The following is a 72,089-nucleotide window of genomic DNA, read 5'->3' on the forward strand; positions in this document are numbered from 1 at the left end:
AGCTCAAGTCCCTCATGAACAAGTTTCATAGAACCAAAGTGGAACCACATAATTTGGACCACTTTGGGTGCAGAATTCCAAAACCTATTCTAAGTGTTTCTTCCCCCTATTTATACAAAGAAGGGGGGGTTTGAATTAATATTTACAAAATATCTCAGCCAAGGGCCAGCTGTCTGATTGACTAGTTGTCTTGGGCTATGATAGCTCTGTTGCTCAAAATCATTCCCAAGGATTTGATTCCTTTCTTGAAAATAAACAGAAATTACAGAATAATGAAAAAAGGAAAATGGAAAGACGATGGAGGAAGTATCCCTATGCCATTTCTAAGATTTCCCCTGATCAAGCCACGTCTTTGCCTTAGTGTGCTTCTCCTGCTACTCGGTTGGTTCCTGTCTCTTTCGCCTTAATTGCTTGACTTATCCACTCAATGGAGTTGGTAGCGATCAACTGTTTTTTCTTGTTCGAGAGTAGAACTTGAGATTGTCCTGGCAGTCCTTTGTTGTGTATCTGAGTGGAGCTCCATGCTGAGCCATTAAGTCTTCCTGTGTCCCATACCTCCATTTACTCTTTGAAAACATGCAACGAAGTAGTCAAATTCATTTATGTGGCCCATGTAGTCCTTGATTTCTTATTACAGGGGCTTCTATAGGATTAACCCATATTGATTTGCAACTGCGGCATGCCTCTATTCAATGTCTCAGTTGCCAACCCATTCGCCTTTAAAGCTCTGTACCATGCTATCGGAACATTACTGCATCGGGACTTTTATTCTAGAGGACGTTACAAACAATGAATTCCGATGCTCCTTGGCCCCCTTTGGATTAACCCCTTTCATTATTTCTTCATCATAGGACTGAGGGTTGTGACCTGGGGCTCAGCCTTTATATCAGAGCTACTCAGTCGGCGTTTTTAAATCGGGGATTTAACTTGAAGTGAGGTGATATCAGGTTAGGCTGATTGCCGATCATCGACCACCTTTCGTGCTTAGCCCTTTGTTCCTTTGTCTCTTTATGTGATTGCAGGACAACCCCTGTATCAGAGCCCCTTTATCAGCGGATCACAATAAAAGGTTTTACTTTGTGTAACAACATGCCTCAACCTGCAAACATCAATTTGTGATCTCTGATATGAAGTCATCCTCTGCCACGTGTCACCTTGTGAGTGGTGACACGTGTCGCCCTGTTTTGGCCCTTTATGACCCATCAAAACGTTGAATCTACATGCTATGTGTTCGTCGTACTGCCACATCATGCTGATGTCAGCTATCCCATGTCCCTTATTGGGGCCAATCTTACGTTGCCACGAGTCCCATTGGAGGAGAGAGAAGAGGCATGGTCCTGCCTAGTTTTATGTTGAAATCCTTTGTTAACCTGAATTAGGCCCTCCTCGACGCTTTAACAATGAAGGCACAATCTTGGTGCTTTAACACTATTGACATTCGCTGATCACAACTTTGTTAAGGTTGACACTTTGAAAACGCTAATCGTTGATTGTCGATATGGCTTGGACCCGTCGACTGTCGATATGTCGATATCGCTCTAGACCTTTGATGTGTGGGACCTCCGATATGTCAGGACTTTCGATTTGTGAGATTGTTGATATGTCGGGACCCGAGATTTTACACTTAGGCATTTTCTCCTTGTTTTCTGATTTTCAAAGGGAAACTTCAATTTGCTCTAGCTTTTGATTCTGGAGTCCATTCTGGGACTTCCACATACCATTGGAAAGCTAATTCCGAGCACTATCCAATGGAGAGGGTCTAGTTTAGCTTTGAGAGCTTTTGTGGCTTGGAAGGTAGCTTCATACTTCACTGCTCTTTTGCACTTTGGGCAACTGAAATCACATTTGCAGTGAGTGACAACACCATTCAAAGTTTGAAACATTCTACAAGACGTTTTTAATAAATATTTTCAATTTCCATGGGAGAAAAGAACTTAATTACTCAATCTTTTGCTTTCAACCAAAAGAATGAAATGATAGATGAAATGGTATCTCTACTAGAAAAGCATTACATTGGATTTCTTTCTAATGATACAACAATTAAAGGATTAAATGTACTAACAGAGAACTCTTAATTTATAAATAATTAAATAAAAGTAGAGTCTAAAAAAAAAACTAAAACCAGAATGATAAATATGTTAAACAAATGTATAACTATATATTGCAATGGAAAATATAGTGCATCGCTGCAGTAGTGTACAAAGAATTTGCAAAAGGAACAAAGAAGCAAGTGACAAAGTTTGCATCAAATCTGTAGAGTCATCCCATACACAAAAATACTCCCACTATCTCAATGGGAAAAGTACACTCGTATATTGTACAGTTCTTGTTTCACTAAATCCCTAATTTCTGGTGGAAATTTCAAGCCCTGTGGCGTTTATTTAATCATTGAACATTTATGACAAAACTTGAGTGAGACTTTTAGTAAATAAACCATGCATGTACTTGTAAGATTTTCATCTCATCATCTTCTCAATTTATGCTTTGTCACCCATCTATTTGGGCGAATAATATGCTCAAAATGGATGGCCATTGGTAACTATTCCCTTAAATCCTTACAGGCTTATAATTTTAGAAACTTAAAGTATGGGAATCTCTCCAATAGAGAGAGGGCTTGCAACTTTAGTAACTTCAAATATTGAAACCTCTCCAACAATGAGAGCTACTTTTAGATGCCAACAGTTGTAAAATGTTATAATTTTAAGATGCTCGAACATGCAAGTGAAATCTGACATGCTGAACATGAAATATGTAGCTTCTCTGTGGTCTGCCTACCCTCGGAATACAGTGTATACAACCTAAATTGTCTATCCTCCAAATAGGACTCTACTGTGCCCCCTTTAATTTCTGACCTTATTTCACCCAATGTTTAAAGTTACAGCGAGCTCACTTAGATTTATGAGACCCCTAAGACTACAAATATTGTTTTTCACATTAGGTTCTAGACTTAATGAAGGACTTTCCCCTAAATACTTGACATTTTTAGGCGCCCACATAGGCATAGCATATGTCTGGAGGAAAATTCAGTGCTTGGCACCACACTCGACAACTTGAGATAGCTGAAACTGGCAAGAAATCTTGATAGAACCTCTTATGGAAGTCACAAGCTTTAGGCATCTAAATGAACAACGACCTACAAAAACTTTTAAATAGCCATGCATACTAAATAAGTTGTCTATTTGTTTATAATTAACCATTTTTCAATCCACATCAAAAGGGATTTATTCAAAGCATTATAACTCCATCTTATTGGTTGATAGAACATTCCACATATACATTGATTTCTGCAAAACGGATTTCTTAAAAGTGTTATGGATCCATCTTAATCGTTGATAGAGCTCTGGCATTGATAAAGCTCTGAATCAAAGGTAGAGCCACTGGAAAAGATGGCTCGGAGCCTCTCATTAATGATAAAAAAGTATGCAATTGTATATATTGATATTCATTACAGGTGCATGAGTTTTATTGCCAACAACAAACCTTTACACTCATCCATAAATTTTTAGGTTTATTGCTAGCGAAAAAACTTTACACCCATACATAATTTTCTAAGAATGATAGTCATTTTAAAAATCCAGAATGTTGAACAATGCTCACCCTTCATCTATAAGGATTCCTAATTGTGTCTGAGGATACCTTGCCCTCCTTTCTTGGCTCAAATCCCCTACACAAATTACTGATTGTGTCTTAGGATTGCTTTCCCTCCTTTCTTGGCTCAGATCTCCAATTACAGAATAGTAGTTCACAATCTTTACCATCCCTAAATTCTTGTCTAAATATCTCTTTCCCTCCTTGCTTGGCTTGGATCTCTGGTTACAAAATAGTAATTTTCTATGGCGTAGACTTTGTGATTGTTTTCACATTACAAGTCTAAGTTACTAGAATTCAGAGAAACTTTGAACCTAATCACAACAAAATAACTTGTATTGACCCTGCAAGTTTTGTAGACCATATTGAGAGGTGTTTCCCCATAGTCGGATACTCATTATACTTCAATTATCGAATGTTCTGCCTGCAACTCCCACAACATACGTAATCACTGACACTACAAACCCAGAGGCTAAGAAGTGTAGAACATTTGAAGCCATGGTTGTGGTGACATGCGTTCCATTCTCCGATTTGTTTGGAGAGTGTAGTAGAGACACAGGCGTTGTGGCTAGGAGACATCAAGGAAGTGTTTGTCTTCTGTAAGGGAAATTTGCAACTATTTCTTGATGGTCTCCCTAGGGGGTTTTATCAAGGTGGTCATGGTTTTCTCGGATTGCCTATGACTTTAATAACGATATCTGTGGGTTTCTAGTGGCAGAGCAACGCGTAGCAGAGAGGAGGGGAAGAAATATGTGTGCCTATAAGGGGGAAACAGAAAATTCAATCTAGATGGAGGTGGATTGGGCGTATGTGTGAAATCCTAGAAGCATAAACAATTGGATATATGCTACGGGAGAATCACATGGTGCCTTTTCCCCTGCCTTGCCTCTTGTCGAAGAGAGGCATAGCTTCCTAGTGGCATGGACCGTGTCACTCAAATTTTGGGTGGTAGGATTTAACTTTATTAAAGATATGCAAAAGAGCAAGCTTCTGACTAAAAAAAAGGATATAGGTGCTGTCATTTTCAATATTACCAAAAGTTTTCAAATATTCTAGGGGTTGAGCACATTGTCAAATAATTAATTAAGGACTTTGGTACCATAATCATCAATCTCCATTTACTTTTCAATTTTCATGGTTGGAGTGTGACCGTTCGAGTATAATTAAATAAATAAACAAAAGTCATTTGACGCTTGTAATAGTATTAATAATTGGAGAAAAAAAATTGGTAGGAATTAACTAGTATTCATGTGAATTAGGGAAGGGGAATATAGGGCATTTTGATGCCGAACATTTTGGTAGCAAAAGGTTGTTCCCAGGTGCCGGGAATTGATTTTGGTGATATTTTTTCTCTTGTTGCCAAGGTAGCTTATATTAGATTACTTTTATCTGTTGCTGCTGATTTTGATTTTGAGGTAAATAAAATGGATGTGAAGACAAGATTTCTTCAGAGGGATCTGGAAGAAAAGATCTACTTGAAGCAACTTGAAGGCTTTACGGTGAAGCGTAAGAAAGAATTGGTATGCACATTAAAAAAGTCTTTGTATGGGTTAAAACAGTCACCAAGGATGTGGTATCATAAATTCGATACATTTATACGGGGACTTGGCTTCACTAGAAGCAAAGCAGATCACTATGTGTATTTTAAATTAACTGGTGATTGTGTTATTTATCTAGTCTTGTATGTGGATGCTATGTTGCTGGTTGGAAATGACAAAGAAATTATCCAGGATTTGAAGACCCAATTGTCCTTCAAATTTTACATGAAAGATATTGTTGCTGCAAACTATATTTTGGGCATGGAAATTAAATGAGATCAGGCAAAGAGGAAGATTTGGTTAAACCAGAGGAAGTATGTCGAGACAATACTGTAGAGGTTTAATATGCAGGATAGTAAACCAATGAAGGTTCCTATTCCTGTAGGTGTAAATTTATCTGTTGAACAGTGTCCCAAGACACAAGAAGAGGAAGAGGAAATGTCTCGTGTTCGATATGAAAGTGCAGTCGGTAGTTTGATGTATGCAATGGTCTGTACTAAACCAGACATTGCACATGCAATGGGAGTATTGAGGAGGTTTATGTCAAAACCAGGGAAGGAGCATTGGACAACAACGAAGCGGGTTTTCAGGTACTTGCATGGCATGAGTGATTATGGTTTGTGCTACCAAGGATGACCAGGATTGGACATAGTTTCGAACATCCATGGATTTGTTGATGCAGATTGGGCTGGAGATCTCGACCAGAGAAGATCTACAAGTGGGTATGTGTTTAACTTATTTGGAGGTGCAGTCAGTTGGATGAGTAAGAGACAGTCTGTAGTGGCACTTTCAACTACAAAGGCAGAATACATGGCAACTACTCATGCAAGCAAGGAAGTAGTTTGGTTGCAGATATTGTGTTCAAGTATGGGGTTAGTAAAACGAGCTCTAGGGATATACTGTGACAGGGAAAGTGCAATTTTCTTGGGAAAGAACCTTGCTTATCATTCAAAGACAAAGCACATTGATGTTTAGTATCACTTTGTGAGGGCTATGGTTGAGGACAAAAAGGTTTTGCTGGTAAAGGTGGACACTTTGAAGAATACTGCAGATGCATTGACAAAGTCTGTGAGCAATGAGAAGTTATCTTGGTGCAGAGAAAAATTGGGTGTTGCAGGGTTGGATCAATGACTAAGCCCTCCTGTGGAAAGAAAAAAACAAGTAGGAGAATGTTGGGGTCATAGGGGGGGTATGCAGGGGGGCGGTAGCCCCCCTACAGGTGTCCGGGTGAGCACCCATAAGATTTCTTTTTTGGACCCTATATTAGGTGGGCGGACCTACCTATGGTTTTGTGCTTGGATTTCACACATGGTTTTGGCCATGATGTGCTTTTGTCCATGGTATTTTGTAGATCCAATCAAGGTAACTACGGTTATGTTCTAATCCATGGTTAATGGATTGGGGTTTATGGATGCTTCGGCATGTATATATATGTATTGTAACATTGAAAGGAACATAATGAAAAATCAATCTGGTAGTCTCGGTTTTGGGATCCAAGGGAAAATCTCTGTGTATACCTGTTTTATGTTTTATTTTCTCACCATTGTTTATTTCTGTTTTTACAATTCCTATGCAGGTAATTTCTGTACAGGGTTAAAACCTACAAATCTGCCAGTATCTAGATTTCATTTTCCATTTAATAAAAATATATTATTAAATAAATGATCAAAGGACCGAAGCTTATTCATTATTTTGGAAGGTTGGGATTTTAAAAAATTGGATAATATACTTACTATTTAAAAATTTGAGTTAAGGTCAAAGGTTATCGAGTGGGATGGGTAATTTACTTGGCTTCAGTGGTGAAATGAAGTTTAATGGAAAAATAATATTTTAATGGCGGAAGTGGAATATCCAATGAGGCTTCTGGGTTTTCGAGATAGGGATCCATTCAAATTTTTGTGTCATGTTACATCTCTATCAGATGCCAGTAGAAAATGTGGGTAGTGGTTTGGCGTTAGCATATTGACACACATAATGTTAATATATCACATTGGAGGTATCCTTTCAACTTCCAATTTTCATTTGCTAGCACTTTGACACCCACTTCCTCCACGACTCATCCATGTTTATATATAAGATGTAATACATTAAACTAAAATGTATGCACAACTCGCCTAGGTGCTATATTCAATTCTTGTTCAAATGAAAAGCAACGAGAAATTTTTCTCCTTCAACAAATAAAATTACTAATAGTACTAATATTATATGTATTACTATTTCTAATGAATAGGAAATATTCTATTGATCAAGATAACAATTCTTGAATCGAGTACATGGAGATTTTCATTGCACATGCAAACCCTTCACTCAGAATCTCAATGTTCCCGCCCTGGTCTTTTAAAACTCTTTTACAATATATATCTACATAACCTCTCCTTGTTCCACTATAACCAAAATTTGTATCCCACCTTGAATAACTTATCTATTCTATGTTCATCAAGCCTAAACTTGTATTTTTCCTATGGCATATATAGTGCCTTATGTACTTATAACTATATCATCCTGGTCTTCTCAACAAATTTTCCACCCTTAAGGTACCCCTAGTGAGATCCTCCCTCACCCCTCCTTTCTACTGATATGAAATATCCAAAGGTGAAGGTGGCAAATATCCAAAACAAGTTTCAAATGGAGATTTACCAAGTGTGGATTGCTCTATTATAAGAGTGTTGTAAATATACCAATTTTTTATTCCAAGTTTTTGGATACTTCTTACCATAACCCCTCAAAAGTTTTACCAAAGTCCTTTTGACTACTTTTTCTTGTCCACATGTTTGTGGTGGAACGTTGTATACCTCTTTAACTTTTTGTCCATCTTCTCCCATGATGTAGTCCAAAATGCACTGAAAAAACTTGTGTGCTTATCTAAAATGATGCTCCTTGGTATCCTAAAGTGCACCCAACCTATCAAAAGAACAAGTTCGATGCTTCTTGCCCATTGATGGTCACCTTGCAGGGAATTAGAACACACATCTTGTTGAACATGTCAAATACGTAATTTATTGCCTTGTTATATGCTATTAAATTTTAGGAACAAGATCTAAGGGACTAGGAGAACGCACTTTGTTGTGAACTAACATCTTGAATTTATGAAGAGTTTTATTGATATATGTTTTCATTGATGAGTGCAGGAGGATTGAATTTGGGAGTTAACAGAGAATATAGCTTTGACATCTCTAAGCTTTGCATGATCCATTGTTTCTCCTATTATACATATTCCTTTTATTGGGAGCATAAATCATTAAAAATATGAATTGACAAACCAATATGGAATACTATTTAATTTCCTAGGTTTAAGTAAGAAATAAAAAAAGAAGGGATTCCACAATAAGAAGATACATGCAATCTCAAAAACCCAACACATTCAGAACCTAGTAGTTAGATGAGACAAAATCAAAGGAAGTAATTGCACATGACATGAAGCCAATAATTTGAGACAGTTTTCAATGTTAGGCACTTGACCTCTATTTTAAGCAAGGAATAAGTTTGATTATTTGTATCATGAAAGGAGACGAACCAACTTTCAATTTTATTTATGGTTTCAAGTTGTGCAAATAAACTATGCAAACTTTTACAAGCATAAAACCCTATGAATAAAGTTGAGGTTGATGTCAGTGTTGACAAAGTGTGCTACAATCGATTTAATATATGGCCATAAAAAGAAATTAGAAGTATGTGCATGTGTATGGGATATGTAGTAGTTTGAGTTGATAAGTGAAATAGCTAGTACATCATTGCAATATTGATCTTGCAAGAAATCTCTCCACTCCATAGCATTTTTAACAATCTCCTTAGTTATAAATTTTTGAGTATTCACTTTAAAGTCGTAAGTGTATCAAAGGGATATAATTGTTTCTCATTAAAATACCTTATTATAAAATCTGAAAAGAAAGATAAGTGATTCACTAGTCAAATACAAAATATTTAAATACCAATTGTTTGGAGAATGAATCTAGTACCTTAAGGATTGATATCCACTTTTCCTTGGATAGATCCTAAGTCAAGAAAACACACTATTATGTAAGATACTTTAACCTTACTTGAAGGCAAGCATCTAGACTGGGGAGACATTTTCCACAAGCTTAATCAAGGAAGATTTGAGAGATACCATGAGGAAACAAACCATCACAAGTTTGTATTATTGTGGAACAATGGGCCCTCTTCTTGTATCTAAAAGTAATCACCACATAACATTTTGGAATTTTGTAAAATGACACTATTGTCAAAATATTCAAGGACAAGATTAATAAAAAATTAGTAATCGACTTGACAAGTAATGAAACAAATCTAAATGGTGATTTGATAAGGATTTAAATCAATATCAAATTCCACTTTGTCATTTGATTATTTTGGTTACAACAACCTTTGGAAAGGAACTTTATTGATACAAAGATGAATGGTGTAGAATAAGAAATATTATAGACATGCATAACAATAGTGTTATTTTTAGTACACATTTACATAAGTGCTATGAAATCCTAATTACATCTTCTAAATTTTGGAACAAATCTTCCTACAAACACCCAAGAATATTTCCTTGAATAAATAAATGTAGTTGTCAGAGTTATATTTCTATAACCAAGATGAACAATAGGTAGACAATCAACAAGAAATAGGTAGACAATTAGCAAGAAATCATTATGGAGAATGAAGTTAATTTAAACGTTTCCTACAAATTAATCAATATTGTACTCGGTCTTCAAAAGACAATTGTATAACTGAAATAAAAAATTGATTTTGAAAAAGGAAAAAAAAAGGTAATTAGAAGATGGAATAACAGATGGAGTCTCTTATCAGAAAAAAATTTCTTCTCTCCAAGTGCTTCAAACAATTCCATTTGCCTTTTATCATTGTCAAGACTTCCGCCCAACTTCAGTGTCTCAGGAATGGAGGCCTACAACTTTTCAATCTGATACTATTGGGAAACCATTAGTCAAATTACCACATCAAAAATACCACTCATATATTTGTAATTGTTGTAGACCACTTTAAGTAACGACGTATTCTAACTCCACCCATGCCATAAACACCAAACATCTGAGATTCAGGATGAGCTTCACCAAGCCATATTTACAGGTGCATTTAAGTAGATTCAGTGGTCAACCCTACGAAGTAGGAGTCCCGAACAAGTTGAAGAAACGCCATTCACTGAGGCATCAAGTTGGATAGGAGCCTGTTGAGTATTGACTGATATTGAAAATACCCTTTCGAGTTCTTCAAAGCGTCAATCAAATCCTATCTTCCAATATCTAATTTGGGTGGACAACTTGGGGTTGCAGAGGGAACAATAACTAAGACACCATGGTTGTCGCTTGGAACAAACGATCAAGTCATCGGCCTATCGAAGGGCATTATGCATTCTTTTCAAACATTTGTGGATGGGCTCCAAGAATATTATCTGTTGCTCTTGAAATTGGATTTGAATAAGGCGTAAAAAGACCCCCATACAGGCGAAGTCGATATCAAGATCACGAAGATTTTCCTCCTGAATGACACACTTCCATCTTTTGGATTACTATACTAATAGTGGTGTCAACGATGTTGGTTGTGACTCGAATGACAAAATCCACCATAGCTAAAAATTAAAAGAAAATAAAGGGAAATTGTAAGGGAAATCATAATATGTATTGCATAATATATGTGACAATGAATCGAACGTGTATAATTACGCCGTAAGGCGTTCCCTCTGGAATCAACACCCCCAGCTGCTACCGTGGGCGATTATGGACCATCGATTATCTATGTTAGACGATAGAAGCATCTTCTACTGTCAGATTAACCAGCAACTATACAGCGAAGATGGATACCTCCACGTGGTTACTAACTCCGGCGAAGATCGATACAGTTACATGGAGGCTCCTTCTGCTCTGTATCCTGCAGAGCCCGTGGCCACCATTCCTTATTTCCACGTCGCTTACACATGCCATGACCTCCTCTGGGCGGTAATGAAACCGAAAGCGGTACCTCGTGAATCCCTTTCTCTAAATTCCTGTATAAATACCTCTCAGTCCCTTGGCCTATTGCACCATTCACAAAGCATCATTGCCTCCATTCGTCCTCTATATCGTTACCCACTCCATTTGGGTTCTGTTAGCCAGCTATGTGATGGTCCAAACCCTCATATGGCACGAAATGTCTATGGGTTCATCTTCCTCCCGACAAATTTGTTAGCCTGGATGGTTCGGGATTATGGTAACAATTCATTAGCAGAGCTCGACCGTAAGTATCAAAAGTTCTGTTGTTGTTTCTTTCGCTTCAATTATGAATTTCGAATGAAATTTAGCTTTCCCAAATAAAGGATTGGGTGTGTACCTTGATTGCACATCAATTTAATGCTTTAATTCCGTCCATTACTAGCTTTTCAGACCGTTAAACTCGGAACTAGAAATTTCAAATCCTCTAAATATACCTGTTTGGTGTTACTGTAAACCTAAATTGGGTTTTACATTTTTTTGGTTGGCCCCAGCTCAATGTTGAAGGATTTGAGCTATTGTATGAAGCTGCCACCATTATTATATACTGATGATCCTTCACTGCACTTCGGGACATTTCACATGATTTTACAACTTTTAACTTTACTTAAATTCTCATAAAATCGTGAATTTTTCAAATAACTCTTTAACTTATCTGCATCCATTTAGATTATTATTCTTTTGATGGACATGTAATTACATTTGGCTTTGGAAAATGAACCTAATTTACATTGTATGCTGTTTTCTTCGTTATATATATATGAATTTGAGATCTTCGTTTTTACAGATTTGAAAGGTTGTCAAGGAGGTCATGACTGGTTGGGTACAGAAGGTGTGCTTCGAGTAAGCCTGGGCTGCTTTGTATCCAATTTCAAAATTTATATGCCTTACAAGTTGTTTGGCTTTTAAACACGTTGGATACCGGATTCTAATTTCTTGTCATGAGCTTTTTAAGTTTGAAGTGGCATCATGTCTTTCACAGAAGGTAAATCCGGATCAGTATCAAGGTCTGAATTTTCATGCAGAACTAACCACCCATTGGTTACAAACCAGATTATTTCTGGGGGCTTTAACATGCAAGTGGCCTTGGCAATTTTCAAATGCATGACCATGGCAACATAACTTACATAAAATCATATCCGCGTATCGATGCCATTTGACTATAAGTGGCACATGCGTCTCGGGCACTTCGTGCGATGTCAAGCACGTTATTTTCCCCAACAGTATTGGACCATAGCGATAGGCCTCTGGAGTCTGAACTGTTTACCTTAACATCACCTCAGATATTTTATTTCGCTATGTTTCTTACAACAGTTGGAACTACGAAGTTGCATGAATGTCGTGACTCGTGGCATTCAGGATGGTGGCCCTTGAAGAGCCTTATGTGGATTGCTTTGATGGTGATCCCCTTTTTTATTCTATTTGCTTTTATTCAATTCTATGGTGATTTTACTTAAAATGATTCTCAGCAATCTATTTCAATACCAAATCTGTTTCAAATTACCAGTTTTTACTCTGTTTCTGCTTAAATTAGACAGGTTTCATGACTTTGTGGCAAATTGCAATTAGACATCAAAATTGCCCAAACATGGACTTCATAAAATGCGTATCATAAACTAACGTCTTTGTAACTATTGATGCAGGTGAAGTTGCTAGATTTGGTGCCGGGTATGCTTCTCTTCTTTCACGTTTTTTGGATACAATGTGCCTTTTAAGTACACAAACAATCTGCTTGGATAAATTAACTTCTGGAGAATCAATTTTACATTTCACGTTTTTTTGGATACAATGTGCCTTTTAAGTACACAAACAATCTGCTTGGATAAATTAACTTCTGGAGAATCAATTTTACATTTGCTGATTTGTAGAAAACTGTTGATGACAAATCCAGGGGTGGGGGTTGGTGATATTTTCACGCAATGTTTCACTAGTTCAGTGATATCTAACAAATCCCCCGTACAACAATCACCTATGTCATCAAAATGTCTTTTGCAATTTTAACCTAAATACTATGACTAGATAACCTTTGTCTTCCAAAAGAGAATATGTATATGCTATGCTATTTGTCCATGGTAAATTCAGGATTACATTGGTTACATTTGGGTGATATAGTTTGATCAATCACTAAATGGATATTATGGTTTCTATCTTATAGGCTAAAATTAATTGCTTGTTAAGGAATACTAACCAGGGCCAAAATTTGTCTCTTTTTTTTGGTAGGATATTTCTCATCATACAACTTTTCAGTGTGATCAATTTCATCACCTGGGGGAATTATTATATTGGGTATTGGAGAAAAATGTTGAACGATGGTACAACTCTTTCCCCTCATGTTCACCGTTTTTTTTCTTTTAACTTCAAGGAAGATGGATATGTTAAAAAATTGAAGTTTGAATCCAAAATTTGTTTGGGAGATTTTTTTACCATCAGTTTCATCCAGCTGAAGCCATCCCTAGATTGGACAAAAAATTCCTTTTACAGAGTGGAAAGAAAAGGAAAATTACTGGATGACGAACTGGTATTAATTATGTTAATGGGTAAAATAACCTATAAGGAAATTCAAAAACATAGAAATAGTCGAGATGCAGATAAGGCATATGGCTATTAATACCTAAATTGAGATTCATATGGCCATTTATCATTTAGTTCCAATATGTAGATTTGGTTTAGAGTTTGCTTTCTTGGATCTTGTCAAAAATCAGGAGATAACAGAATCAAGAACATTTAAGTAGGATTAGAAAAATAAAGCCCTGTCTATCTACAGATATACACACATATTTGCCTCATGACCATATCGACGAATACGAGAAGCATCCTTAGTAAGTGAAGGAAGTGAAGAAAATTTGAGTAACGCAGAAGATTGGCGTTTACTTTTTTACTTGAAATCCCGACTTAAAAATACAGAACTTGCCTTATCTGTTCCACAGCTCAACACAACTCTATATATTGAATTGACATGCCAATGTACTAAATCTGAATTTTATAACTCATGGAAACATCGATTATAATGCATCCAAAAACATATTCAAATTTCCACCTCCCCTGTTTAAAAGCTATAAATCTAAGAGTTTTTTGTTCTTTAATTGAGATCCATTTTCTCCTTATCATGACATTTATTTTATCGCCCAGTTTTCGTATATGGCATAAAATTGATGAACAAAGAAAATTTAATTTCACACAGTCGGATCCTAGTGATTACAATGTCAATGATGGCCTATGCTGCTTCCCTGGCTGGAATCATACTGATTTACATTTGGTATGCTCCAAAAGCATCATGTGTCCTGAACATATTTTTCATCACATGGACACTACTTCTTCTTCAAGTAATGACTAGCATCTCCCTACATTCAAAAGTAAGTTCCAATGACATAATTAACATGTAGTTATTAGTAAGTTGGTTATTCCTTATCACAAGTTGCCAATCAATTATATTCAGGAAAGTGACTGAAATCTAAATATTTGTTATATCATTACATTGCAAATAAACGTTTATTTCTTGCAAGGGAGTGTCGTTTTAAAAGTTGTTGAGATGGAAACTAATCACTGACTGTAGGCATCAAACTTATGTTGAATATGCAGGCAACAATATATTCTACAAAGAATTATGATGTATGTGTTTCCTTTCTCAGCAACGTCCACAGGAATGTGTGATTTCATCTATGAGGACATTAGTGAATGTGTTTTTCGTTGATGCATCCAATTGGGCATGGAGAGTATAGTTTTCTATGAGAAGCCTCTGCTACAATCTGAAGTATAGCATATTTCAAATTCAAATAGTCATCCAAAGTATTGTAAATTTGATGAGAGATTCTTGCATAAGCTTTCACTTAAAAGGGCTTGGATGTCTGCACTGAAACTGTGTGAGTGCTGTTTTTTTGGGGCGGGGGTAAGGAGGGGGATTATATGCACCATGATTGTATAGCACTGAAAATTTAGTCTGGTTCAATTATCCCTTCACAAAGAGAAAAGCTAGGAACCATTGTGAGTCCATATTTGGAAATTTTGGTACTCTATTCCATATTTGCTTAATTTGTTGTACTCTGTGCCTACCGGATTGTGGTCTAGCCCAAGTAGTAAAGTGATTGGTCTTCTATTAAGTTAGATGATGCTGAGTGTAAATTCTGAGTGACTTTTACTGTAGATGTGCCCCTCACAGCCTTGTATCTTAGCTAAAAATAATCTATAAAAATCATTCTCCAAACTAAAAACAAATAAAATATATACCTCTATATAATCGTGGTACTCTGTAATCCTTATAGGAAATATAAGGCAACCGAAGTGGGGGCATCTGAAAGAGTTGCACAAAGAGATAAAACTATGTGAAGCTGCTCTACTCTATGGAGACGTGAATACCATTTCACTGGGCCAAGGCCTTGAGGTTGGTCATTCAATTGAATATTTTTCTGTAACAAGATTAATACATTATGAAATTGCAAATAAACATTTATTTCTTGCAAGGGAGTGTCATTTTAAAAGCTGTTGAGATGGACCCCTCTGTTTTTTTTCTTTTTCCCTAGATTCACTCTTTTTCTATTTCTCATCCTTTTTCATAGCCATATACAAGTGAATTTCTGTCTTCTTGTTTTTTTTCATAGCCATGTACAAGTGAATTTCCGTCTTCTTGTTTTTTTAAAGTTAGAGATTAAGAAATTGAAATTTTTTTTTAAAGTTCGAGATAAAAAAAAAAAAAAAAAAAAAAAAAAAAAAAAAAAAAAAAATTGAAATTGTCATAAAAATCTAAAGAATTATAAAGAATTATGAACTATTTATCAAGCTCATTTCTATAATGTCAAACATTTTTGTCTAAAATTTGATAATAAATAAAGATAATGGCCAAAACATAAATCATAAATCATATAATGGTATTAAGCTTTCTGAATAAGAAGAGCTCATTGCACCAAAATTCACCATACAACCAACTTTCCCTTTTATCCCACAGTTGGGAATACCTCTTTGTAATTTCTTCCATGTCTACCATAGACATTGCCATCACTTCTACATTAGTGTTCTCTCTAGTTCCTATATTTCTTAGTGGACAACCAAAAATTCTTACTTTCTGAAGTGTCTTCAGATCCATATAACTCTTTGGTAATATATTTAATGTTGTACATGCCATTATAGTAAATATTTTAAGTGAATCCATTGCACCTTTCTCTATTACAGGAAACTCCTTTAATGTAGGTAGCCAAGCAAGAGAAAATGTTTCCAGAAGAGGAAATGCTCCTTTGTGACCAAATTCTGTTGGAAACTTACTTACTCTAGGACATTCAATGATCTCCAATTGCCTCAAACCCTTGAGTTTATGTAGATGTGGAAGTTCTTCCAAGAAATGACAACCAACAAATTTAAGATAGCCCAAATATTGAAAGTCATAAAAATTATAATCCATTTTAACCAAGTGAAATTATTCTAATAATACCAGCCTTCTCAATTTTGACATGTTTCTTATATCGTTGGGTAGAATTTCCAGCTTCAATGTGAGGGAGTTCATTTGAGTCATCTTTCCCAGTGTGCCCTCACTAATAATTTCCCCATTATTTTGTAGTTGTAATGTTTTAAGTTGTGTTAAACTTGCCAAATTTTTGATAGAAGTTGTTTTTTTTCCATCTGGTATCCTTATCTTTCTTCCAAAGAACTTTGCAACCATAAGTTTCCAAATGCTCCAAAGAGGTAAGCCCTGAGATACTGGGAGGTAGAAATTGCAGATCTCTACATCCCTCCAAGCTTAATTTCCTTAAAGATCTAAGCATATGGATGGCGGACTGTAATTCTTGGATGGCAGAATAGGAAAGATCAAGGATCTCCAGATTTACAAGACTGGTAAAAGATGCAGGTAACCTATTGATGGGTATGTGTCTTTTTAAATATATTAGCTGCTCCAAACACCAAAACTCTTTGGCAATGATTTCAATGACGTCCCACTTAAAGAGAACGCCTTAAGGGATATCATACTCCTGACACCCTTGTTGGGATCTTTGTTAAATATGGATTTCCACTGAGAAGCAATGAGCATATTTGTGTAGACGATGTGATTAAGCCGAATGCGGCCCAAACACTCATTTTCATTCACAGCTGTCAAACCCTTACCCACACGGTAGTAGAAATTTTCTTCCTCCTCTGCGATTCGGATTGCCATATCACGCAGGGAGTCATGCACCCTGAAACAGAGTACTTGCCCATCAAAGTCTCTCATCATTGGCTCGATCAAACAACGATATGATAAAATGTTGAGATAATATCTTCCCGGCTCGAATGGATCATAAGCGGGTCGATGCTCATGTTCCAACGTCTTCTTGGCAAGTAAGCCTTCCCCTATCCATACCTGAATCGCCAACTGGACATGAACGACTGCGTCTTCCAAGATGTTTGCAGCTACACATAAAAAGCACAATTGCAGGTCAGCATCCTCATAGCCGAGTGCATCATAACTCAACCTAACACAATTGTACACACTGTCCACGTTTGGCAGCCTTTGGACAGCCCATTCCCACTGTTGTGGATGAGTACTCCTGGCCATTGCCCTGCCAACCACTTTGATAGCGAGGGGAAGCCCTCTGCACCTTTTACACACAAGCTTGGCTTTTCCCTCTTCTATGTTTGCTGGCAGATTTCCATATAAAAAGCACAATTGCAGGTCAGCATCCTCATAGCCGAGTGCATCATAACTCAACCTAACACAATTGTACACAGTGTCCACGTTTGGCAGCCTTTGGACAACCCATTCCCACTGTTGTGGATGAGTACTTCCGGCCATTGCCCTGCCAACCACTTTGATAGCGAGGGGAAGCCCTCTGCACCTTTTACACACAAGCTTGGCTTTTCCCTCTTCTATGTTTGCTGGCAGATTTCCATTATTATATGGAAAAGTGTGACAAGCAAACAACTTCCAACTCTCATCTTCCGACAAGTCCTCCATTGTTATTGTGTATTTATCTGCGACACCTGTTTTTAAGAGTGCAACGCAATCCCTAGAACTGACAATGACTTTGGAGGTGGAGTGGTTCCTTACAGGGCACAGTACACCTAATTCCTCTAACAATTCTGCAGCATTCCATCCCCATACATCATCTAAGAACAGAATAAGCCCGGTGCTCTGGTGCAGTGTCTGATTCAACCATCGCTTTACCTCTTCTTCGTTCATATTTTCGCCCAAATTTACATTTTTTTGTGTGGCTATTTGGGTACGGAGTGCATTTCTAAGACTTTTAAAAGAGGGACTTTGGGAAACAGTGAGCCAAAGTAATAAACCATCCTTAGAATTACTGCGTACCTTTTGGCTATTGAAGAGCGTCTTCAAAAGAAGAGTTTTTCCAGAACTTTTCGAGAATCGAAAATGCTTTATCCTGTCCCACTATAAGGGGCTCTTCGATCAATTTCATCTTTGCAGAGCCTGTTGGAACAACAGGGCCATGGGAAGTACTTGAAGAAGAAGAGCTCATTGCACCAAAATTCACCATACAACCAACTTTCCCTTTTATCTCACAATTGGGAATATCTCTTTGTAATTTCTTCCATGTCTACCATAGACATTGCCATCGCTTTTACATTAGTGTTCTCTCTAGTTCCTATATTTCTTATTGGACAACCAAAAATTCTTACTTTCTGAAGTGTCTTCAGATCCATATAACTCTTTGGTAATATATTTAATGTTGTACATGCCATTATAATAAATATTTTAAGTGAAGCCATTACACTTTTCTCTATTACAGGCAACTCCTTTAATGTAGGTAGCCAAGCAAGAGAAAATGTTTCCAGAAGAGGAAATGCTCCTTTGCGACCAAATTCTGTTGGAAACAAGCTTATTCTGGGACATTCAATGATCTCCAATTTCCTCAAACCCTTGAGTTTATGTAGATGTGGAAGTTCTTCCAAGAAATGACAACCAGCAAATTTAAGATAGCCCAAATATTGAAAGTCATAAAAATTATAATCCATTTTAACCAAGTGAAAGTATTCAAATAATACCAGTCTTCTCAATTTTGACATGTTTCTTATATCGTTGGGTAGAATTTCTAGCTTTATGAGTGACAATGTGAGGGAGTTCATTTGGGTCATCTTTCCGAGTGTGCCATCACTAATAATTTCCATTTCCTCATTATTTTGTAGTTGTAATGTTTTAAGTTGTGTTAATAATTTCCTCATTATTTTGTAGTTGTAATGTTTTAAGTTGTGTTAAACTTGCCAAATTGTTGATAGAAGCTGTTTTTTTTCCATCTGGTATCCTTATCTTTCTTCCAAAAAAGCCTTGCAACCATAAGTTTCCAAATGCTCCAAAGAGGTAAGCCCTGAGATACAGGGAGGTAGAAATTGCAGATCTCTACATCCCTCCAAGATTAATTTCCTTAAAGATCATAGCATATGGATCGCAGACGGTAATTCTTGGATAGCAGAATAGGAAAGATCAAGGATCTCCAGATTTACAAGACTGGTAAAAGATGCAGGTAACGTATTGATGGGCATGTGTCTTAAACCCAAATATATTAGCTGCTCCAAACACCCAATACTCTTTGGCAATGATTTCAATGACATCCCACTTAAAGAGAACGCCTTAAGGGAGATCATACTCCTGATCACCCTTGTTGGGATCTTTGTTAAATATGGATTTCCACTGAGAAGCAATGAGCATATTTGTGTAGACGATGTGATTAGGGGAAAGAAGTCAATCTGTTCTCGCTCAACAAAAGCCGAATGCGGCCCAAACACTCATTTTCATTCACAGCTGTCAAACCATTACCCACACGGCAGTAGAAATTTTCTTCCTCCTCTGCGATTCGGATTGCCATATCACGCAGGGAGTCATGCACCCTGAAACAGAGTACTTGCCCATCAAAGTCTCTCATCATTGGCTCGATCAAACAACGATCTGCTAAAATGTTGAGATAATATCTTCCCAGCTCGAATGGATCATAAGCGGGTCGATGCTCATGTTCCAACGTCTTCTTGGCAAGTAAGCCTTCCCCTATCCATACCTGAATCGCCAACTGGACATGAACGACTGCGTCTTCCAAGATGTTTGCAGCTACACATAAAAAGCACAATTGCAGGTCAGCATCCTCAAAGCCGAGTGCATCATAACTCAACCTAACAGAATTGTACACACTGTCCATGTTTGGCAGCCTTTGGACAGCCCATTCTCACTGTTGTGGATGAGTACTCTCGGCCATTTCCCTGCCAACCACTTTGATAGCGAGGGGAAGCCCTCTGCACCTTTTACACACAAGCTTGGCTTTTCCCTCTTCTATGTTTGCTGGCAGATTTCCATATAAATAGCACAATTGCAGGTCAGCATCCTCATAGCCGAGTGCATCATAACTCAACCTAACACAGTTGTAGACACTGTCCACGTTTGGCAGCCTTTGGGCAGCCCATTCCCACTGTTGTGGATGAGTACTCCCGGCCATTGCCCTGCCAACCACTTTGATAGTGAGGGGAAGCCCTCTGCACCTTTTACACACAAGCTTGGCTTTTCCCTCTTCTATGTTTGCTGGCAGATTTCCATTATTATATGGAAAAGTGTGACAAGCAAACAACTTCCAACTCTCATCTTCCGACAAGTCCTCCATTGTTATTGTGTATTTATCTGCGACACCTGTTTTTAAGAGTGCAGCGCGAACCCTGGAACTGACAATGACTTTGGAGGTGGAGTGGTTCCTTACAGGGCACAATACACCTAATTCCTCTAACAATTCTGCAGCATTGCATCCCCATACATCATCTAAGAACAGAATAAACCCGGTGCTCTGGTGCACTGTCTGATTCAACCATCGCTTTACCTCTTCTTCGTTCATATTTTCGCCCAAATTTACATTTTTTTTGTGTCTATTTGGGTACGGAGTGCATTTCTAAGACTTGTAAAGGAGGGACTTTGGGAAACAGTGAGCCAAAGTAATAAACCATCCTTAGAATTACTGCGTACCTTTTGGCTATTGAAGAGCGTCTTTAAAAGAAGAGTTTTTCCGGATCCACCCTTGCCAACAACACCAACTTTTCGAGAATCGAAAATGCTTTATCCTGTCCCACTATAAGGGGCTCTTCGATCAATTTCATCTTTGCAGAGCCTGTTGGAACAACAGGGCCATGGGAAGTACTTGAAGAAGAAGAGCTCATTGCACCAAAATTTACCATACAACCAACTTTCCCTTTTATCCCACAATTGGGAATATCTCTTTGTAATTTCTTCCATGTCTACCATAGACATTGCCATCACTTCTACATTAGTGTTCTCTCTAGTTCCTATATTTCTTATTGGACAACCAAAAATTCTTACTTTCTGAAATGTCTTCAGATCCATATAACTCTCTGGTAATATATTTAATGTTGTACGTGCCATTGTAGTAAATATTTTAAGTGAAGCCATTGCACCTTTCTCTATTACAGGCAACTCCTTTAATGTAGGTAGCCAACTAAGAGAAAATGTTTCCAGAAGAGGAAATGCTCCTTTGTGACCAAATTCTGTTGGAAACAAACTTACTCTAGGAGATTCAATGATCTCCAATTGTCTCAAACCCTTGAGTTTATGTAGATGTGGAAGTTCTTCCAAGAAATGACAACCAGCAAATTTAAGATAGCCCAAATATTGAAAGTCATAAAAATTATAATCCATTTTAACCAAGTAAAGTATTCTAATAATACCAGTCTTCTCAATTTTGACATGTTTCTTATATCGTTGGGTAGAATTTCCAGCTTTATGAGTGACAATGTGAGGGAGTTCATTTGAGTCATCTTTCCCAGTGTGCCACCACTAATAATTTCCCCATTATTTTGTATTTGTAATGTTTTAAGTTGTGTTAAACTTGCCAAATTGTTGATAGAAGCTGTTTTTTTTCCATCTAGTATCCTTATCTTTCTTCCAAAGAGCCTTGCAACCATAAGTTTCCAAATGCTCCAAAGAGGTAAGCCCTGAGATACTGGGAGGTAGAAATTGCAGATCTCTACATCCCTCCAAGCTTAATTTCCTTAAAGATCTCAGCATATGGATGGCAGACGATAATTCTTGGATGGCAGAATATGAAAGATCAAGGATCTCCAGATTTACAAGACTGGTAAAAGATGCAGGTAACCTATTGATGGGCATGTGTCTTGAACCCAAATATATTAGCTGCTCCAAACACCCAATACTCTTTGGCAATGATTTCAATGATGTCCCACTTAAAGAGAACGCCTTAAGGGAGATCATACTCCTGATCACCCTTGTTGGGATCTTTGTTAAATATGGATTTCCACTGAGAAGCAATGAGCATATTTGTGTAGACGATGTGATTAGGGGAAAAGAAGTCAATCTGTTCTCGCTCAACAAAAGCCGAATGCGGCCCAAACACTTATTTTCATTCACAGCTGTCAAACCCTTACCCACACGGCAGTAGAAATTTTCTTCCTCCTCTGCGATTCGGATTGCCATATCACGCAGGGAGTCATGCACCCTGAAACAGAGTACTTGCCCATCAAAGTCTCTCATCATTGGCTCGATCAAACAACGATCTGCTAAAATGTTGAGATAATATCTTCCCAGCTCGAATGGATCATAAGCGGGTCAATGCTCATGTTCCAACGTCTTCTTGGCAAGTAAGCCTTCCCCTATCCATACCTGAATCGCCAACTGGACATGAACGACTGCGTCTTCCAAGATGTTTGCAACTACACATAAAAAGCACAATTGCAGGTCAGCATCCTCATAGCCGAGTGCATCATAACTCAACCTAACACGATTGTACACACTGTCCACATTTGGCAGCCTTTGGACAGCCCATTCCCACTGTTGTGGATGAGTACTCCCGGCCATTGCCCTGCCAACCACTTTGATAGCGAGGGGAAGGTCTCTGCACCTTTTACACACAAGCTTGGCTTTTCCCTCTTCTATGTTTGCTGGTAGATTTCCATATAAAAAGCACAATTGCAGGTCAGCATCCTCATAGCCGAGTGCATCATGACTCAACCTAACACAATTGTACAAACTGTCCACGTTTGGCAGCCTTTGGACAGCCCATTCCCACTGTTGTGGATGAGTACTCCCGGCCATTGCCCTGCCAACCACTTTGATAGCGAGCGGAAGCCCTCTGCACCTTTTACACACAAGCTTGGCTTTTCCCTCTTCTGTGTTTGCTGGCAGATTTCCATTATTATATGGAAAAGTGTGACAAGCAAACAACTTCCAACTCTCATCTTCCGACAAGTCCTCCATTGTTATTGTGTATTTATCTGCGACACCTGTTTTTAAGAGTGCAGCGCAAACCCTAGAACTGACAATGACTTTGGAGGTGGAGTGGTTCCTTACAGGGCACAGTACACCTAATTCCTCTAACAATTCTGCAGCATTCCATCCCCATACATCATCTAAGAACAGAATAAACCTGGTGCTCTGGTGCACTATCTGATTCAACCATCGCTTTACCTCTTCTTTGTTCATATTTTCGCCCAAATTTACATTTTTTTTTTGTGGCTATTTGGGTACAGAATGCATTTCTAAGACTTGTAAAAGAGGTACTTTGGGAAACAGTGAGCCAAAGTAATAAACCATCCTTAGAATTGCTGCGTACCTTTTCGCTATTGGGAAGTACTTGAACAAGCCAAGGCTTCTCTGCTTTCCTTGATCTGCACAATTTCCTCTTGGAGCTTCTGAGTTTGACCCTCTAGTAGCTCTGGAATTAGGGCCAATTCAACCGAAGGAGAAAATTTGATATGTTCGTTGATCTCTGAAATTAAAATCCTGATCCTCAGGCTGGTTTGGTAGCGAGAGATAATGTCACACGTCCGTATTGTGGAAGTTTGCACCGTTTTAGATGCCTGTTGGAGAAGGGCGTCCAACTGTTTAAGCCATCCATTTACAGCAGAAGACTTATCTTTTTTCTTCCTGTTTATATCTGGTCTATATTGCTGGATCTCTGTAATGATAGGCTTGATTTTCACTACCAGATCTTTCAGAGATGCCATTTCTTTCTGACAGTGAACAGCAATGTTTATGCGATCAATAATCTGGTCGATTATTTTGTTGATACCTAGCCCAATAAATCCAGAGACGAAACCTGGATCAGCCATGATCTTTTCGATAGTTCCCGGACTGCCTCAATTCCCTTTATTGTTGGAATCTGAAGCAAACCAAAATCTCAGGACAACACTCTCTCCAGCACCACCCATACAAATATTAGAGGGGTGTGGTGAAAACAACACAATCAGAACATATGGTGGAAATTGTAATTACTCCAGCATGCCAGGGTTGATTAAATTTCGAAAGTCAATTAAATAGTCAAAAGTTTTAAAGCTGTTGACTAGATTTGTAGAGTAAGTGAAATAGTCAAAAGGCGCTTTAAGTGACTGCCAGAATCAAAGGTTGTTTCCGAATGAGCACAAGCTAGTAGAGCTGCCTGTGATATTTCCGGAAGGCATCTATCGAGGTGGAGGAATTGCCTGGACTGCCAAAAGTGGTCGGAATCCCGGCAAAAAAATTTCAAAAAATTTCATAAATCCTTCACTTTGAAGATATCCCCGTTGGAATCTCCCTGAAACATGACATATGATAAAAAAAACATCAATAAAGAAACAAAATTGCATAAAATTTTGACTTCTTTCTTCTATGCTATTGTTTCTCATCATTGCCTTACGGCGTTTTCTTTGCAACATATGGTGCAAATGCTAGTATAAGTTTCATCTAAAATTATGGTTGTGGTATTTAGAAAGTGCATTGCATATCTAGTTTCCATGCAAAGCATTTTCCATAAATTGATGTCAAGATACCATATAGATTGTTCTCCATAAATTCATGCTAGGTAACTTCAGCTTCTTGTCATTCTTCATTGTCCTAGGCCGCCACTTGGCTGAAAACATATCTCAATTTTGGGCACATGATATAACGCAAGAACATTTTTTTTATTTTATTTTTTTATTTTTATTTTATTTATTTTATTTTTTATTTTATTTTATTTTTCTGCGTAAAGACTAATTCTATTAAAAAAGAGAAAAATATGTACATGGAGGTCGAGACCTCAGAGGGGGCAGAAGCCAGCCCTCAGCCAGAGATTCTGAGACATACAGATCCTGCTATCTGCCCTTTCAGGATTAAGAGACTTCAAAACATGATTTGTTAGACCCTAACATACCAAAAAATTATCTTGTTCTGAGTCTAACACAGCATTATTATCGCCTGCAATGGCTTTACTGGTAAACATTCTGTCATACCCGCCATGGATAAAATTGAGGCAAAAAAAATCTTGCCGAGCCAAGAATTGTCGCTGCACATCATATCAAGTTGGCTCGCACCGATACAAGACGAGGACTGAGACCAGACCCGTAACCAGAGACCCAAAACATAGAGATATAACATAAAATAAGACAGAGCAGAGGCAAGAGTGCCACCCGTAGGCAATGAACCAGCATCATTCGGCATGTTGCGGAGAGTCGGGCGCATCCTTGTCCACCTGGCTGGACGAGGCAATCCAAGTGACGAATTCATTGTCTGCAATCCCCTCGATACCACCATCTGGAGGAATTACCAGATTCAAGATGCTACCTGGATGATGAACCGGCCCACAAGCAAGCACCTCGCGCTGACTCGATTCTGCCGGAGGCTGAGGCGCCTCAGGAACAGTGTCGTCTTCCTGCATGTTGTCTTCATTAAACACGACCCCAGCCATCTCCCCCTGAAGGACACTGTCATCCTGAGACTGAGAGGTGGTGGTGTGGGCCGAGCTGCTGGGTTTATCCTCCTCCTCAGCAAGAATAACAGTGATACTGGCTGACAACACTGGCCTGTTGAGCCTGCTATGGAAGGTGAAGCGGGTTGTTTGAAAGGAGTTGTGCGGGAGAGGTCTAGCATGGCCGGAGGGCGGAGAGGACGGGGAGGCAGAAGCAATAGGGATTATGTTCTAAGGAGCAGAATGAGAGGCCCTGCCTCTATTACCAGTATTGCCTCCACGGCGAGAGACTCCTCGATGGCGAGGCATCTTCGAATTATCTGAGCAACCAAGTAAGGGAAAATGGCAGAGCTGAAGGGGGAAGGACTGAGCACAGACGAACCAGGCAAGACTTAAAACCCAAGCGTGCTTCCAGACTACCTGAACGAAACAGGGGTGCGGGAAGAAAATCAGGCGGAGGTGAAAAGAGTCGAGGGCAATGGCGTGAACCAGACACCAGGCCATGAATAAAACATCAAGCGTAAACTCTCGAGCCAAGTGCGCATTGAAGACGATCTGTGTGACCATAATTCCGTCCTCTGTCCAATTGATATCGCATGCCATTGAGATATGCAATCCTCGTCCGCGAGCCAGGTGCAAGGACAGCTGCCTGCAATGAATGAACCCTCATAAATACGCAGCATTAACACCCGCATCCGGGTATAACGCAAGAAAATGTTAACACTGGTGAATTGCATGATATATGTCGGGTTATTTCTGGTTGTCTATAGAAAAGTACAATTAGTGTGGGAACAATGGATTCCAATCTTTGAAGGGGCATAACATTATGGTACGTTTACAATGATAAGAGGCACTAGTAGGCTTCTTGGTATGGTTTTCTAGAAGGAATGGGATAGTGATTGGTATGGATGGCTACCTTAATCAGTGTGGATAACTACCTTATCACGAGTATCGACAGATCTTGTAAGTAGTTATTCTCTCCTCAGTATTTGTAAAGGTCGGATGGGTCGAGTTTATTACATCCTTTCAAGGGCAAGATACAACCATTACTCTCAAATTCACACAAATGTTTTAATGGGGCTTGGGCTCTAGTGTTGCAGCTCACAATAATGGTAAATGAGGAAATGATCATAGGTGTTACTAATATTTCATAGGAAGGCGAGCCATGGTCTAAGAATTCAAAATTTCCATTGAATGTTGGTGCCCTTTCTTGTAGGAACCATTGTCATTACTAGACCTAAGGAAGGGTATCCATCATGAGGCACCCCTTCCTCTGTGGTAGGACATGGTGTTTGTAGTCCAAAAATTTGTGACCTATGTAGGTCGATACAATATGGTGTACCATACTACCATGTCAAGATTCTCATGCCCCTAGTAGGGCATAAGCCTTTGAACATGCCATATTATTCGTTGAAGTGTTTAACCAAAATGGTGGCACTCGTGAGATAGAAAAACAAGAACCTTGAAGTTGGAATATGTCACTAGGGGTTAATTAAAATGTTAATTGATGTTGAATTACACTTCTTGGACATACCCTGTGATACCTTTATTTAGGGAATTCAAAGGAAACCCAAAGTAAGGGTTCTACCATGTAGGGAATAATTAAATCTAGAAATTCCTTCTACATCAGGTTGACAATACCCAACTAGGAGCTCAACAACGTTGTGTGCCTAGAGATGTAAGGACCCAACACATAACTCCGAAGCCTTGGATTTTTTTGAATAAATAAGCACCATACCACCAGATGGGCTAGATTATAGTGCACCAAAAGTCACGACAGAGGGGTTTGACAATTTCATGAGTGGTGAAGTTGTTGAGCCTATGGCTCCACTATAGCAAAAGGATGTTCCAAAAGAATTATCATCAACTTTCACAATCAAGGCCAATGAATTCAAGTTGGGGAAAGTGAAGTGAAGTGGAGGTCAGGTTTTGCCTCCAAGATTTTCTCGATTTTGTAGCCCTAGATATTAGACCCTCCTAAAGAAAACAAGAAGTTAATTTTATAGAATGAGAAACCTAGGGCTAAATTGCATTGGAATAAGCCAAAACTTGATAATATTAGTACCCTAATTGACGCTATTGATCATGAAGAAAACCATGAATCTAGGGCCAAAGCATTTTCAGAGGGCTGCACAAAGGAGGCTTAGAAAATTATTAATATCATTTTAGACGATATTCTTACAAACATTGATGAATTCCTACAATTGAATTCGAATATGCCTCGGTGGAAAACTAAAGATGACCACTTTGATTTAGGCATTATCAATAAGGAGAGTCGCCGACAAGTCATTAAAAAAATGAAGAAAAGATGGTTTTCTATGTACATGATACAGGAAGAAATGGAAAAGATAGATCATGAAGTGGAAGGATATTTATCAGAAGGAACAAAATCTTAAGAAGGCGACGTGTGAATTAGGAATGGAATCTTCTACTTATCAGGTACCTTCTAAGGTATACCCCATTTACTTGCATGATCAATGCACTTCTTTCTAACTTAGTTAGCTTCAAGATGATCATCAATATGAAAATGATGAACCATTGACCCTTATTGAGGTCCATCATAACTCATACACAACATAACAAAATTTACTCGTTTATTTTATTTTTATAAGATAACTCCTAGTGGAATCCTAATCCCTTTGTTGGGGATCTACAACTAAGGGCCTTTATGTCTTAGATAACCAATTTGGTCAAATGGAAGAAGGAATTTGACTTGTATGCCCATACAAAGACTGAAGTCAGGATAATGGTTAGGGAGGAGTACTATCTAATGGTTAGGGAGGAGTACTATGTACTTACTCAGATAGTTGTTAATGAATTACTGAGGCCAAGAGAGGATATGAGTGACTCAATCACTATTTGACACAATCAATGTTATGTTGTCACGAAATATCATGTACTAGCCATGACCTATTGATTAGAAGATCTCCTAGTTGCACATGACATTTGAGAAGGGTTGCCACCATTTCTGCAAGATATACAGCCCATGGGGTATCCCTACTTTGGTCTTGCTCCCAATAGAGAAATGTTTTACACTTATTCTTTATTTAAGTGCGGCCCATGTGGGTGGGACTTCATTTTCACTATCCGTCACTTTGGTGCCCTACAATATTTTAAAGAGATCTTGTTTAATAGGATGAGTAGGAGAAGAGGTCAAACTAGATAGAGGTGGACAAGACTCTGAGATATTATAATTCGAGAGAATTTGGACACCTAGCTTACAATTGGGGTGAATTACATCCTAGAATCATTGAGGCATAATGAGTTGCACGAGGACATGCAACCAAATTGGTTAGCGGAGATGATGAGTCACTGGATTGGCACTCTTTTTATTCATTAAACTATCCCTTTTGCCTCTATTGACCTATATTTTTCCAACCTCTGATCATTATATACCTTGGTGTGTGTGTGTGTGTGTATATATATATATATATATATGCTCTTTAAGTTATTTATTTTATTGTTATAGTTAGAATGGGATGTTAAAGAATTATCAAAGTGTAGGTGTCATGTAACTCAATATATACATATATGTTTATGATTAAAGTTTGGTGTGCATATAAGAAAACGGTGGATTAAATACAATGCTAAAAGGTTTTCCTAAGTTACCAAGTTTGCTATCAACAACAATGTCAATCTTGGTCAAGAATCAAGGAAATCATTATAGTCGAAGGACAAAGACTCTATTCCTTTGATCGAGAACGAAGGAATTTTGTTGCCACATCAAAAACCACTGACTATATTATTGTTTTATAACCAGACATATTATTGTTATATTATGTGATTGTGTGGTTTCATGTTCATTTCAATTTCATAGATTAGTATATATTTTTGAGTTGATTGGGGGATATGTTAGTCTACTCTAAAGCAGATGCTCCAAAATCAGGTGTTGTAGAGTTGCTTGGATTTGAGTTCACCTGTTGACACTGAGCTAATCACCTTAAATGAAACCTTTGTGCATGACTTTCCATTTAATCGAGTAGTGGGCTATATTTAAGCTAACTCTCCCATCCCAATTTGTTTCTGCATGAATTTTCTTACTTGGTTAATTAAGAACAACATGATGGGCTTGCCTCTTATGTATATTGCACAGAGTGCCCCACAAGCTTACCTACCTCGGTTTGAAAAATTAAATGTAATGTGTAGCCTAAATGCCCATTAAAATATGAAACATATAAATACACCATCATTTTTGGCATCGTCGTTGGGGAGACACTCAAAAGATTCAAGAATCCTCACGTAAATCGGATAAAAGATACTAGGGCTAGAAGCAACCAAAGGGATTGTTACCCCTTCCAATAACCTATGACCTTATCGTCTTATGCATTAGGACATGATAGATGCATTAAAACACCATAGGTATAAAAAAGAAAAAGTCCTTTAAAGCATCACATGGTGTAGTAGGAGCCACCCAAAGTAACATTCTGGCAGGTGAGAAAGGAAAGAAAGATCCTTTGGGGGCCATAAAAGTTCAACATAGTGTAGTAGGGAAACCTCCTAAAGAAGAACCACTACCAAATAAAGGAGAAACTCTATCAAATGAGGAACTGGAAAGTTTTGAGGGTTCCAATAGAACTCAGAAACCTAAACATTTAGAGAAGAAATGATTAGGAATGAAGAAGTTACCGGAACATAGGACCAAGGCAAAAGGAACATGCTACCCTCAAATTCCATGTCCAAGAGCACGATGGATTAGTTCAAATGAAGAACATTCCCTTCTCAACCCTTCCAAACTTTCATGGCCTTGTAAAGGAAGACCCAAATACCTTTTTATTTGAGTTTGATGTCCTTTTTCATAGCTATGACTACTCTAAGAATGCACAAAAATTGAAATTATTTCATGCCACCTTAGAAGATTTAGCTCTCCATTAGTTTATGGGATTTGGGGGAAATTCCATTCGAACTCAGGACGAGATGAAGAAATCTTTTTTGAAGAAAAATCAAGACCATTGTAGAGGAGCTTCAAATGTCCCAAGAAGACGATGAAAGTCTAGAGGATTATATAGAAAGGTTTCAATATAATTTACAAAGGACAAAACAAAACACTTTAGATCATGAAACATTGTGTATCCTGTTCCTTAAAGGAATATGAAAGGATTGTATCGATACATTAAATCTCATGGAAGCAGGAGATATTTCCTTATTAATTAACATATCCCAGATTTTTTATTTGTGTAATTGATATTCTAGAGCGAGTTTTGAATACGGGAATAATTCTCAAGATATTATATCTAGAATTAGTAGATCAAATGGAATAGGGGTAACTAAAGCTAAGCTAGGGAACTTATTAAAAAACTTTAAGAGTGGCATTCATAGTACACTTAGGTCCCAATTAGACACCCAGCAAGTGAAAAAGAACAAGGAAGAAGCTAAGTTGGCCTTAACTATCTTTTGCTCCAAATGTCGGAAGAAATGCCCCCTTCGAGAATGTCGTTTAAATGGTGTCGAGATATATAGCATTTGTGAACAAAAACATGCCACTCAAGATTGTCCTTCCTTGCTAGGGATTAAGGCACTCTTTCAGGAACCTAATGAAGAGACCAAACATATTTATTTTGTAACTTAAAATAACTCTGGCCCCTTGATCATTTGGTTTAACACCTGATTCTTTTGAGTATTTTGTTTCATATCAAAATTAGGTGACCTAATGTTTTGGAAAATTTCGCAACTAAATATATGGACCTTGGAAGTCCATTCGTGAGCATTAATATTAACAATGTTCCCATACTTAATACTTTGATAGATTTGGGAGAAACTATTAATGTCACAACAAAAATAACTATGGAAAAACCCCAACAATCAGCACTACAAGAAACTCAAATAGTGCTTTGACAATTGGTTGATCAATCCATTTTAAAGCCAAGAGTTGTCGTTGAAGATATATTTATTTCTATAGATTCATGGGAATACCCTGATGATTTTATAATTCTAAAACCTAAAACTAATATTGGGGGATATCCCTTGATGTTGGGAAGGCCATGGTTGGCTACAATTGATGCATGCATTAGCTACTGATTTGAGGATACGACCATTTCTCATGGTAACTCGACCAAGAAGTTGACTCTTTATCCCCCTAACAAAAACACTTTAGATTATGAAACTCCCCTCTAGCCCGAAAATAATGATGAAGGGGAACTACAACCTCTCCTTACTCTTTACGAAGCCTTAATTATTAAGGAAAACACTGAAGACGATGTGATTTACACCTTTATGACTCAAAATCACATACTTGTCCCCTTATCTCTTACACGTCTCCTTAAAATGCACTCTCAAGAACACTATTCACCTGATAAGATAATTTAGCAAGGGATAACATGACACATTTGGCTAATGTCTCCAATGAATATTCCCTTCTTGTTGAAATTTCTCATCGGAAAACCTTAAGCATTAATAGTGGATTAAACCCTACTCATCAAGAGCATCTTATTGAAATGTTACGAAAACATAACACTTTTGCATAGGATTATACTAATATGAAAGGAGTTTATCTAAATTTATGTTCCTGCCACATTTACATTATGGAGGATTCCCGAAATATCTGACAACCTCAGTAAAGGATGAATTATGCTCTGAAGGATGTAGTTAAAGAAGAACTCCAAAAATTACTTAGTGCAAGTTTCATCTACCCTATTTCTGATAATCAATAATTTTAACCTCTTGTTATTGTGCCTAAGAAGAATGATAAATGGCAGGTATGTGTATATTATCAAGAGTTAAAGAAGGATACCTTGAAGGACTATTTCCTTTTACCATTCATTGACTAACTCCTCAATACCTTGGCTAGGAATAATTTCTTTTATTTTCTTTATAGATTAAGTGGCTATAACTACATCTATGTGGCCCCTAAAGATCAAGAAATACAACATTTACATGCCTTTGTGCGACATATGCTTACCAAGTTCCTCCATTTGGCTTATGTAAAGCTCCTGCCACTTTTTAGAGGGTTTCTCTTGGCATATTTACTGACCTTACCAATGATTGTGTTGAAATATATATGGATGATTTCATCGTATATAGAAATACCTTCGAGGTTGTAAGAAACCTTGAAAAGGTTTTAGTCGAATGCAAGGAAACTAACCTTGCCCTCATTAGTGAAAAATTCCAAATGTTTCTTATTAGGGGCATCATGTTAAAGCATCATGTGTCTTTTGAAGGGATAAAATAAAGGTTATATGTAATATCCTAGCTCCAACTTCTCAAAACGATGCTAGTAATTTCTTAGGATACACAGGGTACTACCCTAGGTTTATAGAAAACTTTACTAAGGTATCATTACCCCTATTTTGTTTATTAAGAAAATATGCAAAATTATGCTAGATAATGTCAAGTAGTTTTTGAAGCTTTAAAGGATAAATTGTCTACAACCCCTATTTTGCGGGGACTTATTGCTCCCTTTCTTTCCATATCTTTACTAATGTTTTTCATACAACCATTGGAATTGTGTTGGATCAAAATGGAAGAACAACGACCTTATGCCATCTATTATTGCAGTAAAAACCTTACATTGACTAACCATAATTATATCGTGGCTGGAAAATAATTTATTGATGTTGTGCACGCCATTAACAAATTTTTTCATTATATCACCAAATACCTAGTATTTGTACACACTAATCACTCTACCATACATTATCTTATGAACAAATCTATGGCTAATGGTAAGGCAACCAAGTGGCTTCTTCTTCTCGAGGAGTTCAATATCATTATTCTTGACAAACCTAGAAAATAGAATGACATAGTTAATTCTCTCTAGGTTGAATAACGAGGAGAAACCTGTTCCAATGGAAGATGTCTTTCATGATGGGCTTTTGTTCGCATTATCTACTAATGCGCGTTGGTTTGCAAATATAGCTAATTATTTTTCTACTGGAAATCTTCCACAACATTTATCACAAAGAGAAATCAAAAGGTTGTTCGACATAATGCCATGTATTCTTGGGTTCCGGGGTACTTATTCTGCACAAGGCCATATTTTTTTATCCAACGTTGTGTGTCAGAAGATGAGATATATTACATCCTTAAGGCATGTTTTGACAAACTATGTGGGGGACACTTTACAGACAAAATAACTGCAAATAGGGTTTTGCAAATGGGATACTATTGGCCCACTATTTTTAGGGATGCTAAGAGGTATGTCCACAGTTGCAATAAGTGTTAATGGATGGGAAGGCATGTACAAACGGATGAGATTGCATTACAACACAAGGTTATGATAGAGCCTTTTAAGAAATGGGCCCTTGATTTTATAGGACCCATAAGCCCACCATCAAGACAAAAGACGTACATTTTGGTATGCATGGACTGCATAATTAAGCGGGTTGAAGCAAATGCCTTGTGAAAAGAAACAAAACAAGTAGTGGTTGATTTTTTATATGAAGAGATCTTCGTCCATTATGGCATTCTACGAGAAATTATTATAGACCAGAGAACCTAGTTCACTTCTCGACTTATTAAGTCCATCACTGGATAGCTCAAGATCAAACTCCTAATGTTCAACCCTTACCATCCACAAATGAATCGATAGGTGGAGGTCGCTAATAAGGTATTAGAATCGATCTTGAAAAACGCAGTTTAGTAGAATATCATAGAAGTAATTGCACAGTTTCATGTTAATTTCAAGAGTGGGCATTTAAAGTAATGGTCCATTTTTCATAAATAGTGCATGTGAGCCCCTTAACCAACAACCCTGAAAGATCTTTCCCACATCCTCTCCAAAGTCAACAATCCAACCCATCCATCCTTTAACCATTATCAAGCAGGGAGCGGAGTATTCGAAGAGAGGAGAAATTTGTCTTTGTCCATTTCCTAAGAACACCCATGGACATTCATTTGCTATAAAATCTATAGAGAATTGCAAAACCCTCCATCATGTGAATGTCATTGAGCTTAATGTCCTTTCCTAGAATCAAGTTGGGTTCTTCCCACATTCTGTTTTATGCATTTCCAACTTTGCTTTTGTGTTTTAATGTCAATTGGAGCTACAATGGAGGTTAGGTCTAGAGGGGAATCAAATTCTGCTAAATATCTCCAACATCAAAATATCGCTTAGGAAACCAAGGCAAGGAGGGTTAGGAGAGCGACAAGGGAGGAAAACTAGGTACAAGTTTGAGGAGGTAGCAGTGTGTAAAATAGGGCCAATTTCCAATGGGGAGCAAGGGGAGAGTAAAACCATCAAGGTCGATACCAAAAAAGTAAGAGGGAGGACATATTTGAGAGAGGTGTGAGGAGAAAGGGCAATTGGGATGGCCATTCTCAGCGGTGACAAGTCGCAACCAAATGTTTGACTGTGGGGAAATAAGAGATGTTGTTGGGGGGTCAAGGAGGATTGACAAGGTTGATGCAACAAGGTGACCAATAGAGAGATGGATGGCTACAACAAGGGTCCAAGTGTTGGGGACACCGAGATTTGAGTGCTTTTAGCAGATTGTGGGAGTAGTACACCCATTCCTCCACCAAGTCTAATGTGTGAGGTGAGTCTAAGTATGAGACTGGCAAATTTGCTAAAAAAACAACCCTACTAGGACCTAGTACCACAAGGCTTATAACTTTACAATTGTAATTCCTAAAAAATTCATTTTTCTAATAAATTTTATTATTATTTAATTTATTTTAAAATATTTTTTATTTATCTTTACAATTTTAATATAAAATTTCTAAATTTTTATTAGATTTCTAAATTTGTAATACTTTTACTATATAGTATGAGAACTTAATTAAATCTCAGCACAACTTTCACTGTAATTTATCACAGTATCTAGTAAACTGCAATGTCTTTGCTATGCCACATCTACTAAACTGCCTGGATAAGGAGTCGTGCCTAGTGGCAGTGGTGCAGGGGATGTACTTAACAAGCAAATTGTAATTTATTAGCACCATTGACGTATAGGCAAGAGCTAACAAGCTTGCCATAAGGCATTAAATGCCCGCTTAGTTACAAGCTCGATAGCCATATAACTTTCTGTGAGGACGGAGTGTTCGGAAAGTCACCGCTTGCGTGTTTTATATGGCTATCGAGCTTGCAGCTAAGCAAACATTTAATGCCCTATGGCAGGCTTGTTAGCCCTTGCCTTGACGTATATATGTGTCGATTAAATTATGAGTAAATCAGTCAAATACTCACTAGAGTCAGGATCAAAGGACGTTTGGTCAAACTTAATAAATCAAAGATTCGGGCAAGTTTGCTTAAACTCAATAAAGCAAAGACTAATTTGGAGCATAACAAAAAAATGGTCACTGTATTACTTTTCAAGATTCTACCATTGTTTGGTTCAACGGCTCTCCTCCATTGTTTGGTTCAACGGCTCTCCTCCCCCTCCCAGAAGATTTCTCCCTCTCCTCCCCCTACCAGAAGATTTCTCCCCCTCGCGAGAAGAGGAATCTTCATTCTGACTACTAATCCTATCCTCATTTGCTACCTCGTCTTCCAACGAATCGGAGAGTAAAAACTAAATCTGGCAATAGAGCGTGACTAACCGAAACCCTATAGTGGCTTACTGGATTCTGGATGTGAGAGATGCCCCTAATAACCAACGAATGGCAAGTCCTTTTCTTTGGGTTGATCTTATCTAAGTGGGAAGTCGATATGTTTTAATTTTGATTTTGTTTTTTTGAAATTTTAAGTAATATTTAAAAAATAAGTTGATTTTTATCCCATTCCTAATTTGCTATAATTTTGTTAAATTAACAATTTATAAATTTTACTGAATAAGATTCCAAAAAATTTCGTGGTAATTCATGAATCTTCTTTCTTTTTTTTTTTTTTTTAACCAAAATAACCAACTAGATTTTATTTGTTATTCATAATTTTGTTTTCTCTGAAGAAAAAAACAATTTTATAAAAGATAAAAGTATATTTACATATTTATGCATATAAGATATGTTTCAAAGTAAATTCTATTGATCAAAACACTGAGCCACAATTCGAACCCTGTAGATACATATATTTACCAAAAAAACCGAAATAAACCAGACACACAGGCACTCAGAAAACCCAAAAAAATATCTCAGCCCAAAAACGAGCATACAGCGATGCAAAGCATGTCATAACTCTCATCTTATCATATATATATTCTCATAACACAGGTACACTTAGCGTTTTTGGAATAAACTTAAAATTACATCAATCAATTACTCTTTATCCAAGAGGAATTTAATTATCCCAGTTCAGCCATTACGAGAAAGAAAACCCTCTTGGTATAAGAGGAATTAGTTTTCTAGCTCAAGTTTCAGTGGAAATAAGAAAACGAGGGGATATAAACCCTGAATTATATGTGCTTTGGAATTAAGGCCAGTTCTAAGATGGGAAGCAGGTTTGTTATTTATGATGTATGAAGAGTAAGATTGAAATTTACACAATCTCTTGGGCTTCGCCTGTAAGAAACAAGGGCAACACATGGAAGATGTTTTCTGTTTTAAAACTTTGGGATGAGAATCTAGATAACGTGAAGGTACATCGCATCTTTAATTTCTGGTAGATGGGGAGAAGCACCAGTTCTTTAGAGGTTGTCATGATAAATATTTTCAATTTCTATTTCAATACAGAAAACAAATATTAAACTTGACATCCTTCTCTCTTAAACCAAAGTAATGACATGAATAAACGGAATTCCTTTGAGGAAAAATTACAAATTTGCACTTTTAAAGTTTTTTACACAAGAAAAAATGCGATTCCATTGGATAAACATCACAAATTTTGGCTTCATGCTATTCAAACATTCTACAGGGCGTTTTTAATAACTATTTTCAATTTCCAAAAAGGAACTTAATTAATAAATCTTCCCTCATTTTCAACGAAAAAAATGAAATCCCAGAGGAAATGGTACTTCCACTGGAGAGCCATTACACAGGGCTTCTTGTTAATGATACAGTAATTCAAGTATGAAATGTACTGAAAGAGCACTCCTAATTTATAAATAAATAAATAAAAGGAGTAGAGTCTGAAAAATAAACTGGACACTTAGAATGTTAAATATTTTGGATAAATCTATAACTGTATAAAAACTGCAATGGCAAATATAGTACATCACTGCAGTAGTACAAAGAATTTGCGAAAGGAACAAAGAAGCAAGAGACAAAGTCTGCATCTAGTCTTCACAGGAGGCATCCCTTACACAAAAATACTCCCACTATCTCAATGAGCACAGAACACTGGTATATTATACAGTTCTTGTTTCACTGAATCCCTAATATTTGATAGAAATTTCAGGCCCTGTGGCGTTTGTTTAATCACCATCACATTTAGGGCAAAACTTAGTGAAACTTTAGGTAGATAAACCATGCATGGACTTGCCATTCTTACGTAAGTTTTCAAGTAAGATTTTCATCTCACCATATTCTCAATTTATGCTTTGTCACCCATCTACTTGGCCGAATAATATGCTCAAATTGGATGGCAACCTATTCCTTGAAATCATTACTGGCTTGCAACTTTAGAAACTTGAAGTATGTCAAACTCTCCAACAGAGAGAGAGCTTGCAACTTCAGTAACTTCAAATATAGCAACCTCTCCAACCATGAGAGCTGCTTTTCGATGCCCAACAGTTGTAAAATGTTACAATTTTAAGATGCTCGAATTTGCAAGTGCAATCTGACTGGCTGATCATGAAATTTGTAGCTTCTTTGTGGTCTGCCTATCCTGGGAATACAGTGTATACAACCACAAATGCCTGCCCTCCAACTAGGATTCCATTGTGCACCCTTCAATTTCTGACCTTATTTCACTAGAGTTTAAAGTTACAGCGAGCTCTGTCAGATTTATGAGACCCCTCAGACTCCAAACACTGATTTTCACATGTAGTTCCATACTCAATGAAGGACAGTTTCCCCTTAAATCAGAGTCTGCTCAATCAAGTAGATCGGAAGTACTTGACATTTTTAAGCGCTTATCAACATATGTCTGGAGGAAAATTCAGTTTTTGACACAATCTACAACCTGAGAGCGCTGAAACTGACTAGAAATTTTGGCAGAACCCCTTATGGCAGTCCCAGGCTTTAGGTATCTAAATGAACAATGATCTAGAAAACCTTTTAAATGGTCATGCCTACTAAATGGGTTGTCCATTTGTTTCTAATTAAACATTTTTGCAATCCCTACCTACACAGGATTTCTTCAAAGCATTATAACTCCACCTTAACCGTTGATAGAGCAATCCACATCTACACCGATTTATTCAAAATGGATTTCTTCAAAGCATCATAACCCCATCTCAAGCGTTGATAGAGCTCTGGCGTTGATAGAGCTCTGAATCAAAGGTAGAGCCACTGCAAAAGATGGCTCTGAGTCTATCATTAAAGATAAAGTAGTATGCAATTGTACAAATTGATATTCATTGCAGGTGCATGAGGTTTATTACCAATGGCAAACCTTTACACTCATCCATACTTTTTGAGCTTTATAGCAAGGGGCAAACCTTTGCACCCATCTATAATTTTCTTAGAATCATAGTTGTTTTAGAAATCCAGAATGTTAAACAATGCCCACCCTTCATCGATAAGGATTACTGATTGTGTCTCAGGCTTTCTTGCCCTCCTTGCTTGGCTCAGATCTCCAATTAGAGAATAGTACTTCGCTATATTTACCATCCCTAAATTCCTGTCTCAAGATCTCTTGTCCTCCTTGCTTGGCCCGGATCTCTAGTTACAGAATAGTACTTTGCTATGGCGTATATTTTTGTGGCGGAGTCTAAATTTTTTTCACATTACAAGTCTAAGTTATTAGAATTTAAAAACTTCTGAACCCAATCACAATATATGATGCTTTACTAACCCTGCAAGTGCAAAGGACCATATTGAGAGGCGTTTCCCTGCAGCCGAGCACTTGATCTACTTAATTTATCCGATGTTCCGCCTGCAGCTGCCCATAACATACATAATCACTGACCCTACAAACCCAAAGGCTGGGAAGTGTAGAACATGCGTGTTCTGACATGCGTTCCATTCTCTGATTTGTTTGGAGAGTGCTGTAGAGACACAAGTGTTGTGGTTGGGCGTGATCCAGGAAGTGTTTGTCCCATGTAAGGGAAATTTGCAACTATTTCTTGGTGGTCTCCTAGGGGATTTTATGCACATATTACAGTATTGAGCAGGTGGCCAAGGTTTTGGTCCTTTTGGATAACACCATTATTCAGATCGGTGATTGGAACAACTACAACGTTTTCCTGGGATTAGCTACGACTTTAACGATGAGATCCATGGGTTGCTAGTTGCAGGGCAGCGCATAGCAGAGAAATTGGGGGTGAAGAAATCTGTGTGCATATAAGGGAGAAAGAGCAGATTCAATCCAGACAGAAGTGGATTGGGCGTCGTTGTGAAATCCCCAGAAGTATAAACAGTTGGAGTATATGCTACCGGAAAATCACATGGTGCCTTTGCCGCTGCCCTGCCGTGCCCTGCCCCCTTTTGTGGTGAAGAGAGGCATAGCTTCCTGATAAGGTATGGACCGTGTTGTTGGAGGATTGAACTTCATTAAAGAGATGCGATAGGGCGACATTGTGATTAAAAAGAAGATATTAGGTGCCGTCATTGTCAAGATTATCAAAAGTTTTCAAGATTTAGCACATTGTCAGATAATTAAGGACTTTGGTACCATAATCATCTATCTCTATTTACGTTTAAATTTTTGCGGTGGGATAGGATGAAATTTGATGGGACAGTCAATTTGCCTGTCTTTTCCCATATTCTGTGATAAAGTGATTAGTTTGCATTGAAATGCGCATTAGAGTTGTGGAAACGGAGTGGTTTAACGAGGTAGAAGAATTGTCTGGACAGTTAACCTAAAATTTTGAAGTTTAACAACTATAACTTGGACTTACAAAAAGTTTTGCCGAATTTTCTCTAAATATAACTACGAACAAATTTGAAATTAAATGAGCAGCCGCCCGCCCACGAATATAGTTAAAGCAGTAAATAAAAGTCATTTGGCAGATGTCACATCAATAGGAAACAGTGTCGGTGAAATTAGGGTATAGCTTCCACCATCGTTAAGGTTATTACTTTGGTGTTGGAATTGTCTACACAAATTAAGGAATGGGACAGTGTCCTCGGTCAAGTACCATTGAAGCCACAAAGAAAAATCAGTAGTGAATAGGCGAATATTAATTCCACTTCTATTACAAAGTTAATGCCTCTGATATGCGGGGGCGATAGCGATATAATACGAGTCGTGATGACTAGAGAAAAAAAACTTCGCGCGTTATATTTGGCTATCGCCCCGGCATGCCAGGGCGCATTAATATTGCAATAGAGATGGAATTAGGATTCGTCGTAGTGAATATGCGTCCACATTGTAGTGAATATGCGTCCACATTGTATTATGAGCAGAGAATATGTGTCAGCGATGTCAGATGAAAAATCCGTGGGGAAATTTAGAGAGGTAAATTTTAAAAAATTAACTTACTTGAAATGAGAATTAAATATAAAAACTAAAATATATGATAATATTTAAAAAATAATATCAATTTTAAATTTTAAATAAAATTAAATGAAAACCAAAATACCTATTTACCATAATATCAATCATTCACAGCGCAAATATAAAGTAATTTAGTCTTTACCATAATATCATCACACCACAAATATAAAGTAAATTGACTAAAGTATAGATATACCAAAGTTTAGTACATATATACGTTTGTCAATTTTGGTTATTTTTTTTATTTTTGCCCATTTTAGATTAAAATATTATATACACATTTCTTCACCATATGTAATGAGTGTTAAGTGGACTATTCAAAAATCATAAGAAATTAGTCATGGAAATGGTCATAGATGGATGACTTACTTAATATCCCAAATTGATATATAATATAATGCACTACTAAAACCCCAATACTTAATTCAAAATAGTGAAGGAAGCTCTACTTGAATGGTTCATGAGGCACAATACTTGCTAAAGTTTTGCAAATAAAGTAGCAAGCGAAGTGAGCTTGATCGTGGAGAAAAACTTTACAGTTAAGCGCTTGAGCTAGAGGCAATCCAGGATAAGTAATCTCCTGAGAAGTCTTGATTAGTTAAAATTTTATGTTTATTAATTATATGTGTATGTTCATTAATTATGTTCATATTCAAACTAGTTAAATTTGAACATAAGTATTTTATTTTTAAAATATTATATTTTCACATAATACATAATGTTAATCCAATTTTATTTTTATTTTAAAATAATATAAATCTGTTGCGTATAGGTTGAAAATTATAGATTTGAGGCTTCTGTGATCTTCATTTTGTGTGGTTTTGTCTTCCAGATTTATGGCATTCATGATTTTGTTGTATCAACGTTTTGAACCAACTTCTGTGGTTCATCATCAAGATAAAAGCATCAGATAAATCACAGAGGTTAACAAAATCATAAATAAAATAAATCCAGAAGACAAAACTACACAATATAAATCTACATAAAATTTAAATTAATTTAGATGTGTATGGTGTTACCCATCATAAAACAGTTTAAGATTATTTCTCTTTTACATCAATCTAAACTGTTTTAAAAAACGATTGAAATTCCAGAGCAAACCCCCAAATAAACCAAAAAAAAACAAAACACCTTTATCCCAATTTAAATCAATCATACTGTTATAGAAAAAATTGATTGAAGTTCCCTATTAATGAAAAATTTGACTTCCTGAGCCATTTAAATCCGCCCACTTTTTGGAAAGTGTGCGGTTCCAATATATGATGTTGGTCGATTACAAAGATTCGCTGCTATCGGCGAATATTTTCCGTATTTAATGGCGGTTGTTGATGTGGGTTTCATTTTGGGTGACTGGGAGTATGTTATTATTTTAAGTTGGAATTATTTTTATAATGTATAAATTAGTTGGTTTGTCTAAGGTTTATTTAGAATATTGTTTAAAATTATTTATAAAATAAATACCATATTATAAAAATAATGATTTTATTAATTTTTACCTAATTTTAATAATAAAACACATTATTCTTTCATCAAATTAGTTCCAATCTAAACTACACTCAACTCTATATATATAACTCCAACTTACACATGCATGGAGAGCCATGTTAGATGAAGAGGGTCACATATTTTCGATCGATTATACATATTGACCACCACTGTTTCTCACAATAATCATTTTTAAGGACTACTATTTTTCAAGAGCTACAATAATCATTTTTAAGGTCTACTATTTTTTTTCCGGAAGAATCGTTTTTTCCAGTCGTTACGTACTACTATGTATATTAATAACAAAAAAATTTAAGTAATATTAATAAGAACGATTTTAAGGATTAGTTTAACTATTTTACGTTTTGTTTTCAAGTCAAAATGGGGTAATTTTTTATTTATTTATTTATTTAATTAATTAATTAATGGTGTTTTTTCGTTATTTAATTTTTTATTTTTTTTTAATTTATAAATAAATTTAGTTTTTAAAAATACTATAATTATATAAACTATATGAAATTGGAGTGTTATCTGAAGTTAAGTTGAGGATCTTCGATAATTTATTTATTTCAAATCTTTTCTCTTGTGCACTAGAGGAATTGACTAACTAATGATCTATTCCGTTGTTTTTGGTTTTTTTTGTTTTCATCTTTCCATTTCTCCTTTTTTCTAGTAGAAGAATTGATTATTGAATTATACCTCATTTTGTATGTAGTAATACTGATATCAATGAATATATAGTGCGAGGTAGTCTACTCTGAAAATAGACAAAAAAAAAAAAAAAAAAAAAAAAAAAAAAAAAAACATATAAAACTTTTTCAGTTTATAAATGGAAGTTTAGTTTTTTTTTATTATCTAATTTCAAATAAAATTAACTAAAAATTGTCACATAAAATTCATTTTTTTTAGTAAAAAAGAAATACAAAAATCAAGATTCTAATATTTTTTTATCTCATTTCAAATAAAATTAATTAGAAACTGAAATTTAAAATGCAAACATTTTTAATTGGAATCTCTACTGGCCTGATCCCTTTTTCACGATGTGTGAGGTTAGTTTTCGGATAATAATTCTCTTTTCCACTGGTAAACTAAAAATTAAAATGCAAACATTTTTAATTGAATCTCTACCAGCCTGATCATTTTTTTACTATTTGTGAGGTGAGTTTTTGGTTAATAATTTTCTTTTTCACAGGTAAGTTGTAGAAATAGGGTTACTCAAATAATCCAATAGATAATATCTTCTCCACTTATTTTATTATTATGATATTTTTTCTCGAAAAAGAAAATAAAACAGATTATTCAATTGAAAATTAAGTTTCTGTTAGAAATATCATAATAAAATTTATTGAATAAACCTAACTAGCTCAAGGTGTGGAACACCACCTGGAGATTGCCTTTGCAGAACACGCTCTACCTTACATTCATTACATGAGAGAAATATATAATTTACACAGATATAGAGAAGTTGAAACAACACCTTAGAAAACAGTGACAAACTCCTAATCTAAAGTTCGGTTTGAACCGTCACTCCATTAAGACATTTCTTCATTAATCTCAACACTCCCCCTTAATGGAGAAATGGATTCACACAAATGCCTAACACTTCCCTAAACAATTCAAACTTGATTCTACCCAGAGGTTTCTTCATTAATCTCAACACTCCCCCTTAATGGAGAAATGGATTCACACAGATGCCTAACACTTCCCTAAACAATTCAAACTTGATTCTACCTAGAGATTTCTTCATTAATCTCAACACTCCCCCTTAATGGAGAAATGGATTCACACAGATGCCTAACACTTCCCTAAACAATTCAAACTTGATTCTACCCAGAGGTTTGGTAAAAATATCAGCAACATTGTCACAACTATTACAATATTCAATACAGATTTCTTTTGACTAAACTTTTTCCCTGACAAGATGAAACTGTGTATCGATATGCTTTCCATTCTCTTTGTGTTCTTATGGAATACTGGATTATTTGCAAATTTGATGGAGCTCTCGTTGTCGCATTTGATCACTGTTGCAACCTTTTGTTCTCGTCCAACATCAAGGAGAAGTCTCCTAAACCAAATTGCTTCACATGTTGCTGCACACATAACTTGATATTCAGCTTCCGCAGAAGACAAGGATACTGTGTTCTGCTTTTTGTTGCTCCATGTAATGACCCTGGATCCAATGTTGAATGCATAGCTTGTTATGGATCGTATGTCATCTACATTTCCAGCCCAATCAGAGTCTGAAAAACCTGTCAATTTAACATCACACGAATCAGTATAAACAATACCAAAATCTAAGGTTCCCTGGAGATACCTTAAAACACCTTTTGTTGCAACCCAATGGCTCTCAAGGGGCTTTGACATAAATTGGCTCAATGCACTGACTGCATAAGCCAAATCTAGCCTAGTTGTAGTCAAGTAGATTAGACTCCCAACCAGTTGTCTATACAAAGTCGCATCTGCCTCCTTAGATCCATCATCATTATGAAGTTTTAAATTCTGCTGTAAAGGTACTGTTGCAGCTTTGCACTGATCCATTCTGAACTTTTCCAGTAAGCTCCTGACATACTTACTCTGTGACAGAAAAGTTTGTCCAGAATCCCTCTAGACTTCCAAACCCAAATAGTAATGTAACTCTCCAAGGTCTTTCATCTCAAAGACTTGTGACATCTACTCCTTGATTTATTTAATGAGATTATCAACATTCCCTGTAATGATTAGATCATCTACATATAAAGAAATCAAAACAATCCTTCCCTCTTTATCAAACACAGTATAAAGATTAGGGTCATTTTTTCTCCTTTTATAACCATGCTACAGGAAAAATGAATCAATTTTGTCATACCATGACCTGGGTGCCTGTTTTAGTCCATACAATGCTTTCTTCAACCTGCAAACTAAATGTTCTTCACCCTGTTTGACAAACCCCTCAGGTTGCACTAAGTAGACTTCTTCTTTTAAGTCCCCATTTAAAAAAGCAAATTTAACATCTAGCTGGTGAATCATCCAATGGTGTTTGGTAGCTAAAGCAATTATCATTCTGATTGTGTTTAATTTAGCTATAGGGGCAAATGTTTCATCATAATCTATGCCTTCTTGCTACGAATACCCCTTTGCAACCAGCCTAGCTTTATATTTATCTATGCTCCCATCTGCTTTAAATTTAGGCTTATACATCTATTTGCATCCTATGGGTTGTTTACCTTCAGGTAGTTTAACTAAATCCCAAGTTTTCTTTTTGAGGATTGATTCATATTCCTCTTCCATAGCAACTCTCCATTCATTATATTGACTGGCTTCTTTATAACTAGAGGGTTCAACAACATTCATCATACTAGTTATAAAAGCATTTTCCATGTATCTTGCTGGCAACTGAATATTCCTACCTGATCTCATGAGTGGTGGGGTAGCTTCAAACCTTGTCTGGTCATCCTTTTGTGGACTTGGCTTGACAACTACATCATCTTCTTCCCCTTCCTGTTTTTGTTGCTCATTACTGTCACCTGATTCATCACTTCCTTCTTCCATCAACAAGGGCACGTGCCATTCTTCATTAGCGCTCTCATGGTGTCCATCATTAACCTGCTCATGAAACACTACATCTCTACTTGCAAAAACTTTATGAGTAGAGGGATTAAATAGTTTGTAAGCCTTAAATTCTATACAATTCCCAACAAAAATACATTTGATGGCCTTTGAATCCAGTTTCTTTCTATCTTCCTTTGGGACATGAGCAAAGGCTTTAGAGCCAAAAAATCTCAAATGCTTAATTGCAGGTGTATAGCCAAATAAAGATTCAAAAGGTGTTTTGAAATCTAAACTTCTTGTTGGACTCCTGTTCTTTATATATACTGCAGTATTAATTGCTTCAGCCCAAAACCCATTAGAAAGATTCTTACCTTTCACATACTGCGAGCACACTCCACAGGGTTTTGTTCTTCCTCTCTGCAACCCTGTTTTGTCGAGGAGTGTGGGGTACTCTAAACTCTGTTGTAGCCCATGATCTTTGTAGTATTTGAGTACACAAGCTTTCTTGTATTCTCCCCTTTGATCCGAGCAGAGAATCCCGATGCTTTTACCTGTTTGCTTTTCAACCATACTTCTGAACTCCTTGAAGTATTCAAAAGTATGGCTCTTCTTCCTGAGGAAATACACCCAAGTAAATCTAGTACGGTCATCAATAAACAATAAAAAATTAGTATGCACCACCTAATGACCTTGTCTGCATAGGCCCGCATAAATCTGTGTGTACCAGCTCGAGTATATCTCTCCTCCTTGTATCAGTATTCACAGGGAATTCATCTCTGTGCATCTTTCCAAGTGCACATGCATCACAATCAATATGGACAGGTTTTAAAACAGGAAGACCTTCGACCATACCTCTTTTCTGTAATAGTAGTAGATCATTGAAGTTAATATGGTTGAACCTCTGATGCCATAAGTCCATTGTAGTCATGGCAGATGATGTCAATGCCTGATGTGGTGCGCTTTTGACATTTAGCTTGTACAATCCTCCCACATGAATACCTGATGCAATAGGCTTCATACAATCCAACAGGTCTTTAATAACACAATATGATTTATAAAACTCTACCTTGAGATTCTGATCAATTATCGTAGAGACAGAGATCAGATTATTTTTTATCTCGGGTACATACATCACATTATGAATATGTATAATATTTCCATCAGGCAAAACAACAGGAATATTACCATAACCTTTGATTCGGTACCCTCTATCATCGCCAAGATAGATGTTTGCTCCATTATTGGTCTCCTTGAAGTCTTCAAACCACTGTCTGTTCCCTGTATGTGGATGGATGCACCTAAGTCCACAGACCAGGTATTTACTTCATCATCCTTATTCAAAAGCGCAGAGTCAAATATGAATAGTCTGAGGTTCTGACTCTGTTCCTCATCAGAAAAATGACCTGCATATTCTTTATGTATCTTCCGACCTTCATCAAACTTCTTCTTCATGCAATATCTAGATATATGGTCGGTTCTACCATAGTAAAAGCTTTTGGTCGCAGAGTCATTTCTATTGAAAGACATACCTTGACGTGGGGGCATCTTTCTCTGTGGGGCTGCATTGCTCTTCTGTGTTGCATTTGGCTTTCCTCTGAAGGGCTTCTTCTTCGCCATTAAGGCCAGATCTGAAATCTGAGGTTTATGAGTCAGCTGCCTTCCCTCCTCTTGCATGAGGGTCCCAGTCAATTCTTCAAACATGGGGGCTTTTTCTCTTAGATTCAAGCCAGTGATAAACATTTCATACTCGTCAGTGATACCATTCATGGTAATCGTGACCAAATCTGTGTTTGACACAGCTTCACCAATGTCACCCAGCTTGTTCTTGAGCTCTTTGATCCGCGAAATAAATGCCGCAATTGTCTCATTCTCCTCCATCTTGATGGAGAGAAACTTGCTCTTTAAGAACAACAATTGATTGGTGTTCTTGACCTCATAGAGATCCTTGAACATCTTCCAGATTTTTGGTGAAGTCTTGCAATCACGGATATGGGGAATAACACAATCTTTGACTGACAATTTCAGGAGCATTCTCACCTTTGTCTCCCGCTTGTTCCAGTCTTGGATTGTTTTTGTTGTTCCTCATGCAATCAGGTTTGGCTTCACCTCATCATTATTCACAATTTCCCATGCATTGTGTCCCTCAAGCAGGGTTTGCAGCATAAATTTCCAACGAAAATAATTGGATCCATCCAGCTTGTTATTTTCATTGAGGTATGCTTTTGCTAGCTAATTATTCATCTTGAATGAATAAAAAATTCAACCTCAGCAACTTAAGAAGAAAAAAACAACCCGAGATCTTTAAAAAAACTGCAAATGCCAAATCCAATAAGCCCAGATCTCTCTTTAAAAAAATTCGCCCCCTTTTTTAATTAAAGAATTAAATAAGAAAAACTTTTAATTTAAAACTTTAAAAAAAATATCCTTTTGTCTCAAGCAGCAAGAGCTTCAATCTTTGTGCAGCAAGAGCTTCACGCACTCAATCTTCAAGAGAATGCACGAGAATTCAAGTTGCTGATTTGGAACACTATTGGATGTCGTCAATTATGGTTGTGATTTTGCTTTCTTATGTGACGTGGCTGATCGAGAATTATCAGTGTTGTTGTTGAAAATAGATGGCAAGGCCTTAAGGGAGTGGATTCTAGAGTTGTTGGTCTGAAGATCTCTGCACTGGAATATATGCTTAAGAACGTGAGATGCGATCGTAGACTTTGCCTTCCATTGACGCGAATCTTTAGGCGGAAGCTTCAAATTTTCACAAGTGGCCAATATTGATCCTTCTTCGCAACCGTGACCAAGGATTTTGATAAGTTCTCATCAGGGTTCAATGAACTAATTTTCACCACATACTTGTCATTCACCTTCTGTGCACCTCCTGACAATGAGGAAATTACTTTTCCATTGGAAAGCAGCCTTTGGCTGTCACCTGTTTGCGCTGCGACACCTAATTTCGGGCTAGTCAAAGGCAAAGTCTATCATAATAAAATTTATTGAATAAACTTGAGCAGCTCACAGGTGTGGAACACCACCTGGAGACTGCCTCTGCAGAACATGCTCTACCTTAATTCATTAAATGAGAAATATATACAATTTACACATATATAAGGAAGTTGAAACAACACCCTAGAAAACAAAAACAAACTCCTAATCTAAGGTTCGGTTTGACCGTCACTCCATTAAGACATTTCTTCATTAATCTCAACACTCCCCCTTAATGGATAAATGGATTCACACATATGCCTAACACTTCCATAAACAATTCAAACTTGATTCTACCAAGAGTTTTGGTAAAAATATCAACAGCATTGTCACAACTATTACAATACTCAATATGGATTCCTTTTGACTGAACTTTTTCCCTGACAAAATGAAATTGTGTATCAATATGCTTTGTGTTCTTGTGGAATACTGGATTATTTTCAAGTTTGATGGAGCTTTGGTTGTCACATTTGATCACTGTTGCAACCTTCTGTTTTTCTCCAACATCAAGGAGAAGTCTCCTCGACCAAACTGCTTCACATGTTGCTGCACACATAGCTTGATATTCAACTTCTGCAAAAGACAAGGATACTATGTTCTTATTTTTGGCTGCTCCATGTAATGACCCCAGATCCAATGTTGAATGCATAGCCTATTATGGATCGTCTGTCATCTACATTTCCAGCCCAATCGGACTCTGAAAAACCTGCCAATCTAACATCACAGGAATCAGTATAAACAATACCAAAATCTAAGGTTCCCTTAGATACATTAAAATACCTTTTGCTGCAACCCAATGGCTCTCAAGGGGCTTTGACATAAATTGGCTCAATGCACTAATTGCATAAGCCAAATCTAGCCTAGTTGTAGTCAAGTAGATTAGAATCCCAACCAACAGTCTATACAAAGTTGCATCTGCCTCCTTATATCCATCATCATTCTGAAGTTTTACATTCTGGTGTAAAGGTACTGCTGCAGCTTTGCATTGATCCATTCTGAACTTTTCCAGCAAGCTCCTGACATACTTACTCTGTGACAGAAATGTTTGTCTAGACTCCCTCTAGACTTCCAAACCCAAACAGTAATGTAGCTCTCCAAGGTCTTTCATCTCAAAGGCTTGTGACATTTGCTCCTTGATTTCTTTAATGAGATTATCAGCATCCCCTGTAATGATTAGATCATCTACATATAAAGAAATCAAAACTATCCTTCCCTCTTTATCAAACACAGTATAAAGATTAGGGTCATTTTTGCTCCTTTTATAACCATGCTACAAGAAAAATGAATCAATTTTGTCATACCATGACATGGGTGCCTATTTTAGTCCATACAACGCTTTCTTCAACCTGCAAGCTAAATGTTCTTCACCCTGTTTGACAAACCCCTCAGGTTGCACTAAGTAGACTTCTTCTTTTATGTCCCCATTTAAAAAAGCAGATTTAACATCTAGCTGGTGAATCATCTAATGGTGTTTGGTAGCTAAAGCAATTATCATTATGATTGTGTTTAATTTAGCTACAGGGGCAAATGTTTCATCATAATCTATGCCTTCTTGCTATGAATACCCCTTTGCAACCAGTCTAGCTTTATATTTATCTATGCTCGCATTTGCTTTAAATTTAGGATTATATAGTCATTTGCATCGTATGGGTTGTTTGCCTTTAGGTTGTTTAACTAAATCCCATGTTTTTTTTTGAGGATTGATTCATATTCCTCTTCCATAGCAACCCTCCATTCACTATATTGACTGGCTTCTTTATAACTAGAGGGTTCAACAACATTCATCATACTAGTTATAAAAGAATTTTCCCTATATCTTGTTGGCAACTAAATATTCCTACCTGATCTCTTGAGTGGTGGGGTAGCTTCAAACCTTGTTTGATCATCCTTTTGTGGACTTGGCTTGAAAACTACATCGTCTTCTTCCCCTTCTTGTTATTGTTGTTGTTGTTGCTCATGGATGTCACCTAATTCATCACTTCCTTCTTCCATCAACAAGGGCATGTGTCATTCTTCATTAGCACTCTCATGGCTTCCATCATTAACTTATTCATGAAACACTATATCTCTGCTCGCAAAAACTTTATGAGCAGAGGGATTAAATATTTTGTAAGCCTTAAATTCTGTACAATACTTAACAAAAATAAATTTGATGGCCTTTGAATCCAGTTTCTTTCTATCTTCCTTTGGGACATGAGCAAAGGCTTTAGAGCCAAAAACACTAAAATGCTTAATTGCAGGCTTATAGCCAAATAAAACTTCAAAAGGAGTTTTGAAATCTAAACTTCTTGTTGGACTCCTATTCTTTAGATATACTGCAATACTAATTGCTTCATTCCAAAACCCATTAGAAAGATTCTTACCTTTTAACATACTGCGAGCACACTTTTGAATACTTCAAGGAGTTCAGAAGTATGGTTGAAAAGCAGACAGGTAAAAGCATAAGGATTCTTCGCTCGGATCAAGGGGGAGAGTACAAGACGGTTTGAACCGTCACTCCATTAAGACATTTCTTCATTAATCTCAACAGTTTCAAGGTCATTTATGAGCGGAAAGAGGCTTTCTCATAATTGTAGAAAGGGATATTGTAAATTAGGTAACATTGATCATTGTTGTGTAGAGATATTGTTTCATAAATATTATATTAAAAGAAAGAAAATAATATGTGTACTAAAAAAATAAAAACATTAATAACAAAAAGATTTCAACGTCTGTTATAAATAACATAATTTTACTTCAACTTTATCTATACAAGATTGATCTTGATCGGATCATTTTATTGTTTGGCATTTATCTTGATGCTTTCAGAGTGGAAAAATGTGGAGAAACTAACTCATAGAACCATTTTTACGGACGGGACCCAATTTGGAAAATCGGGTTTTGAAACATTCCAGGAGCATTTTGAGGAATCAAATGAAGTTTTACTCTAAGCACAGAGACCTTTTCAATGGTTCAAGAATCAAGTCAATCGAAGTCTATATGTGAAAGTTATGCCACTTAGAAGTTGATCTTCCTATTTTCACTACCACAATTTGAAAGGATGTCACATCAACCTCCATTATTCATGAAAAATGTGTTAGCCACGTGATTATGACGAATAAGACTTAAAAGAGTATATATTGTAACTATGGTTAAGAGTTGAGGTAGTCAAACCTAACCACGAGTAGGTTATTGGGATGTGTTATAATCAGACAACTAAGAGGAAAATGGTTACATTTTTTCGAGAGCAACCTCACCTTCCAACTGGGTTTTTCTCCCAAAAGGGTTTAACAGATCATATTTTGTGTCAAATGTGTGAGAGATTTTATTTCCTTGTTCTCTATTTTCTGCATAATTTTAATTCACTTGCCTACACTATTGAGAGTAATCTACAAATCCATAAATCTAAAAATAAATAAAATTGTAAGTGTAGAATTTCATATTTTAAATATAGTTTTATGAGCTCTGTTGTTGTGGTGAACTCTCTAGTGCAATATCCACTATAGTTTACAGATCGAAGATAAAATAATTGATAGTAAAAAAAAAAATCATCCATAATGTTGTTTACTCTTTATTACGAGGGAGATGTGTAGTTCCTTTACATGTGATATTTAAAATAATATTGATGTCACAACCAACTCTAAAATTTTATCTTATCCTCAATCAATATCTATATATATATATATATATATATATATATATAGAGGGATATATATATATATATATATCTATATATATATATATATATATATATATAGATAACCAAAAAAATATTCACATGAATGGATCTCTTGAATAAATTACATGAATATCCATGCTAACTTCATACAAATATAGATAGGGAAAAAGTTTAAAAGATATATTAATGGTGAGAATAAATAAAATATATCCATGCTTAAGAGAGAAAAAAATTGAAATTAAAAAAATTCAACTAATTCCTACTTAGTAGGTTTCAAATGTAGATTCAATATGCATATTAAGTAAAATATTTCAATAAAATTCGTACATGTCTTAGGTGTGACACTTTTTAAGTAAAGGATTATGTTTTTAGATATTCTCAAACTAATTGGTTCCTACATTGGTGTCTAGTGGAGAGATTTGCTCAACCAAGGTGTGATGCTTTTTATGTAAAAGGAGTATGTTCTTAGATATTCTCAAACTAATTGGTTCCTACATTGGTGTGTGGTGAAGAGATTTGCACAACCAAATTGATTGTGCGATCAAGATAGATTCTCTATGTTGAGAAAGAACTCATGGATTTATATTGTAACATTTTTTTATTAATGTAAGTGTGCTTATACAATTTTAATTTGTTATGAGAGTTGGGCTTGGCTTACTCCCTCACAAATGCGCCAAATATCAAGAAAAGTAGAATGATCAGTTGTGTGTTTATTAATTAAAAAATAAACCTATTGTATTGAAACCGCGAGTTGTCATGCGAGATGTTGCTTATTATGGGCATCATTATGTTAATTGCATATTCTTGAAATATCTTGAAATATGATAGTCAAGAGAGGGGGAAAACAATTTACCTTTCTCCTGACCATCAAATTCCAAGATATTCTCAAAACCTACAATTGATATAAGTTCACTAACTTATTATTAAGAAAGAGACAGTGTCATAATCACTGTCATAAGCCAATTTGGGTTAAAAATGAGCTCACTATCAAAGTGAAAGAGGGCATGAGGTTATTTGATGCAGGGATCCCTCTCGATCCCTGCATCCTTGCAATAGCTGTCAAACTCCTTGGAAGTAAACTCACCACCATTGTCAGTTCTTAAACACTTTATTGTTCTACCAGTGTTGTTTTCTACCAACGCTCTAAACTACTTGAAAACTGTAAAAACATCAGACTTCTTTTTCAACATGTAGACCCATACTTTCCGAGAAAAGTCATCAATAAATGACACAAAATATGACGAGCCACCATATGACGCTGTAGGGGCTGGACCCCAAACATCTGAATGGATATAATCAAGTATGCCTTTACTAGTATGTTTGTCTGTTTTAAACTTTTGTTTACTTTGTTTACCAAACAGACAATGTTTACAGAAATCCAATTTTCCAGATCTTAGATTAGGAAGTAACTTTCAGTCAGCCAAAATTTTCAATCCTCTTTCACTCATATGCCCCAATATTTGATGCCATAAGTGAATGGAACTATTGTCATGTTCAGACACAGACACATGATCTGACCTAGTTCTACCTTCTAACTGAAATAGATTTCCTACTTTCTTAGCTTTCATAACTAGTAAGATGCCTTTGTAAATTTTCATTACTCCACCTTGAATTACAGTTTTATATCCATTTGAATCAAGTGCTCCTAATGAAATCAAATTTTTCCTTAAATCTGGTACATGCCTCACATCAGTTAACATTTTGGTTGTGCCATCAAACATTTGTAGTTGTACACTTCCTATTCCAACAATACTGCACGTGACATCATTACCCATGTACATGACTCCATCATCAACTGATCTATATGTTTTAAACCAATCTCTATGTATACACATGGGGTTAGATGCCCCGGAATCTAACAACCAATGTTGATCATGTTTTGAAACATTAACAGGCAATACCTCATCACTCATACCTGAACCAGATACTGAACCTGTATCTGTGGTGTTGGCTTCCTTCTTTTCTGTCGAAGAGCCTTCTTTAGCAGCCTGCTTTCGCTTCCAGCAATCCTTTTTCAGATGTCCAGCCTTGCCACAATGCCAGCACTTCACCTTTGGCTTCTTTCCTTTGGACTTTGAGCGAGAGTCACTATGCTTTCCCCCGGAGTGTCTCTCTCTTGAGCGAACTCTGGCCATCATTACCTCTGATGTAGAGGTGTCTGCATTCGACATCTTCCTCGTCTCCTCAGCCAACAAGGCTCCAACAACATCGTCAAACTCAAGGATTTCTGAGGTACTAAAGCTTATGGAAGTAACAAAGTGATCCCAGGATTCGGGCAATGAACATAATAGAGTTATTGCCTTATTCTCTGAATCAAATTTCACATCTAGACTGTCTAATTGCACCAGTAAGGTATTAAAAACATTTAGGTGATCAGCAATTGAGGTACCTTCTTTCATCCGCAAACTGTAAAGCTGCCATTTCAGGAGAATCCGATTTGTCAAAGATTTCGTCATATAGAGCTTCTCAAGCTTCGACCACAAGCCTGCGGCGGTTTTCTCTGACACAATGTTGAACAGAACATCGTCTGCCAGACATAACCGAATTGCGCTCAGAGCTCTATCGTCCATCTCATCCCATTCATCCTCCGTCATGGAAGGAGGCCTTTTGTTTTTCCCCAACAGTGCTTTCACCACACCTTGTTGAACCAGCAGATCGTGCATCTTTACCTTCCAGATCTCGAAATTATTTTTCCCATTAAATTTCTCAATTTCAAACCGGGCACTTTGAGTTTTCGCCATTTGTATCAAAAAACACAATAATCTCCAAAACAAACGTTTAAATACCAGCAATTTAAAAAACAAACTGCTTATGCCTTTGTTTTTACACAACCAAAAAAAGAAACTAACTTATTGCTGTGAAAAATTACAGTATATAAACTGAGCACCAAGCTTTTAATCTGAGGTTTGCTTGTATTTTCGAAAAAACTAAGCGTCTTTAAATAATGAAGGCAGTGAACCCCTGCAAATCGCTTTGCTGGAGATAAGACTCAGCGTTTCAGTCCATCTCTAATAACCAGTTGTATCTATTTGGTAAGTGAGAGCGCTACTGTCGCACGACTCCAAACCTTACCATACGGGGAATGGGGCAATTGCTAACGGCCTCCCATAATTTTTTGCTGTTGTTTGCCAATAAGAAAGAAATGCGTGCACAGAAATTGCAAAATTATGGGCTTCTTTTTCAGTATGTAAACGGAGAAAATTCGTTCTAACGAGTATTAGTATTCAACAGGCTAATAGTCATCGCAAGCTTCATACCCATTCACTCCAACCTGAGTGCTTGCGTTATCTCACTGAATGGATGACACTTGAAAGAGCATTACAAACTGCGTATACACTTGAAAGAGCATATAACTACGCTGTTTTTTTTAGAAATATATTCACGCTGTTTTAAACAACATACCCACGCTGTTTTGATAACATATCAACACCGTTTTTAAAACTATCCACGCCGGTTTCAAAAACGTAAATCCGCACCGTTATAACAAATGCTCACGCAGGTTTTGGTTTTAAATTTAATTCATACCGTTTTCAATACACGCTGTTCTCCGCATCGGAATGGTTTGAAGAGCGCCCACCGAATCCAACGCTGATCAAGTGCTACCGAATCACTTTACACAGCGCACCTCCAATCACAACGCACAGCAACGTATACGCAGCAGCAAACATCCACGATCACGCCAATCCACCTCCAGTACATCCACGATCACTCCAATCCACCTCCAGTATAGCAGCAAACATCCACGAGTTGCTGCGTTAAATGGTGCGTATTACATGAAGCAATTGCTGGTGCGCACTGTAGCAAGGGAGCAAATCTTTGCTGTTGGGAGCGCGGAGTTGTGTTGCCGGAGCGCTGGTGGACCGCCAAAGTGCTGGAGGTAGGCAATGTTCTCGCATTAATTCCAAGTTCTGGTCAGTAATGAATACTGTGCGTGTTTTTTTTTAATTGCCCGAATTCCATGAAACCTGTTCAACTGAAAGAAATATAAACAGAGCATATGGGAGAGATGCTAAGATTTGCTATGCTTTTGCTTCAAAACCTGTGCGTGTTCGGGGATTTTGCTTAGGTTTATACAGTCATGAGCGATTGTAGGATTTTGAATGATATTTATGAAAGGTTTCGTATATTTGAATCTGATTAATGCGAGATTTGATGCACAAGCAATAATTTCTACAGCCATAGTGAGACAGTAAGAAATAATTGTGTGAAGTTGCAAATCGAAAACATTACAATCTAGGACACAAACAACCTGTCACGCTCCTGCAAGATTGTAACGGAAGCATCTTGAAACATTATAAATATTAAGAGTGCGCAGTCAATTTTTTTTTAAAACGCAGTGCCAGTTGTATGTGGGAATGTTTATGCGCAGTCAATGTTTATGTGCTGGGACATCTGGTGCGTATGTGCATATTTGTGTGCTGGGATATTGAAGTTTTTTTTAAAAAGGACGTATATTATTTTTTTGAGAAGTGCATATGGCAGAAAGTTTTTTTTTATAAGTGCAAAGGGCAGTTTTTTGTTTTAAAGGCAAAGGCAGAAAGGCATAGGCAATTTTTTTTTTGCTGGTTGGATATTGGAGATTATTGTGTTTTTTGTTGATACAAATGGCGAAAACTCAAAGTGCCCGGTTTGAAATTGAGAAATTTAATGGCAAGAATAATTTTGAGATCTGGAAGGTGAAAATGTACGATTTGCTTGTCCAACATGGTGTGGCAAAGGCGTTGTTGGGCAAGTCCAAACAGCCTTACAACATCACAGATAATGAGTGGGCCGAGATGGATGAAAGAGCGATAAGTGCTATTCGACTGTGTCTCGCTGATGATGTCCTGTTTAATATCGTGTCGGAGACAACAACGGCTGGTTTGTGGATGAAACTGGAGAAACTGTACATGACCAAATCCTTAACCAATAGGATTCTCCTGAAGCGACAACTGTACAGTTTGCGAATGAAGGAAGGTACATCGATTGCTGATCATTTAAATGCTTTTAATACTCTTCTTGTGCAATTACAAAGTATAGAAGTAAAAATTCAATCTGAGGATAAAGCTATTACTTTATTGTGCTCGTTGCCCGAATCATGGGATCATTTTGTTACTTCTATAAGTCTTAGTTCATCAGAAACTATTGAGTTTGATGATGTAGTTGCATCCTTATTATCGGAAGAAACAAGGAGAAGGTCGCATTCTGAAACCTCTACATTAGAAGCTATGATGGTTAGAGGTCGTTCGAAAGAAAGACACTCCAGGAGGCCGAGCGACTCACGTTCAAAGTCGAAAGGGAAGAAGAGTAAGCTAAAGTGTTGGTTTTGTGGCAAATCAGGGCATTTAAAGAAGGATTGTTGGAAGCGACAACAACAAACTTCAAAAGCAGAGTCTTCGACAGAGAAGAAGGAGGCAAATACAACAGATACAGGTTCGACATCTGGTTCAGGTATTAGTGATGAAGTATTATTAGTGAATGTGTCAAATCATGGTCAACATTGGTTGTTAGATTCCGGTGCATCAAACCACATGTGTATCCATAAAGAATGGTTTAAAACATATAAATCAATTGATGATGGTGTTGTGTACATGGGTAATGATGTAACATGTAATATTTTGGGAATTGGGAGCATACAACTGCAAATGTTTGATGGGACAACAAAAATATTAACTGATGTGAGGCATGTACCAGATTTAAGAAAAAATTTGATTTCATTAGGAGCACTTGATTCAAATGGATATAAAACTGTAACTCAAGGTGGAGTAATGAAAATTTACAAAGGCATCTTACTAGTTATGAAAGCTAAGAAAGTAGGAAATCTATTTCAGTTAGAAGGAGGTATAAGGTCAGATTTTCTGTCTACTGTGTCTGAACATGACAGTAGTTCCATTCACTTATGGCATCAAAGATTGGGGCATATGAGTGAAAGAGGATTAAAAATTTTGGCTGATCGCAAGTTACTTCCTAATCTAAAGTCTGGAAACTTAGATTGTCTGTTTAGAAAACAAAGTAAACAAAGGTTTAAAACAGGCAAACATACTAGTGAAGGCATACTTGATTATATCCATTCAGATGTTTGGGGACCAGCCCCTACAACTTCATATGGTGGTTCGTCTTATTTTGTATCATTCATTGATGAATTTTCTAGGAAGGTTTGGGTCTACATGTTGAAGAGAAAGTCTGATGTTTTTTCAGTTTTCAAGCAGTTTAGAGCATTGGTAGAAAACAGCACTGGTAGAACAATAAAGTGTTTAAGAACTGACAATGGTGGTGAGTTTACTTCCAAGGAGTTTGACAGCTATTGCAAGGATGCAGGGATCGAGAGGCATAAGACCACGGTTTATACTCCTCAGCAAAATGGAGTTGCTGAACGCATGAACAGGACTCTTCTAGAGAGAGCAAGGAGTATGCTGAGTAACGCTGGGTTGCAAAAGGAGTTGTGGACGGAAGCAGTGGCAACAGCTTGTTATGTGATAAACCGATCTCCATCGACGGCGATAGACTGCAAGATTCCGCAAGAGGTATGGAAAGGACACCCTTGTGACTATTCTAAACTCAGAGTGTTTGGTTGTGATGCATATGCTCTAGTGCCTAAACATCAGCGAACTAAGTTAGATCCAAAGTCTAAAAGGTATATCTTTGTTGGGTATGGTGTTGGAACAAAGGGATATAGATTGTGGGATCCTACTACCCGCAAAATCATCATCAACAGAGATGTAAAGTTTAATGAATCCTCTCTTGTACAGTTAGATGTAGATAGTAGATTGAAACAGGATGATGTATCTGATTTTCAGCACATTCAGTTTGATAGCATTTCTAATGATAGTCATGATGACCATAGTTCAGATACTAGTCATGAACAGGTTTCAGAATCAGAACATGAACAGGGTTCAGGTTTAGATCATGAACAGGTCTCAGATACTGATCGGCAAGAAGTTCCTACAGATGGTAGTCAGCCAATCGAGGAAGCACCAGAAACATCCTTAAGGAGGTCGACAAGAATCAAACGGCCACCGAGAAGGTATGATGATTATGTCACTTCTGTTGCATTTACTGCTAATGACGATGAACCTCTGTGCTATCAGGAAGCAATAGAAGGTTCGAAAAGTGATAAGTGGAAAGCAACCATGAAGGACGAAATGATGGCCTTGGGTAAGAACGGCACATGGGATCTGGTTGAGCTTCCGAAAGGCAGGAAAACTGTGGGGTGTAAATGGGTTTTCAAGCTGAAACGGGGTGTGAATGATACGGAAGACAGGTACAAAGCACGGCTGGTTGCAAAAGGGTTTTCTTAGAAAGCCGGTATTTATTTTCATGAGATTTTTTCACTAGTGGTTAAAATTGTTTCAATTAGAAATGTGTTAGCATTAGTGGCTTTGCTTGATTTAGAGTTGCAGCAGTTAGATGTTAAGACTGCATTTCTACATGGTGACTTAGATGAGGAAATATATATGGAACAACCAGAAGGGTTTGTTCACCATCGCAATGAGAAATTTGTCTGCAGGCTCAAGAAGTCATTATATGGCCTGAAGCAGTCGCCTCGGCAGTGGTATAAGAAGTTTGATTCTTTCATGTTGAGTCAGAAATATGTTAGAAGTGAATATGATCATTGTGTTTATTTTAAACAGTTGAATAATGGCATATTCATTATCTTGGTATTGTATGTTGACGATATGCTTTTAGCAAGCAAAAGCATAGAAGAAATCAACAGGTTGAAGGCTCAGATGGCAAGGACATTTGATATGAAAGATCTAGGAGCAGCAAGACAGATTTTGGGCATGGAGATTTTCAGAGACAGGAGCAATGGTAAGCTATGGCTATCACAACAAAAGTATATTGAGAAAATACTTTTGAGGTTTGGTATGAATAATGTGAAGCCTGTTTCAGTCCCTTTAGCTTCCCATTTTAAGGTTTCTTCGAGTTTATGTCCTAATACAGATGAAGAAAAGGATTATATGTCTCGAATTCCATATGCCAATGTAGTAGGGTGTTTAATGTATGCGATGGTTTGTACTCGACCAGATATTTCACATGCAGTTGGGGTTGTCAGCAGGTACATGGCAAATCCGGGTAAAGAACACTGGTCAGCAGTGAAATGGGTGCTTCGGTATTTGAGAGGCACAAGTAGTTATTGTATTTCTTACAATAAGAGTAGTGAATTTGTTTGTGGATATGTTGATTCCGATTTTGCAGGTGATTTGGATAAGAGAAGGTCAACTTCAGGGTACGTCTTTACTCTTGCAGGTGGAGCTATAAGCTGGATGTCAAAGCTACAGAACATTGTTGCTTTGTCCACTACTGAAGCAGAATACATTGCTGCTTCGCATGCTTGCAAAGAGGCGGTTTGGTTGAAAGGTTTGCTTGGTGAGTTTGGTAGGTTACAGGACAACATCAGGTTACTTTGTGATAGTCAAAGTGCAATACATTTGGCTAAGAATCCGGCCTATCATAGTAAATCAAAGCATATTCCAATTAAGTATCATTTTGTAAGACAGGTTATCACTGAAAGAGGAGTCTCTCTTGAAAAGGTGCATACAAAGGAGAACTGTGCAGACATGTTCACGAAACCAGTTTTGTTGGAGAAGCTACGCTGGTGTTTGGCTTCTCTTGGCTTGCAGAAAAGATAAAATAATAATAACAGGGCATCAGGCGAATTGTTGTCAAGATGGAGATTGTTGAGATTTTCTGTTTGGAGCAAAATAGGAAAATCTCAGCTAATGACAACAATAGAATTCAGGTCCTAGATTAACTCCAGTTTGTTGGGAGGGAGTTAATGCCTCCTATATTTGATGTGAGGGAGTTAATGAGGCTGTTAGATTCTCTATGCTATATAACAGGCAATCATTCGGATGGTTTGCCATGAGAGTGAGAGTTTTATGAGGTTTTTCATTATGTAATCTCCTGTTTGATTAATAAATTGTCGATGCCTATGTTGTGTGGACGTAGCCCAGATTGGTTGGGTGAACCACGTTAAATACTGTGTCATATGTGCTTGATATTCTGCTGTGTGTTTATTTAATTTTTGCTGTGCCTCTGGACCAACACCAACTTCCAAGTCATTTTCAAAACTATCAAAGCTTTATGGAGACAAAGCTCCAAAGAGAGGTTTGACATGAAGAAGAAATTCAAATTCCTTATTGTAAACATTTTAGTTTATTTATTATAGAAAGTATGAATTCTAGTTCTAAAAGAACTATGGATAGAGATAAGATTGAATAGATCAAATTTTCAGCGAGAAAAACTACCTTTTGAGGCACAAGAGATTTAGAGAATGAATCATGAGAGATTTAAGGAATAAATCATGGAGTAATCTTAGAATATATCTATATATATATATATAGATATATATATATATATATATCGCTTTATTCTATATGTTATTTGTCATTGTAAGCCTAAGGGCAAAGCTAATGGTCAAATGAATGGGAAATCAGGCCATAGAGAAACACACATGTTTTTTCTAGATGTATGTACAGTTTATGAATTATCTTGTGTATCTGTGTGATTAAGAATAATTCTAGTCTTTTTGAAAGCTAGAATTAGCAGAGTTTCATCATCTATATGCATCCAGAAACTTATCGATTAATTTATAAATCTATCATGTGAAGGAGTAATCCTATGTAAGGATTAAGGACAATTTGAATGAAGTGAACCAAAAAATTGCAAAAGGATGTGTATAGAGTGGCTTTGAAGCCAATTAAGTTTCTTTGCCTTATGAGGGTTGATTTCCAGTTGAGGTAAGATAGGTTTTGGTGCTGAGTGCAGTTGCATTGAGACCTTGCATTGGAAAAAAAAAATGTTGACAATGAGGAACAAAGCCAACAAATGAATTGCAATGGAAATGTGGTCATATTGGAAGGAGGCAATTGTCTTGGAGATTAAGCTAAAGTGAGGGATATCAGTTACAATTTTACATGCCTATCTTTGACAAGCTAACGTTGCCTCCTTACAAAGGAGGAATCGCCCTTGGGAAACAAAAACGGTCGTGATAAAAAAATTGTTGAAATAGTCGCCATAAGAAATGTAATCGGGGTGCATTGGAGGAATTAATTTTTTTTTATGTTAAATGAATAAAGACAAGAGAAAAGTGACAAAGGTGTTGTCATGTCATGGAGTTCAAACTTGTAGTGAAGGGTAAAAAGGTTTGGTTTAGTTCCGCATACAAAGTCTAGAAATGTGAGTTGAATCATTGGAGATTGGCTCAATGTTCAGTTAGTAGCTTAGCAGACTATTTAAATGATGTTTTCGATTTGAATGTGTAATACCCCTTGGTAAATTTATTTTTATGACTTTTATATTGAACTTATGGCTAAAAAGTCAAAATGGGACAAGTGACATGATGTGACAATGTAAATATTTATTTTGAATTGATAAAAAGAGAAACTATTTTGTTTGTTATTATTCTCGAAAATAAGTTAAAAGTTATCATGTGAGATTAGACTCCTAATTGCCAAGAAAATAGTGGGAATAAGGTATGCCCAAGAAGGGGCAGAAACAAAAGAAAGAAAAAATTCTCCTTTTTTCCATTCAGTTGAACTGTTGGCAAATATAGACCACCAAGAAATTCATGATTGGAGATAAATGTCATGAGGTGGAACTTGTGTAAAGAGGACTACGATAGATAAAGGCATTCAATTTGTAAAGAAAGGCCAATGGGAGAGAAATATTGGGCTTGAACCCTAAAACCAGAAGGATGCTACTAAAGGGTAAAGGAAGAGAAGTTGAAGAAAGGATCCTAAGTTGTTTTCCTTGCAGGGAGGATTAGAGCTCGAGGGGAACTACTGTAAAGTGTATTTCATGGTTGGGAGAAACATGGAAGCATTTAAATTATTTTCAAGAATCGTTAGATAAGTATACAAGATATATGAAAATGAATCTATGATAAGTATGCGCTTTTCCTCAATTTAGAGTTTTGAATAAATTAGGTAGGAAAGTTTTGTATAACCTTTGTGTCTCCTATATGTATTTAAGTAAGTGAATGAATATGAATTGTTAACCTTTTTGAAATGGAATGTTTGTGTATATATGTATATTTGGACTAACTTGTTGCAGGAAAATTGGAGGCACAAGAACATAGGACCTTATTTAGGGGTTTGAACAGAAACATAGACCAGAGACTACCCCGGTAAACACTATACAGTGGATAGGAACAAAAGAAAAATAGTGAGATGTGGCTATGGTAGAAAACATGCCAAGAAAAAATAAAGTGCATACCATTGCATTAAAAAAAAGGGACATCCTTATGTAGTAGATTGTGTTTGAATAATTGCAAGCAAGGTATAAACATGCAAGTATATATGCAAGTCATATACATTTATAATAGAGTCATTTAGTATAATAATCATTACCATTAAATAAAGAGTAGTAAATTTATGCCCAAGTTAGTTGTGCAAGCCATGAAAAGGAAAATAACCTCATCGATTAGCCCAGGGGACAAGAGGTTTGGGAAAAAGAAGTAATACGACCTAAAGAGAATCTCGGTGGTCCCCCATGATTAGAGTCCTTCAAGCCTCTGGCCTAGTCTTGGGCTTGCTAAATTTAAAATAATAGTTACATAACTATATAACTAATTTAAGCACAATACATAAATTGTAGTGAAATATAGATTGAATGTAAAGAAAAAAAAAATTCCATAAATACTGAAAATACCATGATAATTGCATGTAAGAACACTTGAAATTATAATGACTTGTTTTCAGGGTAAACAAAACAAAATCGGATTTTAAGGGATTACAAACCCTAATTGGGAATATAATGGTATGTGATAATTTAAATAGGAAAGAATTACATAATTATGTCTTCCCAAAATGAAAGAAATATTTATTGTTTGACCTTACAGGCTTCAGACTCAAGTAATACATAAGTTAAAGAAACACTGCCTGGGTATATCTATTTTATTGACATGCATAGTAAAATTATAAGAGAATAAAATACAATTTCTATTCTGGAAATATTATAAGTAGAGTTACATTCTCGTCCATATGGGTATTGGTTGTATATCAAAATATAAAAGAAAAAAATCTGGAAATTAGTAGAAGGGGTAAACCCTCATTATAAAAATTACAGTGATCATAAAAAAAAATTGTCTACAAAAACTTGACATTTTCCCCGGGCACTTTAAATAAAACTTTATAGATATGGAAATAACCAAATAAGGATGATTCTGGCCAATTAAGGCCTCTATGTAAGAACCCTAAACTCAAGAAAATTCTCATGTGAATTGGACAAGTTGAAGCCTTTTAATGGCATCGATAACCTGTAAAAGATAAAGGAAAATGAGCACATGTAATAGCCATGGTGAAAGGAATAGAAATTGTGAACGTCTAGTTCCAAGAAATGTTGGACCAAAAATCCCAACGCAACCAAAACTGACCTCTGAAGAAACAAGAAGAGTCCCTTGGTTATGTTGTCGATTCTCTTAAGAAATTAGTATAATGAAATGTGTGAAGAGGAATGATCGTAGCAACTGGAATGTTTACCTTTGGCAAAGGGAAGTGAAATCTCTCCATCACAACCTTACTACAAAACAAACATGTGTCATAATTGAATATATATATATATATATATATATATATATATATATATATATATATATATATATATATATATATATATATCCCTTTTGAAAGAGGACAAGTTAGGTTTTAAAATTAAGGCTAGATTTTGAAGAATTTTACCTTACGAAAACCACAAGAATTAAGTGCCCATGTTATGAACCATGGAGCAGACAGACACCATAACCAAAACACTCATGAAAAGTCATCTTTTGACTTATGCATTCAAAGACATCGATTATCAAAGAAAAAAAGAACTAGCTATCGAAAATACCCAAAACCTTAGCAATATGTAGCAAATAAGTTTCAAAGGACAAGGGTAAAGGTTGAATGCAGACCTGGTTGTAAAACCTTTCCTTGGCTTGTAACCGAATTTCACCTTTGCCAGTGTGTGGAATAAGACTAGCAAAATTCATTGAGAAAATCTTCATATTTGCAGGAAAAACCCTAGTTTTATAGTCTAATCCTCACTATAGTAGAGCCAAATCCCTAACCTCCAAAGTGATAGGCAGTTAAGATTAAATCATAGACTTCTTAGATCAATGATGGAGATCAGTTTTAAGTGATTTAAATAATTTAATATTTATATATTTAAGTCATTTAAATAATTTAATATTTATCCTTGGATAAAGATCAACATAAAGTCAACATTAATTAAATAACTAAGCAACATACTTTTTCCTAGGTTAAAAATTTAGAAAGAATATCATATTAGTTGCTCCTTTTGAACAACCACCCAAAGAGGGCTTCTCTCTTGAATTCCAAGACACCAAGTTTATGCTGAAGACCTTCCAAATATACAAAATCAACATTACTTAGGGTAGTTGTGCTCCGAGAGGATATATTTCAATTGGGAAGTGGTGATTTTGGAGATGATTTTGTATATGTTGAGATTAGATCTTAAGTCATTTAAATAATTTAATATTTATCCTTAGATAAACATTAGCCCAAAGTCAACATTAATTAAATAATTAAACATTGTACTTTTTAATAGGTTAAAAATTTAGGAAGTAGATCATATTAGTTGCTCCTCTCGAACAACCACCTCAAAAGGACTTCTCTCCTGAATTCCAAGACAAAAAGTTTATGAAGAAGAGCTTCTAAAGCTACAAAATCAACATTTCTTAATGGAGATATGATTTGAGAGGATATATTTCAAGTGGAGAGTGGTGATTTTGGTGATGATTTTGCATATGGTTTTACATAATAAGATGTGTTGGAATAGTTCAAAGGAAAAAGGGTGATAAAATTTAGGGATTAGGGATATGAACATAACATTGAACAATGTCAATATTTCCCCAAAAGAGTGAGACAAATTTACCACTCTTAATAGACCATCACCCAAAACATCAAAGCATTCCAAATAGAATTCAATGGGAGTCCATTTGAACTTGGGATCTTCCCTTTTTGAAAGTTATGGAGCAACTGATTAGGCTCTGGTTTTGTGATCTCGACCATCATATTTTCATTTTTCTCTTGGTTTACAAATCTAGGGAAGAGTTCAATGACCTTTAGGACATAGTTTATCGATGCTTTATTTTCTATTGAAAGATTCCCTTGAAATGTCTACAACCTTCCAGGGAGATGCCTTGGAAGGAGGAGACCAATTATCCATCTAATATTTTAATCTCCCAAATGGTATTTATGGATTTATGATGGTTTGCAATCCTATGGAATATTTTGTGTTTTCATCCCCCACTTGAAGCCATAGGGCTCTGCTTTTCATACGTCACTCCTTTTATTTATCTAGAAGATTTTTTCTTCTATTTGCTTATAGGGCTTTGACATATTCATTTTTATCAGCAATATCAAGTTCATATGAGCTCTAACCATGTGTGACCTTCAATGTTTTCTAAGGCCTTCATGTCTCGAGTCTTTATTTTCACCTAATTTAAGATAAATGACTTGGACAATTTTAATTTTTTTTGTAATTGAATATAGGGGATTCAAAGGAAATAGGGGAGAAAGGGCACCGAGATTGTTTTATAGGCTCATGAAGGGAGGGATATTCAAACCAACAGGGGTTTAGCCTGAAGGGACTGGGTGTTTTAGGGGGAGTAGAATTGAGTTCAAGGAGAATAGTGAGATGATCCAAGTCTCCACCTATGGTTACCCATTGGTGCATTCAAATATTTTTATTGATTAGAGGTTCAACAATCAAGAAATAATCTAGGTGTTTTGAGATCTTAATCATCCTAACTCGATTATTTGACCAGGTAGTAAATTTATCTTTTTTTTTGTGGGGGGGGGGGGGTGAGATCTATGAGGCCAGTGCCATCTAGATGTTCCATGAAAAAAATATGTGAGGGGATCCAAAGTGGCCAAGGGACCTATTGTAGCTGCTACAACAACCGCTCCAAAAATCAGGGGACCCTTAAATTTTTGGAGCCCCTACACTAGGTCAAGCCTTCAGCCCCACCAGGTTTTGCCTGAAAAGTTCATTAGTCTTAACAAGCCTAAGGAGGAATCTAAGTTTCAGCTAAGTTAAACCAAGTCGTCAGTTCCTGCCTTGGTAGGTCGGTCGCAGGGTCAAAACGTGACTATAGCTAATAATTGCAACCATGGCAAGTATTTCGACCACGACAACTCGTAGGTCACAAGGTCGCGCCTCCACCCTCATAAAGTTCTTGCAATTTTGCGACTTTCCGAGTCACATAAGTCACAAGGTCGCAATACACCTCGCTTCCTCGTCAATCATATGTGCGACTTTGTGACTATGCAACTCTGCGACTCGCAAGGTTGAAAGGTCACAAGGTCACAAGGTCACTCTGCATCCTTCCATCCTCCGACGTGACCACGCGACCCATGCGACTATGCGACCTCCTAGGTTGCATGGTCACATTGGTCGCAATAGATGCACTCCTCACCCTCGCGACCCCACACGTGCGATTATCTTATAAATAGGAAGTCACACAGTCACATTTTTCAAGGCTTTGTTGGTCACACGGGAAGCTAGAAGTCCCTTCGCTTGAAGTTCGCACACGCATCCAGCTCCTGTAAGTAACGGTCCTCCCTCCTGCAATCATTGTTTCCTTCCAAGTGTCACTTTCTGCCCCTCCCGAGCTCTAGCTTACCCTCGCACTAGGGTTATCCTTTATTTTTTACTTAGCGTTTCTCTCATTTCGTGCTTGACAGTTTGCCCTAGCCTCTTCACCACATGCTTGCACCTAAAAAGTGTGTTTTATCTTAACCCTGATCCCCTCATTTTTATCAGTAAGCATAAAATCCACTCTTCTAAGGGCGACCCTGGCCTCCCAAGGCCATTTAGAGCCTTCTCTAAGCTTCTCTAAGCCTTAGTCGCGCGTCCTATGGCCGCAATACCATTCCCCATGCGACTTCACGATTTTGCGACCTCCATCTGGTTGCGACTTGCGACCACCATCCTGTTATGAGACTTGTGACCAGATTTCCTAAATCTTGACCTTGTAACCTCATTTGCATCGCGACCTATGATCTCAGTCGCTTGATTGCATTCTTGAAATCTGCAACCGTGCGACTTGCCTTCCCCACAACCTTCCTGTCACCGACTAAGACTCCTCTTTGTTTTACGGTCTCAATTGATTTTCATTGCATCTCTCTCATCGTGGGACTGTGTTTTTCACATGCCAGGTGACGTTGATCTCTAGTGCATATCCATTTCTTCTTTCAAAGACAAAATGGGTCACCCGACCGCTAAAGTTGCTTGAGGCACCTCGGGAAGCGGGGCATGGAAGGCCAATCTAGAAGAAGAGCCACCTATCTTCGGAGACACTGCTTGCAACATAAGTAAAACCACCAGGCTCTCCTGGTATACTTTCCATGAGGAAATTTCTAAAAAAGATATTCCAAAAATGCAGGAGGACTTCCAAGTATATATCAATGTCAAGAATTCAAAGTTTCATAAAGTAGAGGCACATCCCCCAATTTTCCCGTGCATGGAAACCATCTAATGGATCTTGCAGTGTACAGATACAAATGACTGGATGATCAGGGGTCATGACAGGGCACCCATAGCCACCATCTCTCCAACAGACATCAACACCTACTACAGATTGCCTGAGAGGCAACAGACTTTTAACACCAAGTGGCTCGCCGAGTTCACAACCCCAACGAAAGACATCTTAAGGGAATGGTGGCAAGACCCAGCAAAATTCTGGGTCAAGACAGACCAAGCTTACAAGACAGAGGGGTTACGCAAAGTATATCAGTTAATCACTATGATGATGTGCCAGTTATATGGCAAGGCAGACTGTGATGTATTTTTTGGCACATGGGTCCCTCTCATGTATGTTGTCGCCACTCGAGGAACTATTTTTAATTGGGAAGGCATCCTCTCATCGTCTTTGAAGACAAACATAGATGCTGCCAAAAGACCACCCCCTGAGTAGCCTCTGGGATTTTATATGTCATCATACCTCCTTGATGCTATCTGTTTGAGGTGCTACTTCGAGCACCAGAGCTGTAATTGGGACACATCAGTGGCCCAACCTGTCCACTACCACTACAAAGTCTTCTGGGACACAGATTACAAAGGCATGTTGGATATAATATCCAAAACATTTATTATCCCATTATACCAACTATTTTTCGTGGAAGAATCACCTTGCATGTCACAGAGGGCCATGAAGACCATGGTCAAAGTAGCTCATTGGTTCCCCATTGATGAAGGAACAGTCGTCAGAGTGTTCAGTACTCATAAAGCTCCTCACACTCTTCCCAAGTTTGTTAAGGGATAGGACACTTTTGCGAGAGGTCTATTACCAATGACTTAGGGTTTCTTGAAGAATTGAACAAAGGAAAGCAGAAACCATGGCCACATTTTCCTCTCACTATTGGGGCATACGTGGTAGAAAGATTCAAACAGGTAGAAGCAGAAACCAAAGCTTTGAATGGGAGCCATTTCGTGACCCTGAATTACTGAACATATGACCCCGAGAATGTCGTGGCTGCCCATTGTAAGAAGGCATAATTCAATTGGTATTATGCCCACACCAAGAAGGACCTCGAGGATGGGATTAGGAATTGGTATAACTCCATGAGGGCACTCAGCCCAAGTGAACAATAGGCCATAGAGGACGAGTTCCTCGACAATCCCCAAGAAGACGTAAGCCTCAAAGAAAGATTTTCAACCATGAAGAAACAATGGAATGAAACACCAAAGGGGATCGAGGAATCGTGGAAATGCAAAGGAAAAGAGGTTGAAGACCCCATAAGCAACAACGAGGAAGAGGAAGCCACACTCGTACAAAGAAATGCAAAATTGGCAAGGAAGAAGTGAGAGCTCAAGAGGCAAAGAGAACTGGAAAGAAAACAATCATAGCACTCCAGCAACCAGATCCATAATGAGAAAGGGAGAAAACAAGAAGAGGAGAAAAGGAAGCAGGAGGAAGAAAAGAAAGCACAAGACGAGATAGAGAGAAAAAAGCAAGAAGAAGCTGAAAAGAAAAAACAAGCAGAGGAAGTTGAGAGGAGAAAACAAGAGGAGGAAAAAATATTAGAAGAACAATAACAGAACATGGAGGAGGAAATAGAGAGGCAATGAGCACTAGCAGAGGGAGAAAAGAGGCAGTGGGAAGAAGAGCTTAGGATGGACAAGGAAAAGGAAACTAAGAAAAGTGAACAAGGGGAGACAAGAAAAGCAGTCGACTTCAGCACAGGACAAGGTGAGCTTCCTCCCTTAGATGTACCTCCCGCTACTCCCCTCACTGGTGGACACCTTCCCCTCCAAGAGCTGGGCATCTCAGAAGATCAAGATGAGGAGGTCTTAGATCTTACTAAAATCACATTTGATGAAATAAACCTCAAAATTATACAAGAGAGGAAGAAATATTGCAGCAGGAACCCAGCCAACCCGTTGTCAGTAACTACGACAACAGATATCGTGCCCAATATCATGACAAATCCTCAAATGATCATCATTGCCGGAACAACTTTTGTGGCCGCCATAGAACACAACATAGCCCGAATGAGTAAACAAATTGTAGACTTGCAAAACAGGTTGTATGCATCCGAGCAAAGGGCCACCGTGGTGGAACAGGAGAAGAAAAGGATGGAGGAGGAGAATGCAACACTCCGCTTATTACACACAAGCTCAACATAATTCCAAGCGATAATCACATCAAAAACAGAGATCCTGAGGGAGACCATGGCAGTAGTTTATGAGGAAATGACAAAACTTCACCACACTGTAGCACCCATCGTGGCCATTCAAACTCACACAAAAGAGAGGGTCACCATGCTCAAAGAAGCTATGACCACTTTGGATAGAATACACGAATGGTCTGAAAAGTACCTAGAAGCTCCGGCAATGGTCCCTAGGAAAGATTGGATCACTATGCAAAATACTAGGGTCCAACTTCGTATCAAAATTCAGTCCAAAGATAAATTAGCCAAAGATGCCGAGAGCGTGCTAGCATCCTATAGACAGTTGTTTAGAAGCTTGGAATCAATGATCCAACTACATGGGGTCCCCTCTATAGGGGAGGTTGGATAGGTAAAAAATCAGGAGGAGATCAACAATGAAGTACAAACATTTATATAGACATATAGAAAAGCAGCCCATACGAGAGATATGCCGATCACCAAAGAAAATATCAAGCGTTATGTAGTAGAACCAGTGAGGCTCTACACCAATCTGGGGACCTTGAATAATCATGTGCATGCCAAACGGAACATCCTCATCCTAGATGCACTTGAGTGCTTACACTGACATGATGAAGACCAACCACAGATCTCTCCTATTGCGGCAGAATACAGCCTATGGCACACTTATCTGACAGAACAGCTCAGGCTCAAC

The 72,089-nt window shown here is 37.2% G+C and overlaps 1 protein-coding gene and 1 pseudogene across 1 annotated transcript; one reads left to right on the plus strand and one right to left on the minus strand.

Annotated features, from left to right (window-relative positions):
• The first annotated feature begins 10,846 nt into the window (after nt 1-10,846).
• Nucleotides 10,847-14,478, plus strand: LOC149171025 (uncharacterized; annotated as a pseudogene).
• Nucleotides 14,479-20,229: 5,751 nt separating this feature from the next.
• LOC149171026 (putative disease resistance protein At5g43730) lies at nt 20,230-20,883 on the minus strand. The gene has a single exon (XM_089425813.1). It carries the CDS (start codon nt 20,881-20,883, stop codon nt 20,230-20,232), a length of 654 nt encoding a protein of 217 aa, XP_089281939.1.
• Between the last annotated feature and the right edge of the window lie 51,206 nt (nt 20,884-72,089).

The sequence above is a fragment of the Pinus tabuliformis genome, chromosome 4_2, assembly GCF_031772625.1.
Source record: "Pinus tabuliformis cultivar Carrire ecotype Pingquan chromosome 4_2, CPIR1, whole genome shotgun sequence".
In the NCBI taxonomy this organism is placed as follows: Eukaryota; Viridiplantae; Streptophyta; class Pinopsida; order Pinales; family Pinaceae; genus Pinus; species Pinus tabuliformis.

Bases quoted from the DNA above. Each gene is read 5' to 3' on its own strand.
- LOC149171026 (XM_089425813.1), bottom strand. From the start codon at position 20,883: ATGAACGAAGAAGAGGTAAAGCGATGGTTGAATCAGACAGTGCACCAG.